This window comes from Lotus japonicus, chromosome 2, assembly GCF_012489685.1.
Source record: "Lotus japonicus ecotype B-129 chromosome 2, LjGifu_v1.2".
NCBI classification, from domain to species: Eukaryota; Viridiplantae; Streptophyta; class Magnoliopsida; order Fabales; family Fabaceae; genus Lotus; species Lotus japonicus.
In genome coordinates, this window is record NC_080042.1 from 66693924 (window position 1) to 66766012 (window position 72089).

Consider the following 72089-nt stretch of genomic DNA (forward strand, 5'->3'; position numbering starts at 1 on the left):
TCAATTCACTTTGTTTTCTGGACCTTTTCATATCGGTCATGCATTATCTTGCTTTTTTTCCTCTCACCATTGACCATTAGTCTCTGTTGCAAGTGACGAAAACACTTCCATACAATGTTATATCTTCCTCCCTTTGTTTTTCAAGATTTCTTAGTAGCTGCATCAACTTTCATATATACAAAGTAAGGAAATCTATGGTGAAGCTGAAATGCTCAAAGAAATGAAAGAATATAGTAAGGGAAAAGTAGTGGCGAGAAAGAATACCTGCATGTCAAGGATTTCCATAATCCTTCCCACGTTGTAGCAAAGACTTGAGCAGCAAAGCTACTTGTAATAAGGTAAACCAGTTATTATGATTAGCTTCTCCAAAATGAGCAAACTGATTTTTAAATTGTTAATTCTTAGGTAATGAATCACTACAGAAAAAGTGTTAGTTAGTGGGGGTTATTTAGCGGGGGTTTCAAAAAACCCCCGCAGATTACGTTAATTTCCCGCAATAATTTCCCCCCTTCCCAATTTTCACGACTCACTCTCATCTCGTGACTCATTCTCTTTGAACTCTCATCGCTCTCTCTCTCTCTCTCTCTCTCTCTGGAACCATGATGTTGATCACTTTCATCTCTTCTGTTTCTCGATTCCATTTTCGAATCCACTCGCGGTTTGAACCCTAGATCCACTCTCGATTTCGCTCTCGATTTCTCCTGATTTCTCTCTCGATTTCAACCCTAGATCTACTCTCAATTCCAACGTTATGGAAGCTCTTGTTTGTATCTCCTGTTTCCACTCTCGATTTCTCCTGATTCCCCTCTCGAACTCAGCTCCACTTGCAGGTAAGAACTCTGCTTCAAAATTAACTGGTATGGTTCAACTTACACGATCGTTGATTTCATTTGGAATGGTTCGATTAACCAGTTTTCATGTTCGACCTTATGGTCCCTTAGATCGTTGATTTCATGTTCTGATTTATGCTGAATTTATGATGTTTCAATTAACCAGTTTTCATGTTCGACCTTATGGTTCAACTTACACGATCGTTGATTTCATGTTCTGATTAACTGGTATGCAGAATTTATGATGTTTAGTATTAACTACTTATTTGTCAGTCTCCTTAGTCTCTAGGCTTAGCTCTTACAAATGTTGCTGAGATCAATGACATTTCAAGAAAGAAAATAAAATAGGAACAGAAACATCAGTCAGTGTTTTTCAAAAAAAAAGAAACAGTTCGTGGCGGTTTGAAACACCCGCTAAAAAACCGCCGCTAAATAATTCCATGTCTGAGGGGTTGTTTAAAACCGCCGCGGTATGCGCGTGGCGAGTCTATCAGGAGGGGTTTTCAAAACCAGGCTAAATGACTCGCGGGGGTCGAAAACGGCCGCTAAATGTGAAAAAAAACCCCCGCTAAACAGCGAATTTTTTGTAGTGAATTTTTAACTTTTGTTCTGTTGTTTGTCTTTTATTTTATTTTTTTGGATAGTATAGAAGTAGCTTGATTTTGTGGAATTAATAGGCTAGGGTTCCAAGCATTTATGGATTAGGTTCTGAATCTTAAAGCCTTCCTTTGGCATCACTCCTCAAATCACTCATAGTACATTTAAGGATATATTTAAATTAAGTATCTCAAAGACATTGGTCAAGAAGTTAACAAATTAAAAGTCTTTGCTGAGAAGTTTATCTATAAGTGACATAGATTATGCACTTTCAATTAATAAAAGCTTTTCATTTCTTGATTCCTTAAAATTAGTTGGTATTTGCCTTGAATTAAGACTGAAAACGCCTAATAATATGGTAGAGACTAGAGACATAGCTGTAATCGTTGAATTGTTACAGCTTGTAATTCATGTCTAGAACTCAAGTATAAGTTGCAGATACAGTATGTGTTTGACCAATTAAGAAACTGTTAACAATTAATTGATGTCGTGTGGAAGTATGGACGTATGGTTGGTTAGCAACACTAGGAGATTTCTTACCAGAAAGAAACTAAAAGAGTCTGCATCCTTGTCTATAGACTTTGTCTTAATTTCAAAACTAAGCATATTAATTTGTACTTAGCTAGACAGAGGAGAAATTAAAAAATAAAAATCCCCCTTTTCCTGGCTTGTTTCGTTGTTGTAAACTATGATCATGGTTCCAATATATTGACAAGGAATTAATAGTGCTGTTTTCTTTAGCTTTTTTATTTTGTTGCAGCAAGGAAATGATAATTAATTTCATCCTTTTATGAGGAATGAGATATAAGGATGACATTGAGGAATGAGATATAAGGATGAAATTAAGTTCATACTTTTAAGTTTCTATATGTGATGTGACTACTAGTTAAGTTGCTATATGCTATATATATATATATATAGAAATTAACAGCATGGCTTTGCCATTAGTTTGATCAGACCAATCTTGATCTGAGCCATAACTAAGCTTATCAGACCATCATATGCGGCAAACCAAAGATAATTAAAGCTTCATCAAAACAAAAGTTGCATCTAAACAAAAACCTATACCAAATCAAATCAAGATACCTAAACCAGGCACAAGCAGTTTAACAAAATCTAGACACCAGAACTAGATCTGTGAAAAAGCATCACACCAAACAAAAAACACAATATATCTCGTACAATCCAATGGTGATCATTTGATAATGTCTATATCACTGTATTGCATGAACTTGAGCTTTAAATAAGGCTTACATACATACATTGGAAGTAAGTTTCACTCTTGCTTTACTACCAAAGGACTAGGCATGAACCACAAACCGTATAAGAAGTCTTGTAAAGAGGGATGGAAAGTTAAAGGTTTAACGCTCTTATCCTTCAAAGAGAAGACCCCACGATCAGGTATGAGCGTGTTCGTGTTTAAAAGAGAGAAGAAAACACAATTGCCTCCGCTCAACTTTCCTCGAAGGTTAATTTTCTTAGCAGAGATAACTTGAATTCGAAAATCATCTATTAACAAAACACGATCACCCAAATCTTCAATTTCTATCCATCTAGGGCCACATATGTCAAGTTTAAAGATGCGAAATCCTTTTGTCAACTCGCATTGAATATTACCCAAAACATGTTCGATAAGATAAATAACTAAGAATAGCTCATCCCCATCTCTTGTGATACCTACCTCACTTTCATTAGTACAGCAGGAAACCCCATCCTTGAGCTCAACGTGAAATTCCTTTGGAATTGCATTTGGATTGAGCATAACCAACCTTTCAGATGTAATGATATTGGAATCTCTGAGATTAAAAACAGTCACACTCACAGAATCATCTAATTCACGCGATGTTACATATAATTTCCAATCAAGAATCACAAACTGATGAAAATAAGTTGGTCCATATTCATCTTTTGTAATTAGAGTCCATGACTTGTCAGCGACCTTGCAAAATGCTAACTGCTGCATCATGTAAGGAAGGATGGTAGCACACGCCACCACAAAAAAGTCTGAGGAATTTGGTGCATAAGAGACCACGAGTTTAATATAAACTGTAGTATCCACACTGCGGCGATACAGTGGCACATGCAAATGTGGAAGCTCAAACTCTTCACCAGAAACTGGATTGAAAAACATAACCAAACCATAACCTCTGTCATAATAGAATTTTTGGAACACCATCCATCCTTCAACCGAATATACCCCATCAACGTTACCTTTCCAAGTTCGGGGTGCTGCAATATTGGTATAAGAAGTGTCTTCTTGTGTGATGTCTGAAAGAGTGCCGGACTGAAGAGACTCAGGAAGCAACATGAGGAATGGGAGTTGAGGAGCAGGGGAACATATTGTTCCCTTGGTTGCGACAGCTTCATCAACTATGTGTCGCCAAGACCGACATACTCGTCGACACTTGAGGTAATCAAACAATGTTAACTTTCGTAGAATCTGTTCTAACAGTTCCTGTTGGATATTATTAGAAATAGAAGTTAATTCATGGATAGCTATGTGATATAATTGAGAGTCTTGAGTTTATAGTTAGGTCCCTCAGTATGTTAGTAATATGACTTGTGACCCTCCATGTAATCAGTATTAATAATCACTCTTTCAGAGTGTTGAATACAATGCAATAATCATTCTCTCTCATTTTAGCTTTTTGTTAATTTCTGTTTAGTGTCTTCTCTCTTTCTTCTGGATCGTGAGTGATTAATGCTAACCCTAGCATTAACTCTGAGTTTGACTGAGACACATTGAATGTGTGCTGGAATCTTTGATCGATTCTCCAACAGTGGTATCAGAGCTCGGTGACATCCGGTGACCTCAAACAACACGCGAAGGCGGCGAGTTGCGGCGGCGAGCTGCGACGGCGAGCTGCGGCGGCGTCCAAGAAGCAACGACGACGGAGATTCTGAATACGGTGAAGGTGGACGTGTCTTTCAAAGTCATGGCGGGTGCGAATGGAAACTTTCCGGCGTCACTGCCAGTTCTTGACGGAAAGGCCGACTGGGATCGTTGGCATACCCAGATGGAGGTGATCTTCGGTTTTCAAGAGGTTCTTGAATACGTAACTTCTGGGTACAATCCATTACCGGCGAATCCGACGGCTGAGCAAACCGAAGCTCACCGTGAGGCGAAGAAGAAGGATCTGAGAGCTTTGTTCATCATTCACCAGTGTGTGAATCCGGCCAATTTCGAGAAGATTGCGGCGGCCAAGACCTCAAAGGAAGCTTGGGATATCTTGAACAAGAGCTATGATGGTGTAGCCAAGTTGAAGAAGGTGAAGTTGCAGACTCTTAGGAGGCAGTATGAAGCATTGCGCATGGAGAAAGCAGAAACGATTTCGAAGTTTTTCACACGTCTTCAGACTCTCACGAATCAGATGAAGACGAATGGCGAAGCAATTACTGATCTGATTCTTGTTGAGAAGGTACTTCGATCGCTGACATCGAAGTTTGATCACATTGTGACCACAATTGAAGAATCTAAGGATCTTGAAGCCATGAAGATCGATGAACTGCAGGGGTCACTTGAGGCTCATGAAATGCGCTTGAACCTGATGGATAATGAGAGAGATACTGAGCAAGCTTTGTATGCTCGTGGAAATTCCAACAAGAAGAATTGGAATGACAAAGGCAAATCTTTCAAGGGAAAAACTTGGAAAGGAAAAGATTCAGGACACTCATCAAGCCATGAGGAAGATACTGATTCAAAAAGGAAGTGGGATTCTAAGGGTAAAGGACAGGACAAGGAGAAGGCCAAGAAGGGAAAAAACAAGAAGAAAGACGTTCAGTGTTATGCTTGTAAAAAGCTTGGTCACTATTCCTATGAGTGCAAGAGCAAAAAGAAAGGAAGCAAGCCAAGTGGAGATGATCAGGCTTATTCTGCTCAAGATGATGAGTCAGATTCTGAGCAGGTATTGTTCGTTCTCCCAGCTGATGTTGATGAAACTTGTCCTGCTAAAATTGCTAGTATTCCCAGTGTTGAAGTGATTAATTCAGTTGTTAGTACTCATAAAGATGATGTTAGTACCTGGTACCTAGATTCTGGTTGTTCCTCTCATATGACTGGTCACAAGGATTGGTTTGCTGACCTTGATGAGAGTAGAATTAGCAGTGTGAAGTTTGCTGATAATAGCATGATCACATCTGCTGGAAAGGGTAGAGTTTTGATCAGGAAGAAGAATGGCAAGCAGGCTGTGATTCCTGATGTATTGTTTGTTCCTAGTGTAAAGCATAATCTCATAAGTCTAGGACAGCTTATAGAAAAAGGTTATTCTATGAATACAAAAGGGAAAAAGCTATTGATTTTTGGTCCAAAGAAGAAGTTAATTCTTCAATCAGTACTCTCTTCCAACAAGACTTTTAGAGTTGATCTGGATACTAATGTTTCTCAGTGCTTGTCAGTCAAGGATATGAGTCCAGATTGGTTATGGCACGTAAGATTTGGACACTTACATTTCAAAGGGCTTTATCAGCTACATCATGATAGTATGGTTAGTGGTCTTCCACTGATTAAGGCTTTTGGTCAGCTATGTGAAGAATGTGTGTTGAGTAAACAACCAAGGAATTCTTTTGCTGAAAGTAAGCCAGTGATTTCCAAGGGTAGGTTGGATGTTATCTACTAAGATGTGTGTGGTCCTTATGAGGTTCCATCTTCAGGAGGAAACAAGTACTTTGTATCATTTATTGATGACCATACTAGGAAGATGTGGACTTACTTGTTGACCAGGAAATCAGAGGTTTATGATGTGTTTAGAAAGTTCAAGGCTCTAGTTGAAAAGCAAAGTGGTGAATTCATCAAGATATTAAGAACAGATGGTGGTGGAGAGTATGTGTCTGGAGCTATGAAGGTTTTTTGTGAAGAAGCTGGAATCTACCATGAAGTGATAGCCCCTTATACTCCTCAGCACAATGGTGTGGCTGAGAGGAGAAATAGGACAATTAATAACATGGTAAGGAGTATGTTGAAGAGCAAGAAACTTCCTACTCAGCTGTGGGGAGAAGCTGTTTCAGCTGCTACTTATATACTTAATAGATGTCCTACTAAGAAATTGAAGGCTTTAACTCCTGAGGAAGCTTGGACTGGTCTCAAGCCAGATGTGAAGCACTTGAGGATTTTTGGATCAGTGTGCTATAGACATGTTCCAGATCAGAAGAGAAAGAAGCTGGATGATAAAGGGGAGAAGTTGTTGTTAGTAGGTTTTCACTCTACTGGAGCTTATAGACTGTGGAATCCAATCACTAATGCTATAGTGATAAGTAGAGATGTGTTTGTAGATGAAAATTCTTTATGGAGTTGGGATAATGATAAAACAGAATCTTCACATTTAAGAACTAAGTTTGTGTTCTCTGAATTTGAAGGTGGTTTACCAGTTGTCTTGAATGACACTAGTGAGAGTGTTTTTCCTGTTTCTGAGCAAGTAAATGAGATTCTGCCTAGTGGGAATGTGACTAGAAGTCAGAGGACAAGACAGTTACCTTCCAGGTTGAATGATTACATTTTGTTTCCTGACAATACAGTGACACAAGAGGGTGATCTTGTGCACTTGGCATTTCATTCTGATGTTGAGCCAGTGAGCATAGAAGAAGCACTGAAACATGATAATTGGATTGGTGCTATGAAGGAAGAACTCAAGTCCATTGAGAAGAATGAGACTTGGAGTTTAGTTGAATTACCTCAGGGTAAGAAACCAATCTCAGTAAAATGGGTCTATAAGACTAAGATGAAGCCTGATGGTACAATTGCTAAGTATAAGGCCAGATTAGTTGCTAGAGGGTTTCAACAGAAAGAAGGGTTGGACTATACTGAAGTGTTTGCTCCAGTGGCTAGGATGGAGACTGTGAGGTTGATTGTGGGAGCAGCAAGCTTAAAGGACTGGAAACTTCACCAGTTAGATGTGAAGTCAGCTTTTCTTAATGGACCTCTTGATGAGGAGGTCTATGTCAATCAACCTTCTGGATTTGAGATTGGAGGAAGTGAGCATAAGGTGTATAGGCTTCATAAGGCTTTGTATGGCCTGAAGCAGGCCCCTCGGGCATGGAATAAGAGAATTGATTCATTCCTACATGAGCTTGGCTTTCACAAATGTACTTCTGAACATGGTGTGTATGTGAACAAGACTAGAAAGACAGGAATGATCATTGTGTGCTTATATGTTGATGATCTTTTAGTAACTGGTAGTGATGAAGCTGAGATTAAAAGATTTAAAGAGAGAATGCAGTTGGAGTTTGAAATGAGTGATATGGGGGATTTGTCATATTTTCTGGGAATAGAGTTTCTCAGGACTGAGAAGGGAGTGTTCATGAGCCAAAGAAAGTATGCTAGTGATATCTTGAAGAGGTTTCACTTGGCTGATTGTAATGCAGTAACAACTCCAGTTGAATGTGGAGTGATTTTGACTAAATCAGATCCTGGAAAATCAGTGGATGCCACATTGTTTAAGCAGATGGTGGGTTCCTTGAGATATCTTTGTTGTAGCAGGCCTGAGATAAGCTATGGAGTAGGTCTGGTCAGTAAATTCATGGAGGCTCCTAAAGAGTCACACTTTTTAGCAGCTAAAAGGATACTGAGGTATATAAAAGGAACCCTGGATCATGGTATTTTGTTTCCTAAGAAAGCTTACAATGTGAGAAATGCAGTAACTGGTTATGTTGATTCTGATTGGAGTGGTGATAAGGATGATAGGAAGAGTACTACTGGCTATGTATTCTTATGTGGAGATGCACCAATTAGTTGGTGTTCCAAGAAGCAGCCTATTGTAGCTCTGTCTTCCTGTGAAGCAGAATATGTAGCTGCTTCCTTCAGTGCTTGTCAGGCTGCATGGTTGAACATGTTAATGGAAGAGATTGGATTGAAAGGTTCAAGAGTTATGCAGCTGATGATTGACAACAAGTCAGCCATTGATTTGGCTAAGCATCCTGTGGCTCATGGTCGTAGTAAACATATAGAAACTCGGTTTCACTTCTTGAGAGATGAGGTGACTAAAGGGAAACTTGAGCTGGTTCATTGCCCTACTGAAGAACAGCTTGCAGATCTTTTCACTAAACCATTAAGAGCTGAAAGGTTTAGTGTGCTATGCAAGAAGCTGAGTATTGTGTCAATAGCTACCATTCTGAATTAGGAGGGAGTATTAGAAATAGAAGTTAATTCATGGATAGCTATGTGATATAATTGAGAGTCTTGAGTTTATAGTTAGGTCCCTCAGTATGTTAGTAATATGACTTGTGACCCTCCATGTAATCAGTATTAATAATCACTCTTTCAGAGTGTTGAATACAATGCAATAATCATTCTCTCTCATTTTAGCTTTTTGTTAATTTCTGTTTAGTGTCTTCTCTCTTTCTTCTGGATCGTGAGTGATTAATGCTAACCCTAGCATTAACTCTGAGTTTGACTGAGACACATTGAATGTGTGCTGGAATCTTTGATCGATTCTCCAACAGATATCTGACCAACCACAGTTTCTCTCTTCTCCTTGCACCATTGAATTCAATAGCAGCAGATCAGACCACGATTCAACTCTTGATGGAGATCAAACAAAACCAAAAACTTGCATAACCCTTATTGCTTTGCTGCGGACTGCGGCAATTTGAAACTTGCTCGACTGAGGAATAAAAACTTAACTTTTTTGGTTGATAGTAACAAATAAAAGTTCTTTAAAAAACAAGTAACAAATCTATCACGCTATCACTTTTTTGAATAGCACTCTATCACTTTATCCGTATTTGATTTTGATAGAAAAGGGATAAGTGGACTATATACCGTTTGTAATCACTTATTTTTAAAAGTTAATTACACATGCATATTTTTGGTATATCTAATAGAGTTTAATTTCTATAATTTTTCAATGTATCAAAAAAAGAGTTTAATTTCTATGCATGGACAGGGTAAAGTTTTTTTACACCGTCAACCAATTAGATTTCAAGAATGTGATAAAATCTTTCTTTTTATTTAATTTCATTAATTGACGTGACACATTCTTGAAATTTAATTGGTTGACGGTGTAAAAAAACTTTACATCGTCAGTGCATCATCCTTTTTCTCTATCTAATACACTTTCTTCTTCTATTTCAATATAAGTGTCTCTATTTTGATCATTTGTTTATTTATTTGTCACGGAGCATTAATTGTAGTTTAGTAATTGTACCCTTAATTTACGTTCAAAAAAAATGGTACCCTTAATTTATTGGTAGTAGGAAAATTGAAAAGTCATAATTAATAAAAGAGATAAGACAGTTCAAAAAATAAAAGATAAAAGGTATAATAGAAGTTAGGTAGTAATTTTAATAAAACAATAACATTAATTTTTTTCCATATTGTGCAACTAGCATTTTCGTCTACTAGAAAAAAGACTTTTCACATCAGGGTTTTTACATCGGTTAATCAATTACCTGATGTAAAAAATGACGCGGTGGCAATATTGAAATTATGGTGAACTTTTATGATAGTTTTCACATCAGTTAGGAATATGTCTGATGTGAAAAGTAATTAGGAAACACTTTTTACAACGGTTGTTAGAATAAGCGATGTGAAAGCTAAATGCGGTGGCATTTTTGAAATTTTAATGAAGTACTTTTTACATCGGTTATAATATAAGCGATGTAAAAAGCCCATCTTTTCTTTAGTTTTCACATCGGTTATATTATAACCGATGTGAAAAGTCTCAGTTTTTTGAGTTTTCACATCGGTTTTGTTATAACCGTTGTGAAAGATCACTCTTTTTTTAATTTTTACACAGGATACAAAGATCAGTATTCGTTCAAAGTGCTTTCTTCCTCTTTCACCGTTGAAAACCTAAGTCGCTGATGAGCAATATTTTACCCATTTTATATAGCCTTAATTTGTCATTATTAATGATTATTCGTAATTAATTGACCTTGCTTGACAGAGATTTCTATTATTTGGTCTAATTACGTTTATTCTTATTTTCAGGTTTTATTTGACATCAAGGGCATTTTGGAGATTTGCGGAATGAAGATTTGATTGTGCTGGAGTGAAGATTGTATTTTAGGAAATATTAGGATTTAATTTCGGAATAAATTAAGTTTGATATCTTTCAGATTCAAAATCTTTCAGATTCAAACTTATTTAGGTTGTTATTTTAAAACTCTATCTTTAGGATTTATTAGGATTTACTGTTATCTTTTAGGATTTGATTAGGATTTGTGATCTCAACTCCTATTTAAGGATTTGTGCTGAGAGAAACAATGACCTTTTGCCTTCTACATTATTATTATATGCAATTTCGAATTTCAGTAATTATTAGAGTTCTGCTAGGGTTTATGCTTTTAATCCCTATTCTCTTCTCCAATATAATTGTTGAATTCGCCCGATCCATGGAAGGATAATTCCTTTCGAACGAATTCCTTTGCAAAGTATATCGCGCTCTTGAGGTATAGTGCTTAATAGACTTCGCATGATTAGTTTTCTTCATCTCTACTTCTGGCTTAGGTTTGCTTAATTCCTTAGGTTCACGAATTAGAAGATGATGTATGTTCGCTTAGTTCATATTAGGGCGTAAAGGATTCTTAATCGCTTAGTTTAGGAATCTGTGAATTAGTTATCGCTTAGTTAATTAATTCTCACGAACTAGGAAACTAATAACAAGAATTGATCTTTAGATACCCGTGATTGAGCAGCGATATACTGAACAAAGGGATTCGTCCGTCTTTAATTGATCATATTAATCTCTGTTTACTTTCTGCTAATCTTTTGAACTGAATCACAAACCCCCCCCCCCCAGTGTGTGTGCGTTCTTAATACTGAGTCTTTGTTGAAACGATAATCCTTGGGAAACGACCTAGGAGTCACTTCCTAGTTACTGCAGTTTTCTAAATTAATTATTTGTATCGGGTACGGCCTCGATCAAATTTGGCGCCGTTGCCGGGGATTATCGTCCTTGCCAAAGGTTCAATAGAGTTAGTATTAATATTAGTAGTAGTAGTAGTATTAGTTAGTAGTAGTATTAACAAGTTCGATCTCTGACGCAGGTACTGGATTTGTTGCTGAAGGTAAGGAATAGTGATTTTTGAAGGATAATTAGGCTGTAACTTCAAACGGCCGTATCTTTTGCTCCAGAACTCGAAATTCAACATATTATATATGTTTTTGGGGTAGAAAAAAAATTCCAATCCATCTGTGACCGCTACGCCGTGAGATCGATTCTTAAAAACGCAAAAAAAGGCCTTCCGCCAAAAGTTTTTTTTAGGGTTTTGAAAAAAAAAATTTACTTTCATTCTTATTCTATTTGGGATACTTAGTGTTGCATGACTAGGGCAAATTCTGGGTTTGTGCATCCATTAATTTCTGAAATAGATAGAGAGTTTCATAGGTTAATTAGAGCACGTAGAGCTTTTGTAATTGATCCTCATTCAAGTGATTCTGATTCTGACCTTGATTTTGATTCTGAATTTGTTGCAGTTTTTGATAACATGGCTGAGGAAGGACCGCGAGAAAGAACATTAAGGGAGCTGGCTGCACCTGATTTCACCTACGAAAGCTTGTGTATCCAGAATCCTGAGGATGTACCATGTGTACTCAAAACTGGACTAATCCATTTATTGCCTAAGTTTGGTGGTCTTGCAGGTGAAGATCCTCATATGCATATCAAGAAGTTTCGTACTGTCATATCCACCATGAAGCCTCCTGAAGTTGACAAAGATCATATCTGTTTGAAGGCTTTTCCTCATTCCCTTCAGGGAACTGCAAAGACTTGGTTGTATAACCTGCCTCCTTCATCCATTGCAAGATGGGACGACCTGAAAAGAAAGTTTCTTGAGAAGTTCTTCCCTGCCTCTAGGACAACTTCAATCAGAAAAGACATCTCAGGAATCAGGCAGCTACATGGAGAGACTCTACATGAATACTGGGAAAGATTCAAGACACTATGTGTGAGCTGCCCCCATCACCAGATTTCCGAACAGCTCCTAGTTCAGTATTTCTATGAGGGTTTGCTCAACATGGAAAGACATCTCATTGATGCTGCTTGTGGAGGTGCATTGAATGACATGACTCCTACTGAAGCCAGGCAGTTGTTTGAGAAGATGGCTGCTAATTCTCAGCAGTTTCACACAAGGAGTAATGATGCTGTTAAAACTGTTAATGAGATTGGGACAGATCCAAGGATGGACAAGCTTGAGAAGAGGATGGAAACCATTGCCAGCTTGGTTACTCAATTGGCCATGAACCAGAATAAACCTACACAACAGGCAAAGGTTTGTGGCATTTGCACTAAAGACCATAATACTGATGTTTGTCCTTCTCTGCAGGAACCTACAGATGAGAATCCTGAAGCATATGCTGCCAACATTTTCAATAATCGACCTCAGCAAAATTATGATCTGTCATCTAACAGATATAACCCTGGCTGGAGAAATCATCCAAATCTTAGATGGTCTGATCAGTCACAACCTGCCCAAGCACCGTTTCAGAATAATGCTAGACCATATGTTCCCCCTCCAATGCAACAACAGGCTAACAACTCTGCTGCACCGCAATCTAAAGAATCTTCATTGGAGGATATGTTGAAGCAGATGACAACCCAAAACATGCAGTTCCAACAAGACACCAGATCCTCTATTCAGAATCTGACCACCCAGATAGGACAGTGGCTACATCAATAAACCAGCTCCAGCTCCAGTCCCAGAATTCTGATAAGCTGCCCTCTCAGACGGTTGTCAATCCAAGAAATGTGAGTGCCATCACCTTACGGTCGGGGAAGCAAATTGATGCAGATCATGGACCCGAGCCCGAGCCTGAACCTGAAAAGGAGACAGAGACCACTGCCACAAGAACCTTCCAAGTACAACCACCTTCCATTCCTCTTCCATTCCCTCCAAAAGCTATGCCAAGCAAGAAGAAGGAAGAGGTAGATAAGGGAATCTTGGAGATATTCAAGAAAGTGGAGGTGAACATACCTCTACTTGATGCACTCAAGCAAATTCCAAGATATGCAAAGTTTCTGAAAGAATTATGCACTCAGAAAAGGAAGTTGAAGGGAAATGAAAGAGTTCGCATGGGGAGAAACGTTTCTGCAATCATAGGTAAAGCTGGTAAACCTGCTCCTGTTTCTGATGTTCCTGAAAAATGTGAGTATCCAGGTACGTTTTCTGTTCCTTGTGTCATAGGTGATACTAAATTTGAAAATGCCATGCTAGATCTAGGAGCTTCAATTAATGTGATGCCTATGTCTATTTTTAAATCACTTTCACTTGGACCTTTGAAACCTACGGGTGTTGTCATCCAATTAGCAAATAGGAGCACGGCACACCCTGCTGGTTGGGTAGAGGATGTTTTGGTTAGGGTTGGTGAACTTGTTTTCCCTGCTGATTTTTATGTGCTTGAAATGGAAAAAGGATCTTCCCGTAATACAGTTCCTATCATTTTGGGGAGACCATTTTTAAAGACAGCCCGAACCAAGATAGATGTGTATGCTGGAACATTGACTATGGAATTCGGTGATATTGTGGTTAGGATAAACATTTTTTATGCTATGAAACATCCACCTGAAGATTATTCTGTGTTTCATATTGATTTGCTTGATGAACTGCTTGATGAACATGAATATGATTTCCTACATGAATCTGATTTCCTACATGATTCTGATTATCCTTCCCTAACTGAGTCATACACTTGTCATACATGTACTGCTACAGAAATGTGTGATTCTTGCATTGATCAATTTTTGGACACTGTTGTTGTTGACTCAGATGTTAAGAAATCTGATTGCACTAACCCAGTTGTTGAAGTGCAGGCTGCAGAAACTGTATCTGCTAGTTTGGTTCCATCTGTTTTGCAGGCACCCGTATTGGAGCTTAAGCCCTTACCAGATAACCTCAAGTATGCTTACTTGGAGGATGATAAGAAACTCCCTGTCATTGTTTCCTCAACCCTTCATGAAAATCAAGAGGAAAAGTTGCTGCAAGTACTAAAGAAGCACAAGAAAGCTATTGGTTGGACCTTAGCTGAAATTCCTGGTATTAGTCCATCCATGTGCATGCATAGAATACTCTTGGAAGAAGGAGCGAAGCCAGTAAGACAACCACAAAGGAGACTTAACCCAGTGATACTTGATGTTGTGAAGAAGGAGATCACCAAGCTGCTACAAGCTGGAATTATATATCCGATCTCTGACAGCCCTTGGGTGAGCCCAGTTCAAGTGGTCCCTAAGAAGACAGGACTTACTGTAGTGAAGAATGAGAGAAACAAGCTTATCCCTACTCGAGTGCAAAACAGTTGGAGGCTCAATCAAGCAACTAGAAAGGATCACTTTCATTTGCCCTTCAAGGATCCTTCTCTTGTGGATGTTACCATGGACGATGTTTCCTTGGTTGTTTCCACCCTCCGCCCGCCATGAATCAGGGAGTTTTCTTTCTTCTTCTTTACTTTTATTGCACTTGTTCAATTCCATATTTGTTATGCTTCATTGGGACAATGTGTAGTTTAAGTGTGGGGGGGAGATTACCGTAGGTAGAATATTTAGTTTTTGAATAAATTAGGTTGATCCATGCTTCCTTTGAATTCTTAGGTCTTGTTTAGATTATGGGCATTTTCTTTCTTTGAACTGAGTCATGATATCTTGTGATGTGAATCCATGCGTTCTTGTTGTCATCAAGTTACTTTTGAAAATTGAGGGGTTGAAACAATTATGATAGACTTAATTCCCCTATGAGAGTTTTTGAGCCTTAACTGTAGGTGGTCAACTGTATGCCATCTCTAATCTTTTTCTTGTGTGATTGCACTCTTGATTACTTGCACTCTAGAACTTGACTTGACGCTTGTTTCTACTTGATATTCACATGCACATATTGAGGTGATTTTAGGCATTTTCTTCTTTTAATTAATAAGCCACTAGCCATATAAGCTTACCTTGAATGAATTATCCTTTGATAGCCACTTTGAGCCTTTTTACCCTTCTTTTCTTTAGCTCATTACAAGCTTATAAGTGAAAAACTATGATTGACCTAATCTTAGGGAATTTTGGAGCTTTGGAATTGTTTTGGGAGTAAGTACTAAGTGGGTAAGGGTGCATTGTTCTTTAATTCTTCCAATTCTCGGTTATGCTTAGTTGGTTGTTGTAAATAGTATGGTGGTGCTGTTTTTCTTAGTAGTTTTGAACTTCAGTTAAAAAAAACGAAAAAAAAAAGAAAAAAAAAAGAAAAGGAAAAAAAGAGAAGGCCAAGAGCAAAAAAATGAATGAAAGGATGAAAGATGAAAAGTTGAAGTGTGGAATTGGAGGAAGAATTGCAAATCTTATGCTTTGAAATTGGGTTGATCTTGACTTACTTATTCCCCACTGCTCCTCTATTTCCTAAGGTTTTAGCTACTTATCCCATATTTTATCCTACCTTGTCCTTGGCCACATTACAACCTTTAAAATTCCTTTTTGATCTTTATGTGCATGTGTTTTTGATTGTTGATGTTAGCGTCTTGTTAAGCCTATGGTAGTGTTTGTTCTCATGAAGTGCCTTGAGCGTAAACACAAACCTTAAACACTTGAGTGTAAACACTTTGAGAGCATAACTTGTGAGGTTCTATCATCTTTGTTCTCACCTCTTGGTTTGATTGGTTACTTTACATGCTTGGATGTTTGGATGATATTCATGGATTTCTTGTCTCTTTGATTCTTCACTTGATTTTGCCCATTTCTCTACATTTCCTAGGATTCATTGTTAAGTATGTGATCTTTTAGGTTATTGCATGATTCACTTCCAGTTACAAATTGGTTTTCATGTTCTTAATTCTTCATTTTGCCCAGGAGTGCAAAAGGCTAAGTGTGGGGGTATTTGATGAGCAATATTTTACCCATTTTATATAGCCTTAATTTGTCATTATTAATGATTATTCGTAATTAATGGACCTTGCTTGACAGAGATTTCTATTATTTGGTCTAATTACGTTTATTCTTATTTTCAGGTTTTATTTGACATCAAGGGCATTTTGGAGATTTGCGGAATGAAGATTTGATTGTGCTGGAGTGAAGATTGTATTTTAGGAAATATTAGGATTTAATTTCGGAATAAATTAAGTTTGATATCTTTCAGATTCAAAATCTTTCAGATTCAAACTTATTTAGGTTGTTATTTTAAAACTCTATCTTTAGGATTTATTAGGATTTACTGTTATCTTTTAGGATTTGATTAGGATTTGTGATCTCAACTCCTATTTAAGGATTTGTGCTGAGAGAAACAATGACCTTTTGCCTTCTACATTATTATTATATGCAATTTCGAATTTCAGTAATTATTAGAGTTCTGCTAGGGTTTATGCTTTTAATCCCTATTCTCTTCTCCAATATAATTGTTGAATTCGCCCGATCCATGGAAGGATAATTCCTTTCGAACGAATTCCTTTGCAAAGTATATCGCGCTCTTGAGGTATAGTGCTTAATAGACTTCGCATGATTAGTTTTCTTCATCTCTACTTCTGGCTTAGGTTTGCTTAATTCCTTAGGTTCACGAATTAGAAGATGATGTATGTTCGCTTAGTTCATATTAGGGCGTAAAGGATTCTTAATCGCTTAGTTTAGGAATCTGTGAATTAGTTATCGCTTAGTTAATTAATTCTCACGAACTAGGAAACTAATAACAAGAATTGATCTTTAGATACCCGTGATTGAGCAGCGATATACTGAACAAAGGGATTCGTCCGTCTTTAATTGATCATATTAATCTCTGTTTACTTTCTGCTAATCTTTTGAACTGAATCACAAACCCCCCCCCCCAGTGTGTGTGCGTTCTTAATACTGAGTCTTTGTTGAAACGATAATCCTTGGGAAACGACCTAGGAGTCACTTCCTAGTTACTACAGTTTTCTAAATTAATTATTTGTATCGGGTACGGCCTCGATCAGTCACCTACGTTCTTGCTCCTCTTTCGCTGTTGCTCGCCGTCGCTCGCCGTCGCTCGTGCGTTGTGCAGGTCCTGTTTCGCCGTTGTTCGCCGTCGCTAGCTCACCGTTCACCTCACTCTCATTCTCTCTCAGTTTCGCCGTTGTTCCGCAGTCGCTCGTCGTCGCTCGTGCAGCTCTGTGGTCCACTTTGATTCCTTGCGTTAAGGTGCGTTGCTTTCTTGTTCTTTGTTTCATGGATTGGAGCATATTGTTTAATATGGGTTTTGAAGTTTGCAGTGTTCATAACATACTGTTGGTTTTTTCTTCAATCTATGAATGAATGAATCTAACTGGTTACAAATCCTTTGAAAGCTTGATTGGTTGAGTGCTTGTTGTTGAAACTTGATTTGATGTGGATTGGGATTATTAGCGTCGTTTAGGTTTTGGTTGATTGAGAGAGTTTAATGTTGGACCTTAGCTGAAAAGGAAAAATTTCAAGCAACCGGGTTAGCCATGAAATTGATGATTTCACTGATACTGGTCTGACTTGTTTACTGATTATGGTTGCTACAAATTTTGCTGCAGGAACAAGGGGATACTGTTTGTAGCTATTGACCATAATAGGCCTCTTTCAGACCAAGGTCCTTTTGATATAGTGTTGAATAAGGTAATAAGGTTATAGTTTTACCTGCCCTGAATTTTTTTCATTTTTCTTCTAGTATAAACATTAGTCTATAGCTTCTTGTTCACACTGAAAATAGTTCAATGTCTTGTGCTTAACATTTGAAGTTTAATATCTCATGTTTAAATGATTGATTGGTTCTGTTCAACTTTGATAGTCTCTCATTATAAAGACTAAAGGAACATAAAGAACAAAGGGTATTTATAGTCTTTTTCTGCTGAAAATTCTGTTGTCTCCAATTATTGTTGCTGTTTGTGAGAGCTCAAGAGTATTGATAGTCTTTTTCTTTTGGCTTTAAATTGAGAATAAGTTAAAGCCATCATAGTATTGATAGTCTTGTTTCTTTGCTTTTGTTTTTATCTTACCTTTCTTTTGCTGGCAGTGTTGTGTCATTTGTTTTCTAGTTTAGATAGTCTTTTTCTTTTGGCTTTGTGATGCCTTCTTATAGCGACTCCCTTTGCTTTTGTTTTTATCTTACCTTTCTTTTGATACTTTGCAGAAGCTTGGCACCTGTTGTGGAAAGGTACTTAGCTTGAGTTGAAAAAACAATAGCAGCTGAGTTGAAAGGTACTTTGCAGAAGCTTACCTATCTAATATTCACTTTAAAACTATTTTAGGTTGTCTTTGAGCATGTCTTGAACATTGAAGTGTGATATTTTTCTGGTTGGATGGAGTAAATATTTTCAATGTAAGAGAGGTGTGTGATCAGAGCTCAAGGGTAGTTGTTTTCTGGGAATTCTTTTCCATGATATATTGTATTCTGTTAGAGTATGCAATATACTTAGTCATTACAAGCTGATAATTTATGATGTGAATAGACTCTTAGTGGGTTAGTTTCTGTACTCAGGCTCTAACTAATTCTATTTCTGTTAAAGAGCTCAACTTGTACAGGGATTTATATACCCTCATTCAAACAACTTATAGATAGGTAGTTCCTTACTGTCCTATATGACAGAACCTTTAATTACAGTGAAGAAAATGATAGTGGTTAGATTCAGTGATTAATTTTCCATTATTGTGTCACTAGATTGTCTTAGCCTGTAACATTCCTGATATTGTGTCACTGTGTTAGTTTTCCAGATATTAGTTGGCTCTTGTGCTAACCTTTTCTTCTCATTTTCATGAACCTTGCCTCTTCATTCAAGCATCTTCTTAAAGTGATTCTTAGAAGTGATTATGATGCTTTCTATATAAGAATCAATTAGATTTCTGATTCAGGAGTGATTTAATTTCACTTATTGTGGGTGGCATGACAGGATTTCTGGTGAGAACAAGCATTATGGGATACCAACCAATCCTCTGTTGTCGTCTTGCATTCCTGGAGGTTCTTCAAGTGGTTCAGCTCTAGCGGTTGCTGCTGGCCTAGTTGACTTTGCTATTGGTGAGTTTACTTGGTTACCACTTTCATGTTCCATCATTCATTTCAAAAATGCTAATCTGTCCATTTATTTATTGCTTTTCCATTTATTTATTGCCTTTCCATGTTTTTGTTATTTATCAGACGTCTCAGATTTACACCTTCCTCTTCACGAATTCGGCGAACTCTTCCAGCCACTCTAGCTCCGGCAAACTATTCCGGCCATTGCAAAACTCTTCCATCTTGCTGAAAGTTTGTTTTCACTTTAAAACTATTTTCTAAAATTGGCTCTGAATTCGTGATTTGTTTTTAGCTTATTTAATTTGAGTGCTTGTTCATGTTCGATTTTTTACAATTAATTTTTAGGTTGTCTTTAGCTTATCATTTGAAAAATGTTGATGAGTTTGGTTCTAGGGTCACAATTCTTTAATTTAGTATGTGATAATTTGCAGAACGTAGTTATGGATCGTAGTTGGATGAGAGCTAATCGATTAAGTGATGAGTTTGATAATGGAGTGGTTGAATTTCTAGAATTTGCTGAAAAGAATCTTCCGAACAATAAGGGAGTTTTTCCATGTCCTTGTGTTTCTTGTGGGAACCGGGACCCAAAACTTACTAAGGATGAAATAAGGGACCATCTAGCTTGGAGAGGGATTTGTCAAAATTATACACAATGGATATGGCATGGTGAAGTAGTAATGCCAAGTGTATCACAAAGAGAGAAAGTATGTGTAGATATGGATGATCGGCTGGAAGACATGATACATGATATTGGAGAAGAATCATTTAAGAGAGCGCATGTGTATGATACTTTATGTAAAGACAAGGAAGAACCTTTGTACCCGGGATGCACAAACTTTACACGGTTGTCAGCTGTGTTAAGATTGTTTAATTTGAAGACGAAAAATGGATGGAGTGATAAAAGTTTCACTGATTTGCTTGGATTGTTGAAAGAAATGCTTCCAGAAGGTAACACAATGCCGAATCGTCATTATGAAGCCAAGAAAGTATTGTGTCCGATGGGGATGGAGTATGAAAAAATACATGCATGCCCTAATGATTGCATCTTATACAGAAAAGAGTTTGAAAACTATGATCATTGTCCGAAGTGCAAGGCGTCACGCTACAAAAAGAAAGATGGTGATTCCAGTGATGATGTGAGCACAAAGGGTCCTCCTGCAAAAGTGTTATGGTACCTACCAATAATTTCAAGGTTCAAGAGATTGTTCTCTAATGCAAATGACGCAAAGAACCTTAGATGGCATGCAGAAGAGAGAAATGAAGATGGAAAAATTCGCCATGTAGCTGATTCTTTGCAATGGAAGAAAATTGATCTGAAGTTTCAAAGTTTTGGCAAAGAGTCGAGAAACCTTAGACTTGGACTTGCTACCGATGGAATGAATCCGTATGGTAGTCTAAGTTGTAACCATAGTTCATGGCCTGTTCTCTTGATAATTTACAACCTATCTCCTTTGCTGTGCATGAAGCGTAAATATATGATGTTATCTATAATGATTCCGGGCCCAAAACAACCAGGAAACAACATAGATGTTTATCTAAGTCCATTGATTGATGATTTAAGATTGTTGTGGGAGCAAGGAGTTGATGTTCTTGATGCGTATTCTGGTGAACATTTCAATATGCGTGCCATGTTGTTTTGCACCATCAACGACTTTCCGGCATACGGTAATTTGTCTGGTTACAGCGTTAAAGGGCATAAAGTGTGTCCTATATGTGAGAAAGATACAAGTTACCATCAGCTTATCATGGAAGGAAGACCGTTTATCTTGGGCATCGGAAATTTTTAGACCGTCATCATCCATATCGTAAATTGAAGATAGCTTTCAACGGAAAATCAGAGTATGGTGTTGCGCCAAAACCCTTGACTGGAGAGGAAGTTTATCAACGACAACAACATGTGAAGGTTATCATTGGAAAGAAACAAAAGAAGCCTGCTGAAAAAAATGTATGGAAAAAGAGGTCGGTGTTCTTTGATCTTCCATATTGGACAAGTGTTGATGTAAGACATTGTATTGATTTGATGCATGTAGAGAAAAATGTTTGTGAAAGAGACAAGAACTAGACGCATCAGGAGAATTAGATCGTATTCCATCTCCACCGTCACGTCATGACAAATGGAAGAGAGCAAGACAAAGGCGAGGAGGGGAATACACATCAGAGGCTACCCGAGTTGTTGCTGAGAAAATTGTAAGTGAAATACTTTTTCCATGATTACTTTCTCATTATGGTTGTATGTGTTTCTTGTATGCGACATCCTTCTTTAGCACTAATGAAATATTAAATTTATGTGCAAATGTAGGATTCACTGGCTGAAGAGACTGAACAAGGAACCTTTGTTTCACAAGGACGTGACGATATCTTGACAAAGGCAATTGGAGCATCCGAGCATGGTGGCCGTGTTCGTGGTGTTGGAAGGTTTGCTAATCTAAGCAACTACTTCGGAAGGTCTTCACGTCCAACACAGTCCATAGATGTTAAGGAGATTGAAGCACAACTTGAGGCGAAACTTGAACAAAAACTTGCAGCAAAGATTAAAGCAGAATGTAAAGAAGAGTTTGAACAACAGTTGATCATGGCGAGTGAGAAGATGCAACAATCTTTTATGGAGACGCTTAAGACTATGGGTTTATCTGAAATCTCCCCAACAAACCAACAAGGAGAACAAAATGTTCTTCTGCATGGAAGCACAAAAGATTCTTGCACCGCTGCACAAGAAAATCACAAGGAGGACTCGACCACTGACAATGTTCAGAGAGTGTTATTCATGTTTTTGAAACAGCAACAACATATATGTTTACCATTACAACATGATCTTGCTGTAAAAAACTTTTGGATTTCACCAAAGTGTATCAGAGAGTTGTTGGTGGGTGATGCTTGGCTTGACATCTCTATTCTACAAGTTTGGTGCACGTAAGTAGACTTCCATTTTTACTATTATTTTTCATGATTGTCATATTCAATATTAATTTCAAATTTAATCAGGTATATCCATCGTCTATGTGAGGAAAGTAACAAATCAGGTGTGTTTGGAATTCTGGACCCAGTAATCTTCAGTTATCCAGATTCCACAAAGTCTAAAAAGAAAGTTCTAACATACATACAAGAAAAGTTGCGTGATTTGGACAAAGTGTGTTACTTAGCACCATATCTTGTAACGTAAGTATATGTAAATTTGTATTTTCTCTTATTTATTTTTATCCATAACTCCGTCTTACTAATTAACACACTAATTGTTATTCCACGTGTACAGAGGGCATTGGCAATTAATAATTATTTGTCCTAAAGACAATACTTTAGTTCTCCTTTGTTCATTACACAATGATCTTCATTCACAAATGAAGAATATTGTTACACAATAAGTGTATATTTTATGTCGCTTTTGTTATATATTATTATGTCCTTTTACACTAAAATGTATAACTTACTTCGATGATTTTTTTTATATAGAGCTATGACGGTTTATCAATTGGCTGAGGGTAATAAAAAAAGGACTCAATGGCTTCGTCCCAAAGTAAGTGTAGTGTAGATTATGGTTGCGTCTTGATGTTGTTGTTTATACTACTTAACACTGGCTGTAATATGTACTGTTTTGATATATATTCAGTGTATAAAAATCTATTCATTTGTAGGCAAGGTTGCAGCCTAATGGGAATGATTGCGGATATTATGTGATGAAGAATATGGTTGACATTGTCTCTGCTAGTATTACTAAGTCTTGGATGGAGGTATTACAAATGTTTGTCTCTCTATTTGTCTCATTGTTTGAGTTTTAATCAAAATGTCACAAAATAGGTATTTTAACCTATTCTACAAATTGTAGGTATTCAATGATCCAACGACATTAACAGAACAAGAGTTGTATGATTTGCGAAACAGTTGGGCAACTTGCTTTCTTGACTTGTATAAACCTTAGAATTTATTTGGTATGTATTTAAAGTTTGTGCCTAAACAGTCTGAATTAAAGTTTGGGCAACTTGTTTTTTACATTATAACATGGATTGTTGATCTTTGTATTTATTGCATCTGTTTATAGGGTTCAAAGTTGCTCACCTCCGCTGCTCTCCTAATTTATGCTTATGGTGCTGGTGGCTTTCCTGCTTGGGGCATTAATTTGCTGAACTGTTGCTGTTTTGCTGAATTGTTGTTGTTTAACTATTTTGTCCTAATTTCATGAGCAGTTGTTGTTTAACTACATTTAAGAACTAGAATTGCTGAATTGTTCTAGTTCTTTTAGGCTATTATGTTTTCTTTTTTGCTGGGACCTTGGATGTTTAACTCACTTGAGAGAGTGTGTTCTCAAGATCTCTTTTTATTTTAATAAATTTTCATTAAAAAAATATGTATATTCAGGTCAAATTCGTGTGAAAAAAAAAAGAAAAAAAAAATGGTTGAGCATTCACATCGGTTTTCAATCTAACCGATGTGAGAAGTATACTTTTCACATCGGTTTTTTGTCTAACCGATGTGAAAAGTATACACATTTCACATCGGTTTTTTGTCTAACTGATGTGAAAAGTATACATTTCACATCGGTTGGCTGACAGAATCGATGTGAAAAGTGTACATTTCACATTAGTTGGCTGACTTAACCGATGTGAAAAGTGTACATTTCACATCAGTTGGTTGACTTAACCGATGTGAAAGGTATACCACATCAACATTGTTTACATCGGATAAAAACCGATGTTAAAACTCAAAAATACCCGATGTGAAAACTAGTTTTTCTATTCCCCACAAGCCAAAGGAAGAATCGGACCTTCTCTAGGGAGTCGAGGGCCAAATAAACCTCCATAACTTGTCGGTAACATGATCATTCTTGTTCCAGAAAGTTAGCTCAAGTAGTAAGAGCTAGGGAACATATATAAGAGATTGGGAGGGTGAAGAGTCCAGGGTTCGAACCCTGAAGAGGGCTAATTTACTAACATTTCTAACAACTAACATTAGTCTATAAAAAAATATTATCCTCAATAAGAAGTGCATATAAGAAGAATATGTGCTATACTGCCCATCATTTGCACTCTTTCAATTGAAATAATCTTCCTCTGAAGGCGCAATATGTGCATAAGAATAATATGTGTTATATTTCCCATCATTTTGTATGCAGTTTTGTAAGGTAGAATTGTGTACAACATATCCAAATTTCATATATATATATTCAGAAAATTCAGAGAAAAGAGATGAACTGAATAGAAAAATCTATTGAATGAATAAAAATTTCATACAAAATAGCTTTAGAGTCTATTTATACTATCTAGAAGAAGGTGTATCATAACTATGCTATGACCTTGCTACACAATATAGTAATCCCTAGTTTGTTAGTAATAGCTGCCTCCAAAACTGTTTTATGCTGAGTTGGCACTGCTGAGTTGTCCAGTAGCTGTAATTGCATTGCTAGTAGATGCTTCTGATTGTTTATTCAATAGCCTCCCACAAGCTGGAGCATGATAGATGTCTAGCATGCTAAGCTTGCCCAATAAGAAATTAAAAGGATCTACTGATAGTGCCTTTGTAAAGAAATCTGCTACTTGAAATTTAGAAGGCACAGGTAATAATCTCATCAACCCAGCTTCAGATTTCTCTCTAACAATATGGCAATCAATTTCTAAGTGTTTGGTTCTTTCATGAAAAACTGGATTAGCTGCAATGTGAAGAGCACTTTGATTATCACAATATATGACTGAAGGCTTAACTAGTTCAATCTGTAAATCCTTGAGCAGATAAGTAAGCCATTGCAATTCACAGGTAGCTGAAGCTAGAGCCCTGTATTCTGCTTCTGAAGATGACTTTGACACTGTTTGTTGCTTTTTTGATCTTCAACAAATAAGTGACTCACCAACAAAAAAGCAATATCCAGTCACTGATCTCCTTGTATCTACACAACCTCCCCAATCTGCATCGCTAAAACCAATTAATTGTACTGCTGAGTTTCTTGGAAAGAACAACCCTTTGCCTGGACTCCCTTTTAGGTATTTCAAAACTCTGTGAGCTGCATTGTAATGTGCTAAGGTTGGTTTTGAAAGGAACTGACTCAGCTGTTGGACTGCATAGGTAATATCTGGTCTGGTTGTGGTGAGATAAAGCAACCTCCCAATAAGTCTTCTATATGAGGAAACATCCTCATAGGATTGTCCCCCATCTTGAGACAACCTGAGGGATGGATCAAGAGGTGTATTGACTGGTTTGCTGCCCAGAACTCCTGAATCTTGTAACAGGTCTAAGCAATACTTTCTCTGACATAAGGAGATTCCCTTAGCAGAATGAGCTACTTCTAAGCCAAGAAAACATTTCAAGATGCCTAAATCTTTGATCTTGAAGGCAGTATCAAGTGCTGTTTTGATTTCTGCAAATTCTTCCAAGGAATTCCCAGCCAAAATGATATCATCCACATATATGAGTAAGACAGTGAAGCACTCACCCTTGTTTTTGGTGAACAAAGAGTGATCAGAATGAGCTTGTGTATAGCCACAAGCAACTAATAAGCTAGTCAACTTAGCATACCACTGCCTACTAGCCTGTTTAAGCCCATATAAAGATTTGTGAAGCTTGCAAACCTATCTAGAATCAGTACAAAATACTCCCTCTGGTACCTTCATGTACACATCCTCATTTAAATCCCCATGAAGAAAAGCATTGTTTACATCTAATTGATGCAAATGCCAATTGTATACAGATGCAAGGGCTAAAACCATTCGTACTGTGGTAAGCTTAGCAACTGGTGAAAATGTATCAAAATAATCTAACCCTTCAATCTGATTATAACCTTTAGCTACTAAACGGGCTTTATACCTCTCTATTGTGCCATCTGCTTTCCTTTTGATCTTGTAAACCCATTTATTACCTATAGGAATTACATGAGGTGGCAAAGATACTAAGCTCCATGTGCCATTAGCCTCTAATGCAGAAATTTCTAAATTCATGGCATCTACCCAGCATTTATGTTTGGATGCTTCAGCATAAGTGTGTGGTTCAGGTTCAAGAGACATGGCCATAACATATTTATGATGAGGAATAGACAAATTGGAAAAAGACATATAGGTAGAGATAGGATATTTACTACCTGAAGATGTTGGCCCAGCTTCACAAGAGGAGGAGTGACAAATATAATTTTTGAGATGTGACGGTTGATGCTTAGCTCTTGTGGATCTCCTTATCTGATCAGAAGAGTCAGATGCAGACTGAACAACTGCAGAAGGTGTCTTCTCTGATGGAGGAATCTTTGTTGGAGTGGTGAATGCATCTAAGGAATCAGATGAAATCTCAACACTAGCACTCTCTGGTGTCATAACAGTCCAGGACAAGGCTTCTGATTGCTGATAAGGAAGGATATGATCATAGAACACCACATTTCTGGAGACACTCAAGGATCTACTTAATAAGTCAAGCACCACATAGCCCTTAGTGCCTGATCTATAACCCATGAAAACACATTTTCGAGCTCGTGGATCCAGTTTCTGCCTAGCATTGTGCAATGTTGACACATAACACAAAGAGCCAAAAACCTTTAGATCTGTTAAATCTGGTGGTTTGTGGTACAAAAGTTCATAAGGAGACTTATTTTGTAGAACCACAGTTGGCACCCTATTAATTAAGAAAACTGCATGTTGAACTGCATAATTCCAGTAATGTTTTGGCAATTTAGACTGAAATAACAATGCCCTTCCTACATTTAAAATGTCCTGGTGTTTTCTCTCAACTCTCCCATTTTGTTGGGGACACTCAACACATGAAGTTTCATGAATGATACCACTAGAATCCTAAAAACTTTGGAGAGTAAACTCAGGACCATTATCTGTCCTAATAGTTTTCACCATAGCACCAAATTGAGTCTTAGCATAAGTTACAAAATCCTGAACTTTGGAAGGCACTTCTGATTTTTGTTTTAGCATAATAATCCACAAAAATCTGGTGTGATCATCTACAACAGTTAAAAAATATTTATGGCTATGAACTGTTGTTGTTGAAAAAGGACCCCAGATATCGAAATAAAGCAGATCAAAAGGTTTCACAGCTTTATTCAAACTTAGAGAATATGACAACTTCTTTTGTCTTGCCATATGGCATACATCACATACTAAAGTCATATCTAGCAACCTATCCTTAGACAAGTGCCCTAATCTAAAATGCCAAATGACTGAACTAGGTATTACTGTAGAAGTAGCTGTGGTAATTGTATTTATCCTTGAGTCTGCTTGTACCTTTAGATCTTGTGACACCAAGTCTGCTTGTACCTTCAGATCTTGTGACTGCCTCTGTGACTGATCTTGATTCATTTACTACTTGTCCTGAATTTCCTGAACCTGATTGCCTCTCTTGTTGGATTACCACAGAGAAAACTTCATTCAATGTTGGTAAGGGTTTCATTAACAAGATCTGTGAACGAACAGTAGCAAACTCTTCATTCAGCCCAGTCAAAAACCTAATTATATAGTCTTGATCCTTATATGACCTAGCATGACCCTGGCATGGACATCTAGCATTGCAAATACACACTGGCAGTGGTCTAAAACCATCGATTTCTTCCCATAGAGTCTTCAATTCAGTGAAGAAATCAGTAACAGTTGAAGATCCTTGCCTCAAATTATAAATTTCACTTTGCAATTCCGAGATTCTAATCAAATCTACTTGTGAGAAACGTTCTTTCAATTCATTCCAAACATCAATCACATTCTCAATGTAAACTAAATTTTGTGCAATTGAAGATGTAACAGAATTCATAATCCAAGTATGAACTAGATTATTGCACCTGTCCCAAGCGTAAAAGAGGATGATCCGCATCTGGAACTGGAATACTTCCATCGACGAACCGAAACTTGTTTTTGGAGCTCAACGCCCTTCGCATCGAACGCATCCATGTCTGGTAATTTGAACTCGTCAGCTTTGGTGTGACAGAAACCGTAGAAGGTCCATCTCCTGGATGAACGTAATATGGACTCAGAGGATCAAGTGAAGGATCAAGGACTCCATTGTTGACACCTGAAGATTCAGCGTGTGCGTTGTTTGCCTTCTTCGCCATGTAAATAATCGAACCAGTAGATTGAACCAGAAATCAACTCAGAGAGAAGCCAATCACGAAACAGAAAGAACAATACCTCAACAGGATCAAGAAACAGAAAGCAAGAAATTGAGAAATTTCACCAATTGACCAACACGAACACAAATCAACACATCACCGATCAGAATCGTACAACCACGTTCTTCATGCTTTCGATTGAAACCCTAAACAAACCCTAAACAAGGAAGAATGATGTAGCGGAAGATATAAGAGCTCTTGATACCATCAGAAAATTCAGAGAAAAGAGATGAACTGAATAGAAAAATCTATTGAATGAAGAAAAAGTTCATACAAAATAGCTTTAGAGTCTATTTATACTATCTAGAAGAAGGTGTATCATAACTATGCTATGACCTTGCTACACAATATAGTAATCCCTAGTTTGTTAGTAATAGCTGCCTCCAAAACTGTTTTATGCTGAGTTGGCACTGCTGAGTTGTCCAGTAGCTGTAATTGCATTGCTAGTAGATGCTTCTGATTGTTTATTCAATATATATATATATATATATATATATCATTAGAACATAGATCATCAACTGGAAGAGAAACATTAGAAAATCTAACTAACAGTACCCAGTTTTACAATTTCTCAATCCCCAGTCAGTTATCATACCAAAAGGGAGAGGTATATATATCCCCAACTAAACGTATAGTCATGACTCATGAGCAAGACTCATTTATCTTTCATAATCCTTTTCCATTATAGTCACCTACTTTATAAGAACTTGCGAGAATCTAGAATCTGGTGTGTTGTTATGGAATTTGTCTTATAAAGAAGCGAGAATGATTATTGTATTTTTCAAACAAACTAACAAATGCTGCAATTTATTGGCTGTTTATGTTGATGATATTGTGATTACAGTCAATGATAATGAATGAATTGATAACTTGAAGACTTTCCTTCACATTAAATTTCAGACCAAAGATCCTGAATTTTTGAAATATTTTTTGAGCATTGAAGTTATGTACTTAAGAATGAGATTTTGATATCGCCAAGTAAATATGTTCTAGATTTGCGGACTGGTGGGACTGTTCTTATGAAATTTAAACCATGTGATACTATAAGAAATCAATAATAGAACTTACAGCAGAAGAAGTTATGTACTCTCTCCGTTCCTATTTATCTGTTCAAGAAGAGAAGGTTCACACAAATTAAGGAAAGCAATTAATTGTGTTGATTTTCATAAAAGTATTATTTGTTTTCCTATATAACCCTTTAGAATGTATTTTATCTTTCTTCATTTATTGTTTCTGTAAGGGCATTTCTTGGAAAAACATCAATTAATGCTCTCTTGAAACTCTAAGTTGACAGATATATAGGAACACAAATTTTTTTCCAAAGTGGACAGTTAATAAGGAACGGAGGGAGTAATATAGAAGAATGGTTGGTAAGTTGAATTACTTGACAGTAACCAAACCATATATTATTTTTCTACTGAGTGTTATACGTTAGTTTATGTCCTCCCCGATAGACATACATTGTTAAGTATACGAAAGAGAAAGCCTAGGTTATCAACTTGCCTAGATCAATCTAGATTTGTTTCGGGATCGAACACGATCACCAGATCGTCAACTACATTGTGTACCTCTCGGCATCCATGACTGAATACGCTAGGGGACCCCTTGACAATCACACTTTTATTGGTCAAGTCTTGCTTCTATTCAGACTCTACTTCTGATTGCCACGTCACATCACATCAAATAATAATGGACCAACAACCAAGATAAGGACACAAAGCTCGAGATTGTACTAAGCTCTTTTGATTGTATCGAACTACGTGATCTGAAGCTCTCTAAAAGCTAAGGCTTGAAGAATGGGATTTGATCCTCTCCTGTGGATTTCTCTCAATTTTTCTCTAGTGGGCATTTGTGGCGGTTTCAACAGCCACAAAATGTTGTCAAACCACCACAAATTCTATCAATTATTTTACAGCAACATTTTGTGACAGTTGGAAACATTTTGTTTCGGTTACAAACCGCCACAAATGTCCACTGTAGAAAAATTCAGAGAAATCCACGGGAGAGGATCCGGACCCTTGAAGAACATAAGATAAGATACACTTTCTATCTAATATCTCAAGTCCCTAAAATTCACAGTCTTGAGCGTCAGAGTGTCGTCACAAGAACCCTTCCCAAGCACGACTAACAACAAATGAAACTGTAAAAATCATCATAAGTCTCGTCATTCCTCTTCAATTAACATCCTTCAAGATGATTTAGTCAGTTTCGTTCCATCAGATTCTTTGCTTTCTCACCTACAAGAATGTTTGATAAGCCTAATGATCACAAAAAGACTTGATTAAATTCTTGATAAGATAAAGGATGTTTAAAATGTGATGGATTGTGTTCCGGGAACCCCAACAACCCCCTTTGGAAACATCACCCTCGAGCTCATGCTCCACTGAATCAGTGAACCAGCGCTGGGGAACTACTGTTCTAGAAAGCCCTAAGTATGGACGACCAGCGCAACAGTGGAGCGGTTGCCTAACCGGACGATCACCCCTGTTGGGGGACGGTTATCAAACAGGACGATCACCTGTTGGGGGACGGTTACCTAACATGACGATCATCCCCGTCCCCGTACCACCGCTGAGGCTAACGGCCGAACCTACCCTTCGGTACAAGACAATAGTCAGTCCCACTACTTAGGGGTTGACCTAGGCCAACCACCCTAGGGAGCTAGTGGTTGGGCGTGTATCCCAAGGTACCATGGGCCGTTAGATTACAGAGAATCTAACGGCCGTGGATGAACCAAGTACTAGCCATGCATGACGTTGCATGGCTCCAACCCTAGTTCCTCCACGAGTATATAAGGAGGACTTCTCCTCCTTGTCAAGCTAACTTATTCTCTTCAACTTTTCTTCATAAACCCTTCACCCTCTATTACTGACTTAGGCATCGGAGTCCCTTACAGGAGCCCGCCCGCCCGAGAACGTCCAGCTCGAAGGCTCACCACCTCCCCCTTCACTCTCCTATCTCTTGTCACCAGGTAGTTTGGTCGCTCCCCGGTCAGATTGAAAGTGCAAAAATGAATATAGTGAAAACTCATAATTTAATATTGCCAGGTATAAAACTGAGTTCGTGGGGCCACACTCTCATGACGATGTGAAGCCTTTGACAATGTACCTGCCCTGGCCGTCCATGACCGCTTCAGAGTTCATATCCGCGCGTGTAAACTCACTGGAAAGAAGCGCGTGAAAAAATATTCAAACTCTCAGGTGGGGTTAAGAAACGCAAATCCGCGGAACACTGTACAGCTTTTATTTTTTGAAAATTAACTGGACCCCGCGCACGCGCTCATCCACGTCAAAACTGCATTGTGAAAACACGCGCGCTTCTTCTCTGTGTCACTTTCCCGTAGAAAGGAGCGCTTTCCCTTTTGAAGTTTCAAACTCATTTTTCTTTCGCTTTCTCTTCTTCTCACACACATCACTGTTTGTTTCCCGAGAAAAATTTCCGAGAAAAAGAAATTGGAACCGCCACAAGCGTGTGTGTGCATATTCGTGCAAGAACTCAAAATCCACTGCGAATTTCGAAGTGGATGAGTGTGGTTTGAAGATCGATCGATGCCGCGATCCCGTTCGAATGTTCACCATCAGCGTCAGAGCTCCGATAACTTCATCCTCGACGCTAATTATCATGGAAGATGGTTTCAACCTTCCGCTTTCGCGCAGGTGAGGTTTTCGTTTTCGTTTTCTCGATCTTTCTGTGAAGATTTTCGGACAAAGCACGAGTTGAAATTTGAATCATTGGTTTGTGTGCTGTTCGAATTCGTTTTCTGCAGGAATTTGGTGCTCGATCTTCGAGCTTGAGGAAGTACGATGACGATCGTGTGTTTGCTAGTGGCTTGCTTGATTTGCATTCCTTCGACACTGAGCTTTTACCTGAGGTTTGGTGTGTGTTCGAATTTGATTATTCTGTTTTTGGAAGCATTTAGCTGAAAACTGTGAAAAAATTAATTAAGAGCAAAAAATCTTCATTTTGAATTAAGCTGAGTTGCTTGAATGAACATAACTTTAATTTGTTGCCTAACTTACTTGGTGAATCGCGCGGATAATGTCTTGTTTATTGGGGTTTTGGTTTTTAGCGCGATGATTTGTGTGAAATGTGAACTTGCAAGTGACTGTGAATTTTAATTTGATTCTCAAAAGATGTCTGATTCTCAGCATGGATATTTAATGAATCATTCTGTTCAGGGGGGAGGTTTTGATGAATTTGAGCCGAGCAACAAACTCGGACAAAGGTCTCGGGGCTTGCCTGAAAGCCATGTCCTTAGAAGTTTCTCGGCGGATAAAGAGAGAGCAAACAATGTTGCTAAGATCAAAGTTGTGGTATGCTTCTAGCCGTCTGTTTCTTCTTGTGCCTCAAGTCTTGTCCTTTTAAACAAGGGTTTTAATGTTTTAAGTTCCTTTGGCAATTGCTTCTTTTGGCTAAGTGTGCTGCTTACTGCTGCAGGTTCGGAAGAGACCATTAAATAAGAAGGAAATAGCAAAGAAAGAGGAAGATATTATTACAATAGATTCAAACGCGCTCACAGTTCATGAAAGAAAACTCAAGGTGACTAAGTGATACGTTGTCTTAACAATATCTGAAATCTGGATGAAATTTGTTCTCAAATATATTTTCACTAGCCACTCAGAGTCAACGAAACTTCTGAATATCATAATAAAAATACTCTCCGCTGCATTTGGTTCTGATGTTTCAAAGTCAATCCTCACATTTGTAAGGCCAGTTTGGTTTTAGAAAAACCTTTGTATTTTCATTTTCTTTTTTCACTATTAATACCAAAAGTATCATCTTGTTTTCAATTTGTTTTGTGTTTTAAAGAATTTCTATAGGTAGTGGTGTTTTTTCCATTTTCTGTTCAAATTCTTGAAGATGAAAAATCAAAGTAAAAATAGTGTGACATGTTTGTAATTATTAGTGAACTCTAAAATTGAAAATCAAAACTATTCTTTTAAGCCAAACTTGTCCATAATGGCGCATACTTTTGCATTTATTGAAGGATTTTTAACACATTAAATGCATTTAAATTTACTTCTGCATAATAGAATTTAATAAATATAAACCTCCTCAGAGTGCATTGCTAGTCATCTTGACAAATTTAAATAAAGATTTTACTTATTGATGAATATTGCATCCAAATCCAATATAAACAGCTAGTACTTTAAAGTGAATGCTTAGAGAAAATAAATTAATAAATTAAACAAAGAAAAAATAAATCAAATTAGACCTGGACAATCTTTCTTATTATTGCTTGAATGTAGTTCAACCCAGGATCAATTATTTCAAAATATCTCTTTCTCGTTTGTGGCCTGTGTCTAATCAATTCGTATTGCACTGTAAGATGTAATTTCTGTCAGAGACAAATGCTAGGTTAACATTTTTCTAACTAATGTTGATAACTTGATACATATATGTGACAATTTTATGATTAAAACATTCATACTGTGCATTAGATGTGTTGGAATTGTCCCTTTATCTGAATCATATTTGCACTTCACCTATGTCTCCAGGTTGACTTAACGGAGTATGTCGAGAAGCATGAGTTTATTTATGATGCTGTGCTGAATGAAGGTGTTTCAAATGACGAAGTGAGTATTTAACTAGCTGCCATTCTTTTTTTTGGTACATCAGAAAGATAACTAGCTGCCATTCTTGTTACCATATTGGCTAATAATTGATTAGTTTTATTTAACTGTTTATTTTTTTCCCCCTCTAGGTGTATGCTGAGACTGTGGAGCCTGTAGTTCCACTGATTTTCCAACGAACAAAAGCAACTTGCTTTGCATATGGCCAAACTGGTAAGTACTTTGTTGAATGCAAATTTGTAAATGTACCACCGGATTGTAAAATCATCAAATATTTCTTAAATATTTCAAAACATTTCTACTTTATGAGTGTATTGAAAGTTTGGAATATAAGTAAAGATAAACCGATGATGTAAAGTTTCTGTAGGTTCTTATGTTTTTAAATTCTGCACCCTTGATGCATGTACGATTGAAAATTGAACATATCCATTAGCAGCTACAAAACATAGATACTCGCTCAAAAAGCCACTAGGATTGGACTAGTGATGATAGGGTTGCATGATTGACATGAGGTTACTTGAACCTCATTGCGACATTGCCGTCTTTGTATACCACAAGACAAAAACTACAAAATTCACGTCACAGAAAATCTTTAAGGTGTATGTGTGTGTGTCAAAATAAAATGAAGTTGGGACTCGGGTGAACTGAAATTGGCACATAACAAAAGTACTCCTCCACTTTGCTTAGAAATGCTTAGAAGTGTAAGAGACCCCACTTATGCGTGTATTTTTGTACCTCAATTTTAAATTACTAAGTCGAAGCTATGTCTAAGCTATGTTGGAGATGCAGACTGAAAAAAAAGACACACCCTCGCATGCTGTATCTTACCACAATGGTGTGTCCATCCTTATGTCTGTGTTTTGTGCAATGGATTTTATGAAATCTTCTGTGATAAGCTTTTACACTATCTGGGAACCATGCAACTCCATAGTCCATACATCATCTCTATTTTAATGCTCTCATTTTAGATAATATCTGTATGTGGTATTTGGTTTTTCAAATTATACAAGTCAGGTTAAAATTTTGTCTTGACCATGGAATGGATTGAATTTCATATTACCTATGCACTTGCAATGAGGTTTTGTGCCTTATTTCTCTTTCTCACTTCGTTCTTTTCATTATAATTTTCTTCCTAAACTCTATAAACTACCTCTCCCTATAGCTTAGGTGTGCCACACTGCCACTCATATTTTATTTCACTTTTTTTAAATTCACTCTATATCCAAATTAAATTTGAATATACACCAGGTATTTTCATTTTATATTTATATTTAATGGTGACTTTAAAAGTATAGCTGGTGTTGGTGTTCTGATATATATATTGTCAACCCTTGGCATATTTTATTTACCTTGATTTTGATCTTCCTCTGATTTTATTTTTGTTGATACAAAAATACTATACTCTTTAGGCAGCGGGAAGACATTTACTATGCAACCATTGCCTCTCAAAGCATCACAAGATATTTTAAGATTAATGCACCACACATACCGGAATCAAGGTTTCCAATTGTTTGTTAGTTTCTTCGAAATATATGGGGGGAAACTGTTTGATCTCCTCAATGATCGAAAGTAAGTCACTTCAACATGTGGGCTAAAAAATGTATTATTGTTGGGAGTATTTTCCTGATTGGTTTATGACTTTGTAGAAAACTATGCATGAGAGAGGATGGGAAACAGCAGGTTTGTATAGTTGGCTTGCAAGAATACTTAGTATCTAAAGTTGAGACAATCAAGGATTTTATTGAAATAGGAAATGCTGCAAGAAGTACTGGTACAACTGGTGCAAATGAGGAATCCTCTCGATCACATGCAATACTTCAGCTGTGTATCAAGAGGTCAGCTGATGGGACTGAATCAAAGCCTGCTCGAGTTGTGGGTAAACTATCTTTTATAGATCTGGCTGGAAGTGAACGTGGTGCAGACACTACAGATAATGATAAGCAGACCAGGTGGGACTTTATTTTTCATCTTTACGAATCCTTAAATTATTATCATTCACTTGAATTTGATAAAATATTACTTGTATTTCATTGATTAATACTTGACTATAGACTACAATATATATAGACTAACAAAGAGACAAAAAGAAACTAAATCTATCTAAACCTATCTCTAATTAAATAGATATCATCCCTATTTAAATAGATACTAATCTAAAATAGATAAACAAATCTTAACAATATCTCTATGAGATAAGACTAATAATAAACTAAATCTTAATAGATATTCAACACTCCCCCTCAAGCTAAAGCTTACTTAGCTTTAAGCTTGTAACAAATCGAACCCAAGAAGAAAATTATCTTAATAGATATCCCTTAATAATGACAGACTTGGTGAAACTCTGAATTGAATAACTTTTCAAACTTCTAGTAAATCCATGGCAGCAAAAGACAACTTCTAATACTTCAAATTGAATAATCTTTTGAACTTCTGCTAAATTCATAGGCAGGCAAAAGACAACTTCTCATACTTGATCTGGCTGAAATTGATGCAAGACAAAAATCAATTCTTCTGGAGTGTCGTAGGGTAGCTGAGCCAGCAAACAAGGGCGAAAAAAAACCAGCAACAATACGCCCGAAAACAAAACAAGGCTGAAGCAACAACTCCCCAACAACAACCACACAGAAATAAAACATACTTGAGGTCGACTGATTGATGGCTTCTAAGACAAACAATGGTGTCAACTTTGACACAGACAACTCTCAAACATTAGAGAGTGGGCCAGCGCCACTCGCAGCTGAAGCCCTAAACCAGAACCAATAACTCTCAACTAGAGAGTGGGCCAGCGCAACTCGCAGCTGAAGCCCTAAACCAGAAAACCAAACAACTAGAAAACCAAACAATCGAGACGAAACAAACGAAGGTGATAATGACACCTTCAAAACCAAATTGCATAAAGTCAGCTAAGAGCAGTATAATAAGAGCATCTCGAACAATGAGACGCAAACAACAACTCAAGTCTCAAAATCCAATGCGGAACCTGAGCGTGAAAACAGAGTTAAAACTCTAAACCAAACCAAACCAAACTAAACCAAACCAAACCAAACCAAACCAAACCAAACTTGGCCAACAATGAGAGATGGCACGAGAAACGTTCAAACAGGGTCAAAACAGCAAACCCACAAACCAAACAGGGAGAGGACGACCGGATGATCACAACTGTGACGACACAACACACGTCAAAACAGAGGATCCTTAAAACCAAACCTAGCTGATACACAAAGAGGACCAGCTATAACAAAGCAGCGGAGAGAGCGGCGCGTGGACTTCACACGCAGAGAGATGGGAGGCACGTGAGTCGTGAGGGCGCGTGGCTTGAAATCCGACGGTGGTGGCTGACCGTAGTCTCTAATAACACTTCCCCTCAAGCTAGAGCATATATGTCATAACAAATATTATTAACTCAAGAAGCCATTGCTGTCGGAGAGAGAAATTCACACAACACTTCCCCTCAAGCTAGAGCATATATATCATATGCATAGCTTGTAACAAATATAATTAACTCGAGAAGAGAAGCTACTGCCACACAATGCAATGCGGTAATCAGAAATCGTAGAGACTTGAAATTTCCCTTCACTGCCTACTCCCAACGATTAGGTAAAGACTTTTCCCTTTCAAACAATAGCAGCTTCAATATTGGACTCTAAGAAAGAGTTGCAGTGCACATCAGATGCATACATCCATTCAACAGAAGAAATATTACCAGAGTAACCCAACTCACTAATTGAGAACTTGGCTGGACCAAAGAGCCACCTTGTATCTCTCTAGTTTCTTCATACATGGTAGTTGTAACAGCAACATCAACTACTTCAGGATGCAAAATTAACACAACTTCTAAATCAGCAGGAGCAATCTGAAAGCCCTTGTATTTGATAATACCTTGCAAGCGATCATATAGCGATCAGATGTATGTATATACTCATCCTGATTGAAATAAACATCTCCAATAACCATCTTTATCTATTGTTGAAATTGTGGCTTCCTCATTATTCACGTATCTTGTATGAAATCAAGATTAGGAAAGTTTGGACAAAGTAATAAATATCCGCTGCATTCAAAGGTGTTGCACCACTGGAGACCTTAATCAAACTCTGCAGCTTGCTTCCATTAAAATAATACCAGCCATTGACCATACAAAGACCACATTACTGAATCAGTACAATCTCGAATTATTGACCACGCCATACAAAGAATTCGTATTCCATTCCTTGCGCCGCAACAGATAAGTATGAACGGGGGTACCGTGGGAGAGACATAGATATTCCTACCACAGATTCTTAGTGTTCACTAATCAATGAGACTCGCCCACTCAAGGACCAACCTTGCTCAAGATACAGGCGGCGACGCTTCAGGGAAAAGATGGAGGTGTTTCTGATCCGTTTTGAGCAACTTCGGAAAACGGCGGTGGAAAGACGTTGACAGTGTTGAACGCCAATAGTGACTGCCAAGAACGTGACAAGGATCACTAGGGTTTCAAGAGAAAGGGAACCATGATCAGAAAGAAACGAGGCCGTAAGAAAAAGGCTAGAACTAACAAGCGCATAAGCAAAGTATGAAAAATAAATCCAAAGAGATTTGGAAAGTCACCATGAGGGGGCTCACGGGGGAGGAGCCCCCTCACAGCGGTAGGATCGAAACTTGCGCTCTGATACCAACTTGAATTTGATAAAATATTACTTGTATTTCATTGATTAATACTTGACTATAGACTACAATATATATAGACTAACAAAGAGACAAAAAGAAACTAAATCTATCTAAACCTATCTCTAATTAAATAGATATCATCTCTATTTAAATAGATACTAATCTAAAATAGATAAACAAATCTTAACAATATCTCTATGAGATAAGACTAATAATAAACTAAATCTTAATAGATATTTAACACATTCGTCAGATTTTGTTAGCTGATCACTCATTCGAGTGACTGGAAGAGTTATTGTGTTTGTGCATCTCTAAAAGGAATGTTCGTTGCCTATCATGTTTAATGAATTTGATTTTTATTTTATATATTCCAGGATTGAAGGTGCTGAAATTAATAAAAGCTTACTTGCGTTGAAAGAATGCATTAGAGCGCTAGACAATGACCAAGGGCACATCCCTTTCAGAGGAAGTAAATTAACAGAAGTTTTGCGAGACTCTTTTGTTGGTGATTCACGCACTGTAATGATATCATGCATTTCACCAAGCTCTGGTTCATGTGAGCATACTCTCAACACTTTAAGATATGCTGACAGGTATGCTCGCCGTTTGAATTCTTTCTGAAATTTCTCTTCAAATGAAAGTGATTGATCCAATGTAAAAAATTATTCTAATTGACTGTCGAATTTCAGAGTGAAGAGCCTTTCAAAAGGAAACAGCTCTAAAAGGGATCCCCTTTCTTCTTCAAATCTTAGGGAGTCAACCACATTGCCTGGATCTTCACTTTTATCTCGTGATGATACGTTTGATGATGAACTAACACATGTTTCCAGTGAGAGGAATCAATTTGGTTGGTCCAAACGGCTTGAAACCGAACCCTCTCCTCCAATTAATATGGATCGTATTCCAAGTGGTAGGATGGGGGGGAATTTGGCACCATCTGGATATTCTGACCCACAAAAGGGTCAAAGAGGTACTCAAAATGACACAGCTAATAATGAAAATAGAACAGGACCAGCATTTGAACAAGATAGACCTAAAAGATCAAGCAAAAGGGCGGAGAACAACCAAGCATCTACTGTAGAGAACAAGAGGAAGATAGAATCTTGTGTTAAGCATGTTGATCCATACCAAGTTGAGACTAATCATTCTGATCCTGATGATGATATAAATGCTCTGCTGAAGGTATATTATTCTTATAACATACTGAAAAATAAAATTTATTATTTAAATACTGAATGATACCTGCTTTGCTCATTATTTAGGAAGAGGAAGATCTTGTAACTGCTCACCGGAGACAAGTGGAGGAAACAATAAACACTGTTAGGGAGGTGGGAACAAATGCCTTGTACCTTTCATTTTTTATTTGCTAAGCTTTTTTTTTTCTTTGTAATATTCTGAATTTTAACGCAGGAGATGAATTTACTCGTTGAAGCTGACCAACCAGGAAATCAACTGGCCAATTACATTTCCAAATTGAATTCCATTTTGTCACAAAAGGCTGCAAGAATCTTTCAATTGCAGACGCAGTTGGCTCAATTTCAAAGACGTTTAAATGAGTATAATGTTTTCATATCTTCTGGTAACTGAGAACGCTAATGAGAAAAATGAGTGATGCGCTGCAGATGTGGAGTTCTGTGTTCCAGATATTGCTGCCAAAATTTCATTGTGTAAGTAGTTTCTCGTGTATTAATCAAGAATGTTGACTACATTATTGTGGTTTTTGGAGTGAAGAAATAGGAGTCAACCCATAGTTGTTACCGACTTAATTCATCTGACGAGTCACTACTGTGACTTGAATTGAATTAAACTTTATACAAATGTATGTCCAGATGATTATTTGGCATACACCTTTGGAGTGTAAATTATACAGTCGAACTACCCTGTTGGGGATTGCTTGTATTTTGCAATAGGGTATCTGAATATACAATTTTTTACTTGTGTACCATCGTCATCCTGGATTGACATTGACTTAAACGAGCTAGTCCAGCAAACTCTTTGATACACACATTTTAACTATATATTATAGGGTAAACAAACGTTAAATCTTATTTCACCCATTTTTTACTTTTTCTTCTTTTAAAATTTAGTTCAATTATGATATGATATGACAAGATGATTAAATATGACTTGAACTTATCTTACTTAAACAATTATTTGAGTAAATAAACCTTGAAATTATCACCTCATAAATATAAGTTATTTAGTTCCTCAACAATATCTTCCGTTCAAATGACTTATTAGCACAAGTTACTTGTTTATTTATCTCAATAAATTCCTCAAATATGGCAACAACTTCCTATCAAACTTTTTAAAGTTATTTCAGTAAATCTAGAAGAAATTTTCAAAAATATAAACCAAGTCAGCTGTGAGGAATCCATATACGAATTTGAGCTAACTCATAAGCCCCCTCATAACAATGTTTGTTGACTGCTGCTGAGGAAGCTGTTGATGCTATAATTACTGTTTCTGTGGATGCTGCAGCTGCGAGAGTTGTTGTTGAAGTTGAGAGACTTGTTGCTGTTGCAGCTGGGAATGCTGCAGTTCTCTGATGCTGTTGTAGTGGATCCCGTTGTATCCTCTCCCACGCTGCTCTAGTAGCGGTTGTCGCTCTTGTTGTATCCTTTCCTGATGCTGTGATTGCATCTGCTTCTGCTCTTGTAGTAGAGCAGCTGTTGCATTAGTTGTTGTATCCTCTCCTGCTGCTGTGATTGCATCTGCTGTATGGTAAAATTGATCAAGTATAATAGAGGTGCAAGTTCAAATTAAATAGTATATTCGTTGTACACACTCCAAAGCTACACACCTAAACAAGCATGAAATGACTGTCACCAAAACAGTAACTCTTTGGATAATTCAAGGAATCTAATTGGCCACTTCAAGGAATCTAATTGGCCACTTCATGTGCACACTCTTTTTAGAGTAGAGTTTCTATTTTATTTAGGTGTTTACATGTTTATTGTTATTTTGAACCTAAGCGTAGTCCAAAAGTTGACTTTTATATGTTGATTCCCCAATCCCACCCAAAAAAATTGTTAAACTAATATCTTCCTTGTAATTCATAAATTTCAAAGTCATAACGGAAAATACCCAATGTAGAATCCCTAGTTTAGGCACAGGAACTGAACCATATTTTCGATTTTTCAATTTGTTGAATTCCCAAATCCTTTACTTCAATTACTTTGATAATAAAGTTTTTTTTTTACCCCTTTTCAAGACAAGAACAAGGTCAAAACTCAAAACAGAGACTTAAAAAGTTAGACAATAGAATTTTCAATAAGGTTTCAAAACCCTCACTTGAAAAACCCACGCTGAACAAATCGTCTGCATAATCAAAATTCCCAAAATTTATTTAGAAAAGGAAGAACTTTCTATTGGGAGTGAAATAAGGATTTGAGTGATTACCTCTTTGGAAGTCATCTTTGATCTAGAAGACGTCTTGCTTTGAATGTCACACTCTTGTTTACAATTACAACTCTGAATGAGCAAGTTGTAGAGCATGTGATTATTATACATGACCTAGAGCCAAAATATATATTCTTATCTTTTTTTTTTTTTGAACTCAACGATAGTTCTTATCACGGCCCCATAGATTTTTTTTTTGTCACGGCCCCATAGATTAAAGCCTACATTGAAATCCACATTAATAGATACTTTAAAAATTCAAATTTAAATAAATGGATTACATAAATGTTATAAATTTGTTTTCCACCTAGGTCTTGGGCCAGTAATATAAGATTTAGTAAAATACCCTCATTCTTTAAATGTTAAATTCTACTTTAATATTTTTTCAAAAAAAAAATCTACTTTAATATATTTCCATAAAAAAAATCTACTTTAATATATGTTAAATCTATCTATTTATTACTTTCTTTTGTAACAAAAAAAAATCTATCTATTTTTTTGTACAAGAGGAAGACATCTATCTATTTATTTAAAATCTATAATATAAATTTTTGTTTAAAATAATTAATACATAATTTTCTAGTAAGCAAATAGATTGATAAATCTACCAATTTAACGAGGTTTTCTCTTTCTTTCCTCTCTATTTTCCACCTCACCTGAGGATAGAAAAATATCATATGGGCACGCCATTTCTTTTCTTTATTTCTTATTCAAATCTAATAAGAAAAAAAAATATAATCCCATATTTCTTTATTCTATCAACTTATATCCTACCATTTTTCTTCTCAAATTAAAAAATGTTAAGAATCTAGTTAGACTAGCAGCTCAAATTAAAAAGAATAAAAAATATTAACCAAATGTCTTCCAAGAGTGCGACTTTTACGAACTAAAATTTTGACCTAAGGATTCAAACAACATTTTTTTATATTGCCAACACGAGTGAAGAGTTATTGAAAAAATTTATGGATAATTAAGGGGTTATCACATCAGAACTTGTGGTTTTTTGAATTAAGTATCTCATTTCATTTATTTGGTTTCAAATGACCACTTTTTGTAATTGCGACTGATATTCATTTGGTAAAATATAAACTAAATTTTAAAAATATTTACGTTGTAAAACTCATGACCTTGGATGAATTTGTTTTAGGTTTTATTTTCTCAAAACAGGCTGCAAGCCCGAAAGGGAAAGCCACAATCTGACCAATAAACTGTGGGGTTTGTTTTACCTATACATGATGGCTCAGTTGATTTTGGTAGTTTTCAACTACTATCCAATAAAGAAAAGACAACTCACCATGTGTGATTTTTGGACTACTATGGGTGGATTTTCTCTTCTCAAAAAGATCACTTTTAAAATGTTTGTAAACTTCGAAAAAATAAAATGCTTGTTATTTTTAAGCAAAATGATATATAATATATAAAGACGGTTGAGAAATAACCCCTCTCAATATGGGTACAGTAACAGGATAAAGCTGATAAAACCTGCCATTAATATAGCGCCTACCCACTGAAAAGGTCCCCATTGAAATTGAGAAAACGATGACCAAGTCAACCAACACAGGAAGTTATCAAGCAGCTCAAAACCCTGAAACAGAGATCAAGCCAGTTGAGAAGACCAAAAGTCCCACCAATATAAACCCTAACAAAGTGCGCGCATAAACCCATAACCTAAAAAAGGAGCAGAATAAATACAAGAGAGGCCATCAAACAACAACAATCAATAGTGCCCACAAAACCTCCAGAACTACAAACACAACACACAAAGAACTCCAAGAACCTTAAAAAACCCCAAACACAACCATAACTCCCTCTATGGTTTGAAACATAGAGAGCAGGCCGATCCATAACATTATTTAGGTTCGGTTCTCTCACAATCACACTTACTCATTTTTACACACACTCTCATCTCATTGGTTGTGTTGGTTGCCCTTCCTAGCTTCCTGTGTGCCCTTCCCACTGTTGCCCTTCCCTTTCGCAACCTTCTCACGCTCGTTCCCTCCCTTGTCGTTGTGACCAACCCTGTGCAACCGCGCCCTCATCTGCACCCGTTAGATGCGTACGCCCTCCCTTATTGCCCCACTCTCCCCTTCGTATACCGTACCCTACTCTTATTAAAACAAAACACAACACTTTTAAATCCTAAACACTCATGTAGTTGAAAATCGCTTGTTTGAGCATTATATTAGAGTTTCTTTTATACGTACTCACTTCAAAATTTAGCAAGAGTTAGATGAATTTCTAATCAATAAAAGTAGTTTATTATAAAAAATGTCATGGCACGTCTCAATACTATACATAATTTTTATTAATTTTTTCTTAATAAGTATTCTAAAAGTTTTAGCTTCAAAATCAAATTAAAAAGAAGAGCACATGCAAGAACAAATTGATGAGGCAACACGACATATGTTAACATTTTTTTAACTTAATTACTCTATATTGAGATAGTTTTATGAGTGATAAAACTCTTTCCATCAAACAACTTGCATTCACACAGAGTCACATGTAAGCATATTAGATGGGGTTGTCTAAATGGTCCACCATATTAGATTCATCTATCATATAAATATATCATTATATACATATCTATTCGTTGATTTGGTAAAGTGGATTTGATCACAGGATTCATATTATATCTGTTGATATTGTGAAAAGCATGAACATGGAGAAATTAAAAAGCCAATAAATACAGGTGCTCATCATAAGAACATCTAAGTTTGGATTTTGTTCACTTTTAGTACAGCAAGAATGGGCACACACATGTATCTCACCTGACCAACCTGCCAAAATCATGAGGAAAGGAAGGTAAATCCAAGGATACTAGATTATGCAGTTATGGCCATAGGTTGTGTATATATATGTGTGTCTTGATTGATAGAATAGTAGTTGGGAATCCAAGTTTAAGTTTGGAGTCTCAACTATTATTGCAATTAAGCTAATAAAAATTTATTTTTGTAATGAAACTTGCCTATTGCTGAAGATATACACCCTTCTCTAAAAAACTTACTTCATGCCGTATGATTCAAATCATCTATTTCCATTTGTTGTGTTACATACACTACTTTACACTATGTAAAGTCATTACATTTTGTTTTCTTCTTTCGTTTATTCCTTCTTGTATTGGGTTAAAGTACCCCTTGTACTTCACTTCAATATAATTCATATGGCTTATAAAAAAAACTTACACTACTTTACCCTTCTAATAAGACCGTATTATATTGACATATGAAAAGTTATAATTGTCATATTCATATATTTTTTAATTAATTAATATGAAATTTTTTTATTTGTGGACTGTAGGGAAATCTTAATCTTTGAAATGATATATACATATTACAGCTCTGGACCCTTCTTTAAAACATGAATAGTATATTGTAATTTAAAAAGATCTTACATAAGTCAGCATATGATAGAACATATTGATAGGTCTGTAAACCGTTCATGGGGTTGGATTGGCTACTGCAATATTGAGAAAAAATAATTGTGCATCTAAATCAATGGAAACGAATTTATAAAATCAAATTTCATATCAATCATGCATAAATCATGATTATACTAGATTTTCTAAATCTGCAAATCTTGACTGTCATAACTCCTAATACATGTAATGCGCAATATTTTAATAAGTAAAACTGAATACAAAAAGTAACAAATTAAAAATGACTAGCACAACAATGTCGATTTGTAGTAAGATCAAGCACACTCAACTCAACCGAGAGAAATGACCAATTTCAAAAAAAAAAAGTGCAAACCCAAGAAAGCAAGTATATTAGCAATTTAGCATACATATTAGCATCATTGAGACATATCTAAAACTAACATGCCGCTGACGGGTAGAAATATCAACAATCTCCACCAACAAACTTCCAAGTGTAATGTCAAAGAGAGAGAATTCATCATTCGAATATCATCCGCCAAATCTCTCTCACAAATGACAAGGCGAAAACTCAACTCCCAAGCTAACGGTAAACCATGCTTGATGACCATCAAGTAAGCCGAGAGCCCACAAGACCCATTAGAAGAGCCCGACCAGAATATCACCCAGCCAAAAAACAAAAGTATTAAGAACAAGACCACAAAAAATAATCAGTTGTTTGCGCAAATTAAAATTGCTATCAATGTTAAGTTTAACAATACAACCACTAGAAAAATAATATAGTTTTTTAGAATTCTCATGGACTGTGGAGCATGTTATACAACAAATCACAACTTCATTTATGAAGTGTTATATAAGTAATGAGCAAATTAATATTTAAGAAACACAATATGATTAGTTTTCCTAATGATTTTTTCCATATACAAGTTAAAGCATAATTAATTAAAAATAAGAAACAATAATTATTTTTTATTTTTTTATTAGGTTAGGTCGGCTAAGGATATATAAGATTGTTCAAAAAAAGGATATATAAAGACAATTTTATAGTAGCAAGCAATTTCAAGAAATCTTATTGGTTGACTACTAAAACTCATAGTTGGAAATCTTTATCTGGAGTTGTTTGTCAAACTTAGACCCTAAGAAAATGTTCCCCCTGGATTTCCTATGAACTTAACCAATAACCAACCAATCAGCTACTTAATCTACTTCAGTACCCTTAATTATCATTTATATCTGATTACTTAACCAACTAATCAAGGTCTGGAATCTGCTTCACTTGTTCGATTGTTACTATCTTTTGAGAGATAGGAGGATGAAGTGATCTTCAGTATAGTTCCAATTTTATGTAATCTTACCTAAACTTGATTACCGGCCAAAATTAATTTAGTCACCAAATTGATTAGACGTGACAAAAATAATTAAATTGGTCACATTTTCAGTTTGACTTTGATTGCAAAAGAATAATACTAATTAATATCATTTAAAGCTTTAGATTTCGCATATGAGTATCTGATTCGGTATCAATCGATGATGACATGAGACAACATGGAATGCATATGTTATCCACTCATTAACATACAGCTGTTACATAAATAAGTCATAAGGAAGTAGGTCCGGGAGAGTAAATACCAAGTTGGAAAGTACCTTGAAGCAAAGGGCAGCCAAGAGATTGATCAAAAGATTACATATATACATGCATATATGTCAACTCATAAAAAAGGTCTTCAACTTTCTGACCCAATTAAAATGTTACCTTAGTTGATGGTAAGACACTAGTAAATTTTTCTCCTTATAGAAGATAATAAAGTAACTCATCACAATTATTATAAATACTTACCTACATTAAAAGTATAGATAATTAAATATTTAAAATTTGTCTGAACATTATACCTACATAAAACAATATCACTCTTTTATAATTTGGATCTAAATAATCTGAGTAATTATTTTTTACTAATAAAATATCTGAATAATCTGAATTATATATCAATATGCTCCCCAATGCTGAAGCAGCACTTGAAAAGTGCCAAAGAAAGAGTAACATAAAGAATGGAGAGTCATACAAATTGGCCAATGAGGAGTAGACAAGCAGTCATAGTTTATGCCCCACCACGAGCAGTCTTGGCTCAAAGTAAACCCAAAAGCCAATCACAACGAGCGAATCTTAGCCACTGTTTCGGAGTGATCTCTCTCTCTCAGTCTCCTCTAATACTCTCTTCTGCTGCGCGTGTGTCCATCTTCATACATTTTTCCCCAAATTCACATGTACAGTCAAGTTGTATTATTTACCTGCTTATATGCTTATCAAAAAAATAAATTACCTGCTTATATATCAGTTAACAAGGTATATATAGTGTATATTTAAAAGTAATCAAAATTAAGTGTGTATATATTACTAGCAAGAGACTTCATAATATCAAACAAATATGAGAAGTACTCAACCCTCTAACAATAGAGGATGAGAAGAATAGAGGCTTCTCAATCTTAGATGAAAGCATACATGACACTCTAACAGTTTTTACTTCAATTCTTTAAGAAGTTTCAGGTCAAGTCTTCCATGTTACATTATCATCGTCTTATTTGTCCTGAGCGCAACAATGATTCACGTCACATACTCAATGATTCATGTTATGCATTCCGCATTTTAATTCCTTTTTGCCTCCCCTAGTGTATGGGAAGATGAGCGGTGGAGAGTGCACATACTCAATGTCAACTCATCCTCAAGCGTGGGGAACAATCTTGAGTAGAGTATCCTTTGACTTGCTCTACGCGATAATAGTTTTGAATAGGCCGGTTCTAGTTTTATTTTTTAGTCATGTGTTCTGGATTTGAGGTTTGATCAAGTGTTTCGATTTTTCAAATCTAATTATGTGCTAGTGTGGTGTTTTATCTTGCGTAGCTCTGTCTATTGTTAGATATACTAAGGTGATCATGTCTTCTTTGTTCTACTTGTATGGCTGGTTAGCTCTATGACTTTATTTGTTGGGTTAGTATGTGGTCGACCTTGGGTGTCTAGGTAGGTTGGCTTGGGACAAAAGTCTTGATCTCTTGAGTATGCAGGTTGATTTGATTTAAATGTCTCAGCCAGCTCAAGTGTTGAGTCAGTTGGTGGTAAATGTCTCAACTATGTTGTATTTTGAGTCATTCGTCTTGTGATATTTTAACATTGTGTCGTGGCTAAGTCATAAATGAGAGGAAAATTGTGGTTGTCCATCGATATGATTTCCACCGAGTTAGGTTGGAAACAGTAGTCCCTTAGTTGTAGCCAACATCAATAATGTTGGTCGGAGTTATATAAGGGCATTGAGGTAAAGGCGCACTAGAAACATAAATATGAGAAACTGATGATTTTTTTCGGTGTGACATCCACCGAGTTAGATGTGCGTCAGAGACCTCTGGAACACAATCGATCATGTAACCACGATCATTATAAATAAAATAGAACCTCCAACATTAAAGAACTTTTACATTGTTTTTGTCATATTAGTTCTCAAGTGTCTAATTAGTATCATACTCCTATTAACCAAAAACTAATGAGTTACGTTAGTTATAGTTATTAAAAAATAATATTGATTAAAGTTGATATCATATTTACAGCTGATTTTTTAGTGTTTACAGTTATTTTCGCATTGCTCAGGGATTAAATCCTGAACTAAATATTTAAGGAGCTCAACTATCTATTAGTTTTTACTATGTTAAATTTGGAGATATATTTTTAAGTATTATTTTAGGAACCAAAATGAATAATTCATTATTTTGTTGAGGGAAAAACATATTCAACACTTCTTTTATTTCCATGAGCTTGCGTCTGATTTTGGAGCTCTTCATAGTTTGATTCAGCGTGCTTGAGATATTCAAGTTATACATATCTCTATGACTGCGAATGATGCTGCTGATTGTTTCGCTGGGTTGGGAGCTGCCTGTCAATGTGCACTGCTTCGGTTGGAGGATCCTCCTCTTGAGATCGATCCCATCTTAGCTTTGTAGTTTTTTTTGTTTTCTTTTACTTTTGTAAAAAAAAAAACACTTGTTTTATTTGTAGCTATTTAGAAATTTTAATCATAAAAAAGCGCAATAAACTGAAAAGAAAATAAACAAAAGATAATCAAGTGACAGATCCAGCAGTATGAAGCTGCCTCACTCACAACTTTCGACCCATAACACCCTGTCGTTTACACCCCCGGGGGGCGGGGGCCACGGACCACAACAGTCACCAAATCAATCCCGCTCCAAATTCTCCACGCGCCACACCCACCGCGTAAGCCACGTAGGCCCCACCCCACGATCCTTATCAAATGCCACCACCTCACCCCGATGCTCGACACGTACCCCCTCTGTTACTGTACATGCTTCCCCTTTATATATTAAGGTGCTCCCTCATCCAAAAACGAAAAGAAAAGAAAATCTCACACTACTCACTGTAAACTCATCCATATTATCAATATCCACCCTCTCTTTCTGTGTAGTTTCATCTTCTCCTTCTTGTTTTCTTAATGGGATGCTGATGGACCAGAACAACAACACCAACCTTAACACTACCAACAACAACACCAACAACGATGTGATCATCGCACCGTTCATAATGAAGACTTACCACATGGTGAACGATCCCACCACCGATAACCTCATCAAGTGGGGCCCAGCTAACAACAGCTTCATCGTCCTCGACCCTCTTGATTTCTCTCACTCTCTCCTCCCTGCTTTCTTCAAGCACAATAATTTCTCAAGCTTCGTTCGCCAGCTCAACACCTATGTATGTTAGTCACTACTAGTTTTTTGAATTTTCTCAATTCAATAATCCATCACCACCCCACTTCCCTAAATCATTTTTTTCCATCTGGGTATTGCTTATTTTTCTGTATATCAATCTAATTAAATTGGATTCTGAAATTTTAATTTTTTTTCTTTAATTTGGAGTTTAGGGTTTCAGAAAGGTGGATCCTGATCGGTGGGAGTTTGCAAACGAGTGGTTCCTTCGTGGGCAGAAGCATTTGTTGAAGAATATCACACGGCGGAAGCACGGTGGTGGCGGTGGTGGCGGTGGCGGTGGAAGGAATGGTCATGGTCATGGCCATGGCTATGATCATTATGGTTCGCATTTGGACTTGGAAGATGATGTTATGGTGATGGAGATTGCGAAGCTGAAGGAGGAGCAGAAAGCTTTGGATGCAGAGCTTCAAGGGATGAACAAGAGGTTGGAGACGACGGAGAAACGACCGCAGCAGATGATGGCTTTTCTCAGCAATGTCGTCGAGGATCCTCAGATTCTCTCGAGGATACTTCTCGAGAGGGAGAGGAAGCAGCAGCAGCTCGCTGACAACAAGAAGCGCCGCCTCATACCGCCAACGACGGCGGCCTCTTCTTCCTCCTCCTCCGGCTTGGCGGTGACCAATTCCGTCAAGACGGAGTTCGAGGAAGACGAGGCGACGGTCGGTAACGTGATGTCCTCCTCGCCGGAGACAGGTTTTGAAATTGAAAACTCTCGCCGGGTGGCGGCGCCGCCGCCGGATTGGTGGGGGCAGAGGCGGGATGGCCAGCAGGGTTATTATGATTGTGTTGCCGCTCCGACGCCGTTGACGGTGGTGTCTCCGCCGGCGATGGGAGGAGCATTTTTAGGGTGGGAAGATAGGGAGAGCATGGGGCGTGTGAGCATAATTAGTGAAATGGCGGCGGAGAATAGTTCGCTGCCACCTTGTCCGTTTTCGCTATTGGAAGGTTATGGTGTTAGTACTTCTTCCCAATACTGATTTTTAGACATCACCTCTTCCTAGCTTCAATTCACTTTATTTTTCTCCTTGTGGTATCTACCCTTTACTTCCACTAGATTTTCTCTTGGATTTTATTCTATGTATTAAAAATATATTCTTCACTACTTTTTTTTCTCACTTTCTTTGTATATACTTTGTGAGATTTTTTCTCTCCTCTTCAAGAATTGAATGAAAAGAGGAAAACATGACAATAAATTTAATTGTTGGTGAATTCTGTGGTGCCTCTCGAAAAATGTGGGTGTGATGCCTTCATTTGGTCTATCAAATAGAAAAAAGACATGTGACAATTATTATACCAGATTTTTTATTTTCCATCAATTTCCATTCTTTTATAAATTCGAAATAATTTGTGATATTAATTTTGAGAAGGATTTTTTAGCAATTACTAGAAAGTTGCCTTTGGTTAATATGAGTTTTTAACATGAGTGAGATTTAGTTTGAAAATTGAAGAGATTGCTGGTTCATATTCTATTGTTCTTGGTTATCTTCAACACACCAATATTTTTTTTAAATGCCAAAATGAATTAAAGAATAGTAGCACTTAGCAGTGAGCAAAATACAAGGAATACAGTGGAAGGACACACCAATACATGCCCAGAAAAATCCTCCACCAAACTTATATATGCAACCTTTCAGAACCCTTCCATTCCTAAAACCCAGCTACAAAAAGCAAAGAACAGAACCAAGAAAAGAACCCAGCGGAGGGACAAAAATGTTGAATCTTTTCTGAACTTGAAGAAGAAAAAAAATCAATCTTTTCTCCCCTCAGAGAGCCACCAGGGAAACAAATAGTATAGACCCAAGGCCAGAGAAACGAAACAGAGAAAAAAGGGAGAAAAGGAAAAAAAGGGGGAAAAACAGAGAACATGATTCTCTCCCTCAGCAACAGCCCTATGGCATCGGTTTTGCAACCTTTCATGGCCGTGGCCGGCGTCTGTGGCGAAGACATCGGAAAAGCAACTCTGGGTTTCAGAGATTCGAACTCAAAGTTTGCATTTTTGGAGTGTTTTGGTGCGGCGGTGAGGACCCACCTGAGTGGGTTATTCAGTGACATGGTGAGGGACTGAGGGGAAAGAGGATTTAGGGTTGAAAGAGGAAGTGGGTGGCTTTGAGAAAGAGGATTTAGGGTTGCTGGTGAGGGAGAAATTCTTCTCTGCAACTTGTCTCTCCTCCTTCCCATGAGAAGAACAATTTTAATATCACTTGAATGGGAGAGAGGTTAAAAAATTACTTTTACAGTTGTAACTGATTTAGTTAAGGACCAGTTAGCAATTATATAATTTTTTTTCTAAAACAATATTATTTAAAAATCAATTCAGGATAAATGAAAAAGACACCTCACTTAATACATGTTTTGTTGCTATTGGTCCAACTAGGTAGATGCACCATACCTACATCTGGGAAGAGGCACCACAGCAGGCACCAAGATTGTTACATGATTTATATTTAGTTTTTTTTAATAACTTGATAAAGGTACGTGGCATCGAGGGTGTGAGGTTAATCAATCACTTGTTTATAAAAAAAAAATCACCTAATCACCTCATACGACACTATGTGGTTGGGCGCTTGTAAAAATTTTTTTTCATTCACAAGAGAGTTGGGAATCGAACCTTTAACCTTTTGCTTTAGAGACAAAGTGCGCAAACCACTTTGGTTGTACTTGGTTAAGAGTTTATGATTATGCACCTGTAAACAAATTTTATAAATACCTTCAATCAGAATTTACTATTTTATTATATCCACTAAATTTAAAGAGAGAAACTATCAAACACTACCTTAATCATATTTTGTTCAAAGACATACTTAGAGGATCACATCAAGGAGTCCGTTGTCATGTTTTGTTCAATCTTAAAAATATAACGAACATGAAACATAGGTAGATGTCTCGTTTCATTTCTTTTAAATGTGTCTATCAAACGCTACATTAATCTTCTTTTAGCATGTTTCTTTTTTTATTTTTTATTATTAATAATACATTATTTTGTTATATATATATATATATGATCCCCTTAAAATAGGGAGTTATTGATTTTAGTCCCCCTTAATTTTTTATTGATTTTTGTCCTCCATTTATGAAAATGACAAGGTTTTGGTCCCTTTATCCATTTTAGCATGCATTTTGTGGAAGATTTTTTGAATTTGTGGCGGTTTAATTTAAACTGTCACTAACATATTTGTGGGGGTTTTTGTACATTTGTGGTGATTAAAACTGCCACAAAATGCTCTATGGCAGCACTAGAATAATTAAGGAACCAAAACCTGATCATTGTCATAAACGTGGGACTAAAATCAATAATTCACTATTTTAGGTGACTGAAAACATATTTAACCTAATTATTTATGATATGTCCTAATAGTGAATCCTAATTGGATGAAAGTGTATCATTGTCATTAATAGGACATTTCTTTTTGCCTAGAGGAAATATATAAGTGTAAATTAGATAGTTGAGTAAATTGGACACATTTGTGAAAAGAAAAAATGGCCACTACAAAAAATATTGTACTAGTATTTAAATTTAGTGTCGGCCACGACATTGGTGCTAAATTTTGCTAAATTAACGGCAGCTTGACCGACGCGAAGAAATAGCGCTTGAACTTTGAGTTGGCCTACCTTGTGTGGGCTAAACGATATTTAGAGTTGCTTAAGGCAGACACTAAGTTCATTGGCCAACATAAAATCGACTTTTCAAGATGTAGCGACGACTCCCAAGCGAAGCTATACTTTCTGGTGAACTTTGCTTTGGCTATAGCGACACAAACTTATTAGTGTACAACCCATTGCACAAGGGCCTATATCTAGCATCAGCTTTGACCGAATTTATGGGGGCACGGTATGGCCCAAACATCGCGACTTTACATCTAGCATTGGCTTTGCTGACGCTACGTGTACGAAGTATTGAAGTTTGTTGGCTTAAAGAACTCATCTAAAATGCATTGCCCTCTTTTCTTCTTGACCATATTTTCCCGCGGGCTTTTCATGGTAAGATTTTTAATGAGGCGGTGTTCAATGACATCCTAGAAAATGTTGTACTCTTTTTTCTTAAATAGGTTTTTATCTCAAGAGTTTTTACTAATAAGATTTTAATGAGGTACATTAATTAATTATTTGAGAGATGTGTTAAAAATTGGATGTCCACCATCAGATTTATTAGGATAAATTAATGTATGACTTTATTGTGTTGCCTATTTGTTATTATTATTCTCATCTCCCTTTAACAATATACTAGTATTGATCTCGCGCCATACACAGATGAAATAATAATACTTTGTCGGCATGCATTAGATATTTTCATATTTTCTCTCTCGTTTTTCTATTTTAAATAAGTATATCACCTATTTAATTTTTTTTAATCCTGATTATATTCTAATTCTTTTTTTTAATTTGTTATGTTTTAAATCAATATACCAAAACTAACCTTCCGATGCAACAAAAAAAATACAAAAACCATTTTATCTTCTAGATGTATATACGAAAACATAAAATACAATTTTATTGTATTAATTTCCAAATCAATCATTTAAAACTATTTGATATCAATTTTTTGTGATGACATATTTGATATCATTTTGAACGTAAGATATTAGTATATTATATTCAAGTTTTTATTTTATTTTGTAATATAAAAAATAACCATAATCATTAAAAAAAAACTTTGTTAGCATACATCTTAATGATAGAAAAGTTACAATTGACTATTATTAATTATTCTAAGTGCTTAAAAACCATTGAATATCAAATTAATACAGTAGTTATTTTTGAAAAAATTCACAATTAATTTTTTTAATTATTCGAATGTCATTAATAACTATTAAATGTAATATTAATAAGTTAATTATTTTCAAAAATATGAAGTTATTTAATGTTTAAATTACTAAAAATCAGAAAATATAAATATGACATCATCTACCTACTAATTATATAATATGAGAGAGAAAGCTTATGAAGAAAGATATCGAGCGAAGGGATGACACTCATCGGAGTTGCCACTTTTTAATTTTGAAAATAATATATAATATAGGATCTCATATTGTAATTGAGACGGTTATCGGAATAAAATAAGGATTAGTGAAATACATATTGTCTCTGTCTTCTTTTATCTTTGAGTCTTACTTCTCTCTTGTACATGACCATTTACCTTGTATTCATAACAAGCACATTTGTTTACTTTTTTTTTTTTAGATAAGTCATGGTTAATATATTGAAAAGAAATACAATAGGTACTTCAACACAATACAAGAAAGAGTATAAGATAATGATGAAAATACAAGGATTTGGAAAAAAACCTCCTCAATGAAGGATAGACAATAGAAAAAATGTTTCCATTAAAACTTATTAGAAAAAACCCCCTTGAAATACCCTAATGAAAAAAAAAGTACAATTTTTTTAAACTCTATAACACCCTCCAAGAGAAACCAGAACTAAGCTATTAACCATAAATTACTTTAAAAAAAAACCATAAATTTGTTTACTTAAATTAAATGTATTCTTCATTTTATTTAGTTAATATGAATAGATTTACAAAAAAAGTAATACAATTTTTTATTTGGAATTCAAAAAAAATAAAGAATAAAATTAATTAAAGCTTTTGAAAGCGACAAATATTGAAACGACCACTACGAATTAAGAAATCTCCACCTTATCCTGCGGTGCCGAATCCATGAATTAGGGGCACGCGTCACGAGAATAAAGCATCTTGTGATGAAAGTGGAACCCACTTACTTTCCAATAATGCAAGAAAACAGAAGAAAAAAAGGAAAGTAGACCCCAAAGTTCGTGTGTCAAACAAAATTCGTAGCTAGAAATTATTATTATTATTAAAATCATTATTCAATATGTAATTCTAATAGTTTGGAGTCCTTAAGGCTCGTTTACTACGTTGTATAGTATAAGATCTTATTGCATTAGGAGGCCTGATATGATAAGACTTAATAAACTTTTAATACTATATAACGTTTAGTCATACACTGTATAATTTGATGACAACAATGATAGTGGTGGTATTGGAAGGTAATGTTGGTGGCGGTGGGGGTGGATGGTGGCGGCGGCGACAGTGGTAGTAGTGGCGGTAGCCGCGATGGTGGAGGGTGGCGGCGACAGTGGTGGTAGAGGGTGGTGGCGGCGGTGGTGGTGGAAGGTGTGGAGGTGGCGATGACAGTTGATGTAGTGGCGGTAATGATGACGATATCAGCGATGGTGGTAGTGGTGGAGCATGGTGATGGTGGCAGCGATAGTGGTGGTGGCGGAGGCAGTGATGGTGGTAGTGGTGGTGACAGTGGTAGGGTGGTGGTGGTGGCGGTTAATTAAATATATTCAAGTAGTATATACATCACACTCTTACATGCATTATTCATCATCTATAGGGTGGATGAAATAATCCATCATTTTAAAGTATAAGAGATGATTGATGTAAGCTTATACAATATAATGTGAGCACCAAACAATGGATAAGTCCATAATGTATTGTATAAGCTTATAGTATAATGCATAATACATCGTACCAAACAAGCCCTGAAAGTGATGGATTTCACCTCATTTCCCCTTCCCCTCTTCCTCACCACACACTCCTTCTATGTCCCCTGCGTCTTCCTCTCTTCCCAACCGCATACTCCTCCCCTAACAACCTTGAAACATCAACAATGTGGAACTCCATAGAATGAACTTCTGTCGTCAGTGCCTCCATGACCACCCTGATATTGAGCACCAAAGTCCAAAACTTCCAACAAATCTCATATAACCTCAACATCTGCTGCCCCACCTCATTCCCCACCTGCAACATCAATTCAAATTAGACCCACTTGCAGGCGTCGCGACAATCGTAGTACACAACAACTTTTAGAGAAGAAGAAGTGAACGAGGCCCAAGAAGTATGAGACCCCAGAGCAAACTCTCGCCTCAAGGAAAGCGCAACAACCGTTGTTGCTGGTGCATCTTCGTTTCAATCTCACACCCACAACAAGAAACCCCACTCCTTTGATGTATGGGTATTTTACGTTCTTCCTTTGGATGTGTCTTGACATGTGGAAGTGGTTCTGATACAAGACTCATTTTAACCATTAAATACTGGTTGATTCAAAATAATGAAGCAAAGCTTGTTGGTCCTCAATATCACTGCCGGAAAACCATGATGGTAACGTAAAACCCCGTGATACCCATCATCGTCACATGGTTCCTGAATGTCAGAACTCAAACCACAACCGCTCTTGCGTTTCCCAACACTTGTAATGTCAACAAGCTTGTGTCTTTGGTGACCTAGAAATTCGTGAGGTACACCAAATAAGCCAAGGTCACGTTCCAAACCAAGAAGAAAATGATAAATTGGTCTCTTCTGAACGTTAATGACGCCGCATTCCTTTTGATGTAGAGTGAAAGGAAGCAAGATAAGTGCTGCCATCAAATCCATATAAAGGAGCAAGTTCATGGTGTTAAACTTCTCCAAAATAGACATTAAGATTATCTCTTAAACCACAAATTTGAAGGTACACCCCATGGTCGAACCAACGTAAACCAAGAACCCAAACAAGCGGAACATTACTCACTATTGTTGAAAAGAACAATCCCGAAAACCACAGGCAAGAGGGCCAATATTCAAAATTTATTTTGGGTTCATTGTGTTTTTTGAGAAGATAATGAAAGAAGGGGAAAATGATGAAGATGATGGAAGAAGAAGAATATGGAGATAGATTACTGAAAAATAAATTAGAGAGCAAACAAATTAGGATTAAATTTAGAAACTTTCTCGAAACTTTTTTTCTTTTGATTTGTGACCAAAATTGGAGATTATATGTGGGTGGCTATGGTAGATTCTGACTAGGAGTGGAGGTAGGAGGATTTGAGTGGAGAAGAAAATCTAATTTTCTAGGCTAAATAAGTTTTTGGACTCACTAAAATCTCATCTTCCATGTGACATGACTGATGAGGGCTTAGGTGAGGGGCAAAATGAGTAAATTAATAAGTTTTGAGGACCCAAATGTAATTTTGCTCCACCGAGAACTAAATTTAGTTGATAATATAGTTTAAGAGACCAAAATCATAACTAACCCTTTAAAATTAAATTAAATGTGCGTGTAAATAAATTTCACACTGCCAATACACCCACATTAAATCTCTATTATATTACATAGTGAATATATTGATATTTTTTAATTAATAAAATTATTTTTAAATTAAATATAACTATATCAAATAGTTTATTCAACCTTCGAATGATAGCTCAAGTAGTAAAAGTTAAAAAACATAGAGCATCTCCAATGCTAGGTTCTTAATTCTTAGTTCTTAGCACTATTCATGTGGGTCCGTACTGCCACATGTGTTCAAGCAACTCTCAAGCAATTTTGCTTCAACCATAGTCCTTAGTTCTTAATACTATTAATTTGGTCTCACAAACCATATTATTTATACTTTTTATTTTCATAAAGCAATAAAATAAAACTCATAAAGTAATAAAGAATTTTGGAAGAGAGAGAAAAAATATTTTTTTATGCTAAGAACTCAAAAGTAAAACTCATTATATAAGAACTGGGTTCTTATTTTTAAGAACTAAGAACTCCACGTCAGCCTCTCTAATGGTTAAAAACCCAGTTCTTAGTTCTTATCTCAAAAATAAGAACTAAGAACCTTACATTGGAGATGCTCTAAGTTGAATGAGAGATATCCAAAAATTGATCATTGGATGACACAATTTATTTTTTTAATGTAAAAGAAAAATGTATTCAAATTTTTATTGGAAATGGTACTCTATATCTAAGAACAATTCTTGACTTCATGTGACTTTCTTCTTTTACCCACGAGCTCGCATGAATGAGCGGCAATATGGTGCTGCTCTGTCACACACTGTTGTGGTAAGCATTGAACCCATGCCTTCCATGATTCTTGGGCTCCACCACACGTGTAAATCTACAGCCACCAAGTCACCAACCTTAAATATATCTGTAAATTTTTAAAAGAATATTTTGGGTCTATTTTTATTGTAAAAACTGTACTTGATATGTTAGGCGACATGAGCAATTGAGCATCAATGGGCTAAAGAACGAGTCACCACATTTTTACTTACAATCCTAAACCTTTGATTTATAGGTCATATTTTTTTTGTTTCATCTTTACACTTAATATTGAGGCAATGCGTTTAAGCAGCACATTGCAACAAATTGAGCACAACTTTTTGTGCGCGTACTTGTTACCTGAGCTAATTCTGTGAAACTAACCTATTTCAATTTTCAATTGTAGGGGGAGTAGATCCAAGTGTTTCAGCTAATTAATCGTTGTTGTTCTTGTTATTTGTCAATTTTCTCCCAACAAATGGTATCAGATCTCCATGATTGAAGTTCTGCTTTGTGCTCTTAAACCACCAAATTAATCTGAAAGAAAGTGGACGAAGACAAACAAGAATGTTATTGGTATGGTCAAACAATTGATAGACTAGAACATTTATCAACATGTATCTAGTGGAACTAATGCCCACAATTTATTGGAAAAATTGAAGACATGTTTTATGTAAAAAATCACAGAATAAGGTAGTCTTATTTCATTTATAAGCTAAAGAAATATATTAGATGACAGCACTAGACGTGCTCCAACCCTTAATTAAAGGAGAGTGAAAGAAACAAAAGAGAGAACAAACAAAGAAAGAAACAACATGCTAGAATCTGACAATCAAGACAACCTCTAGCTTTAGACTCCAGCTCACAAGAAAAAAAAGAAAGCAATTCCCGACCCTATAAAAACTAAATTACATCTCCACATCCAAATGATACATACAACAAAAGGAGGGTAGAATGGTAAATCTAAGCATATGAATATTTTTCAGAATCTTGTAAACCAGTTGACTACTATAGAGGTTGCATGCATTACCTGATGCGTTACTTGCATTATTGTTGCTTAGCTCATTGTCAAATACTCCCTCCGTTCCTACATACGTGTCATTTTTTTTATCTCTTTTTTTGTTTTTATTTATTTGTCACTTTTATAATTTCAATAGAACATCAACTATGCTTTACCAATTGTACCCTTAACTTAATGGTGGTAGGAAATTGAAAAGTTAGAATTAATAAGAGAGATAAAATATATATATTAGGAAGTTACATTATAACTTTAATAAAACAAGAACATTAAATATCATTCCTTAATACGTGTGGAACATGAAGGTGTGAAAAATGACTAGAAGGGGGGGTTGAATAGAGTTTTGAATATAAAAACTTTCCCCATAAGATTTAAAGTAAATCTTTTCGGTTTATCTGAGATAGATGGTGCTGCGGATAAAGATTGAGAGAAAAGAGAAGCACACAAGTATTTTATCCTGGTTCACTTGATAAATCCCTCAAGCTAATACAGTCCACCCGTTAAGGTGATTTCTTCCTTCTTAGAATGAAGGCAATCCACTATTCAGAGTTTGTTACAACTGCACTAGCAACCTGCTCAGTGACTAACAATACAATGAACTAGTAAACACTAAGATTCACTCTCTTAGTCTTCTCAAGGATACTGACCTAACTGGTCCCTTAAGGAATCACCACTAAGATACACAGATCCTAGTCTTCTTAAGGATACTGACCTACCTGGTCCCTTAAGGAAAAACAAACAACTGTTTGAGGTTGGTGTTTACAAAGGTTTGCTTCTGAATAAGCTAAGTGTAAACTATATAAGAACAGATGAAGAAAATGGAGGCTTGAATCTTTTCTTGTATTGCAACTCTTGGTTTCTCTCCTTAGTCTTTCTTCTCTTCTTCAGCCTTAAATAGTCCAAGGTGCAAAGGATATTTCCGTTGAGAAAATATGACAGTTGGAGAGCATTTCTGGAACTTCCAGAACCTGCTGTGGCTGAACCTTGGTAGGTAGGCTTGTTAGAATAGTACACTGCTCTTGTACTTCTTGATAGTGACATTTTCCTTTAACCATTGACTTCTGATCTGACGACGCTTCATGTTGGAACTTGTGAAGCTTGGTGATCAGAGTCAGAGGGAAGCTTGGATCCTCTGACCTTCGTAACTTCTGCTTCTGGACCTCAGAGTAGAAAATACTTGGTCTTCAGAGCCAGCTTACTCTTGGACTTCAGAGTCTTCACTTCTTAGTGTAAGATCAAGTTTTGATCTAGTAGTACAACTCTATATTTTGATGATTACATGTTAACTATTATGTATGAACAATTATGGTACTCTAACGTTGTTTTCTGAGTGTTCTATTGACAGGTCATGACTCTGGTCTTATTTCACATAATTCCGAAGCACAATGCTCAAAGAGTAACCTCTGCAACGCTTTCGCACGTACTATGTTCAATCTGAACAGTAGATCAAGCTTTAGAAGATCTGAAGATCATAAAGCTCTGATATGGATTCAGCTCACTAAAAGCTCTGAAGGATCAGAAGCTTTGAAGGATCAGAAGCTCTGAAGGTCCAGAAGCTGAGTAGTGAAGACTCTGAAGTCCAAGAGTAAGCTGAATCTGAAGATCAAGTACTTCTCATCTGAGTCCATAAGCAGAAGGTACAAAGGTCAGAGGATCCAAGCTTCCTTCTGACTCTGATCACCAAGCTTCACAAGTTCCAATATGAAGCATCACTCTGATCATAAGTCAACTAGGATAAAGGTCATGTCACTATCCAAAGTACAAAAGCAATTGTACCACTCCTGACGACCTTACCTAACTTATTCAGCCACAACAGAACCTGGAAAACCCATATCTGCCCTCCAACGGTAGCATTCCATGCAAACTTCCAAACCTAATTCCTTGGAGTATATAAAGAGGCTGAAGATGAAAGATGATGTTTTGAAGAAACTTTGTAGAAGCTCACGCGAAAATCAAATATTCTCTCAAAGCAATCTTTCTTCACATTGTACAAATTGTGTTTACTACTAGCTTTCTAAGAAGCATTTCTGTGTAAACCTAAACTTTCAAACAGTTGTTTGATTTTTCCTTAAGGAGACCAAGGTTGGTCGGATCCTTGAGAAGACTAAGAGAGTGAATCTTAATGATAGCTAAGTCAGTGTATTGTTAGTCACTTTGCAGGTAGCAAGTGCAGTTGTAACAAACTCTGATTAGTGGATTGCCTTCATTCTAAGAAGGAAGAAATCACCTTAACGGGTGGACTGGATTAGCTTGAGGGATTTATCAAGTGAATCAGGATAAAATCATTGTGTGCTTTTCTTAACTCTTATCTTAGCACTTTTATCTTTGGTGGTTGAAGAGATTTGTTTAAATCTCAAGTGGATTGAGTTTTAGATTTAAAACGCTATTCAAACCCCCCATTTCTATCGTTTTTCATACCTTCAATTGGTATCAGAGCGCAAGTTCTGATTACCACACCTAACAGTGTTCAGTGATTCGGGCCGGTGTGAAAAACTAAAATGGCTGCCACCATTGAAGCGCAAAAAGATGTCTACAGTGCAAAGCCTCCTATGTTTGATGGGCAAAGATTTGAGTACTGGAAAGACAGGATTGAAAGCTTTTTTCTGGGCTTTGATGCAGATCTCTGGGATATTATAGTGGATGGCTATGAGCGTCCAGTTGATGGTGATGGCAAGAAGATCTCCAGAACAGAGATGACTGCAGAGCAGAAAAAGCTTTACTCACTGCATCATAAAGCTAGAACTATTCTTCTCAGTGCTATTTCTGATGAAGAATATCAAAAGATCACAGATCGTGAGTATGCAAAGGGTATCTTTGATTCCTTGAAGATGACCCATGAAGGAAACAAGAAGGTGATGGAGTCAAAGGCGTTGTCCTTGATAAGAAAGTATGAATCCTTCCAAATGGAATCCAGTGAGTCCATTGAGGACATGTTCTCCAGATTTCAGTTACTCATTGCTGGAATTAGACCTCTCAACAAGAGTTACACAACTGCTGATCATGTCATGAGGATTCTTAGAGGCCTTCCTGAAAGCTGGATGCCTCTGATAACTTCCTTGGAGCTCACAAGAGATGTTGATCAGATGAGTCTGGAAGAACTCATAAGCATACTGAAGTGTCATGAACTGAAGCGTGCTGAACATCAGGATCAGAAGAAGAAGTCTATAGCCTTAAAATCCAAATCTGAAAAGGCTAAAGCTCTCCAAGCAGAAGAAGAAGAATCTGAAGAAAACTCTGAAGATTCTGATGAAGATGAGCTAACCCTAATCTCCAGAAAGCTCAACCGCATCTAGAAGCACAGGCAGAGCAAGTACAGAGGCTATGGAAAGAATAGAGGAAAGAATGAATCTTCTTCTGGTTAGAAGAAGTCTTCATCAAAGGAAGTCACATGCTTTGAATGCAAAGAATCAGGGCACTACAAGAGTGATTGTCCTAAGCTGAAAAAGGACAAGAAGCCAAAGAAGCATTTCAAAGCTAAGAAAGGCCTCATGGTGACTTTTGATGAATCAGAGTCAGAGGATGTTGACTTTGATGGAGAATTTGTTGAAGGACTCATGACTATTGTCAAGAACAAGGAAGCAGAGTCAAAAGAAGCAACTAACTCTGAATCAGCATCAGAGGAAGATCCAGACTCTGACGATGAAAATGAGGTATTCGCTTCTTTCTCAACCTCTAAACTTAAATGTGCTTTGTCTGATATCATGGATAAATATAACTCTCTTCTGACTAAGCATAAAAAGTTGAAACAAGATTTTTCTGCTGTTTCTAAGACTTCTGCTGAACATGATAAAATTATTTTTGAGTTAAAGGAAAATAATCATGCTTTAGCAAACTCTAACTCTGTGCTTAAAAATTAGATCCTTAAGTTAGAAGAAGTTGTTGCTTGTGATGCCTCTGATATTAAAAATGAATCCAAATATGAAAAATCTTTTCAAAGATTCCTAGCTAAAGGCGTAGATAGAAGCTTGATGGCTTCAATGATCTATGGCGTAAGCAGAAATGGAATGTGTGGCATTGGCTATTCTGGACCCAGTAGAAATGAGCCTCCTATGCCTAAGGCCAAACCTCTGTATGAACATTTTGTACCCTCTGGTACTACTTTGCCTGAATCATTGCCTGCTAAAGTTGCTAAACCCTCTCCTAAAAAGGGAACTCTTTCTATGCTCAAATGTCATGCTCAAATCCCTTTACATTATCATGTTGAGAAACCAAAGGTCATCAAAACCTCTGGGGTAACTAACAAGAAAGGACCCAGAAAATGGGTACCTAAGGATAAGATTATCTATGTTGCAGATATCCTTGATCGCTCCACTGAAACACCAATCATGGTATCTGGACAGTGGATGCTCGCGTCACATGACGGGAGAAAGGCGTATGTTCCAAGAGCTAAAACTTAAGCCTGGAGGCGAAGTTGGCTTTGGTGGCAATGAGAAGGGTAAAATTGTTGGTTCTGGTACTATTGGTATTGATAATAGTCCATGCATTGATAATGTTCTGTTGATAGATGGCTTAAATCATAACTTATTGTCTATAAGTCAATTAGCTGACAAGGGTTATGATATAATCTTCAATCAAAAGTCTTGCAGGGCGGTAAGTCAGATCGATGGCTCAGTTCTGTTTAACAGCAAGAGGAGGAACAACACTTATAAGATCAGACTATCTGAGTTGGAGACTCAGAAAGTAAAGTGCCTTCTTTCTGTTAATGAAGAGCAATGTGTATGACATAGACGGTTAGGGCATGCCAGTATGAGAAAGATTTCTCAGCTGAGTAAGCTTGACCCTGTCAGGGGCTTACCCACTCTGAAGTTTTCTTCAGACGCTCTTTGTGAAGCATGTCAGAAAGACAAATTTACAAAAGTCCTTTTCAAGGCAAAGAATGTTGTTTACACCTAAAGGCCATTGGAACTTCTGCATATCGACCTTTTTGGACCAGTAAAAACTGAGTCTATAGGTGGTAAAAGATATGGGATGGTCATTGTTGATGACTATAGCCGCTGGACATGGGTAAAATTTCTATCCCGCAAGGATGAGTCTCATTCTGTGTTCTCTACCTTTATTACCCAAGTGCAAAACGAGAAGGCTTGCAGAATTATGCGTGTCAGAAGTGATCATGGTGGAGAGTTTGAGAATGACAAGTTTGAGAGTCTGTTTGATTCCTATGGAATTGCCCATGATTTCTCTTATCCTAGAACTCCTCAACAGAATGGGGTTGTTGAGAGGAAGAATAGAACTCTTCAAGAGATGGCTAGAACCATGCTTCAAGAAACTGACATGGCAAAGCACTTCTGGGCTGAGGCAGTAAACACAACATGTTACATTCAGAATAGGATCTCTATCAGACCAATTCTGAATAAGACTCCTTATGAATTGTGGAAGAAAGTAAAACCCAACATCTCTTACTTTCATCCTTTTGGTTGTGTTTGCTATGCTCTGAATACTAAGGATAGATTTCATAAGTTTGATTCTAAATCTTCTAAATGTCTATTACTTGGTTACTCTGAACGTTCTAAAGGCTTTAGAATTTATAACATTGATGCTAAAACTATTGAAGAATCTATTCATGTTAGATTTGATGATAAGCTTGACTCTGATCAGTCAAAGCTAGTTGAAAAGTTTGCAGATATGAGTATAAATGTTTCTGATAAAGGCAAAGCTCCAGAGGAAGCTGAGCCAGAGGAAGACTCTTTAGAGGAAGTTGGTCCCTCTGATTCACAGCCTCAGAGGAAGAGCAGAATTGTTGCCTCTCACCCTAAGGAGTTGATTCTGGGAAACAAAGATGAACCAGTCAGAACCAGACCAGCGTTCAAACCCTCTGAAGAGACTCTGCTTAGTCTGAAAGGATTAGTATCCTTAATTGAACCAAAGTCAATTTATGAAGCTCTTCAAGACAAAGACTGGATTCTGGCAATGGAAGAAGAATTGAATAAGAATGATGTTTGGAACCTTGTCAAGAAGCCTCAAGGTGCTCACATCATTGGAACCAAATGGGTTTTCAGAAACAAGCTGAATGAAAAAGGAGATGTAGTAAAAAACAAAGTAAGGCTAGTTGCTCAAGGCTACAGTCAGCAAGAAGGAATAGATTATACTGAAACATTTGCTCCAGTAGCAAGATTGGAAGCTATTAGACTGCTGATCTCATTCTCAGTGAATCACAACATAATTCTTCATCAGATGGATGTTAAGAGTGCCTTCCTGAATGGATACATCTCAGAGGAAGTGTATGTGCACCAACCTCCTGGTTTTGAAGATGAGAAGAACCCTGACCATGTTTTCAAATTGAAGAAATCTCTCTATGGTCTGAAGCAAGCTCCCAGAGCATGGTATGAGAGGCTTAGCTCATTCCTTCTAGAAAATGAGTTTGTAAGGGGTAAAGTAGATACAAATCTCTTTTGCAAAACTTACAAAGATGATATCTTAATTGTGCAAATTTATGTTGATGATATTATATTTGGATCTGCTAATCCATCTCTTTGCAAGGAATTTTCTGAGATGATGTAGGCTGAATTTGAAATGAGTATGATGGGAGAACTCAAGTACTTTATGGGAATACAAGTTGATCAAAAACCAGAAGCTACTTACATCCATCAGAGCAAGTACACAAAGAAACTTCTGAAGAAGTTCAATATGACAGAATCAACAATTGCTAAGACTCCTATGCATCCTACATGCATTCTGGAGAAAGAAGATGCCAGTGGAAAAGTATGTCAGAAGCTCTATCGTGGAATGATAGGTTCACTTCTATACTTAACTGCATCTAGGCCAGATATTCTGTTTAGTGTACATTTATGTGCTCGATTCCAATCATATCCAAGAGAAACTCACTTAACTGCTGTTAAGAGAATTCTCAGATATCTGAAAGGTACCACTAACCTTGGCTTGATGTATAAGAGAAAATCATAGTATAAGCTTTCAGGTTACTATGATGCTGATTATGCTGGAGATAGAACTGAAAGGAAGAGTACTTCTGGAAATTGTCTATTTCTGGGAAGTAACTTAGTCTCATGGGCAAGCAAGAGGCAGTCCACTATTGCACTATCCACTGTAGAGGCAGAATATATCTCAGCAGCTATTTGCAGCACTCAGATGCTCTGGATGAAACATCAGCTAGAGGATTATCAAATCCTTGAGAGCAACATTTCAATTTATTGTGATAATACTGCTGCAATCTCACTCAGTAAGAATCCAATCTTACACTCAAGGGCAAAACACATTGAGGTAAAGTATCATTTCATTAGAGATTATGTTCAGAAGGGCGTACTTCTTCTGAAGTTTATTGATACTGACCATCATTGGGCAGATATCTTTACAAAGCCATTAGCAGAGGATAGATTTAATTTTATACTGAAAAATCTGAATATGGACTTTTGTCCAGTATGAAGATGGATCAGAACCTCTGACTATGATGCTTCCTCATCAGAAGATGTCTAGTTCAGAAGGTAACTTAGTCAGAAGCTGAGTACCCATTGTGCTTACTCTGAGACAAGACAGTAAACGTGTGTCAGTTCATTCTGATGCCTCGTTCCTTGTGCCCTCCGGATAATCTGTTGAAATGAGTGTAGTTGTGCTTATTCTCCACCGTGTGTTTTGTGTATTAACTGTTCATAATAATGTCTTTAATTTTCAGCCGTTGATTTTACTTTTGTTTTACAATCAACAACGATTACTTTCTAAAAACCACTACGCACACACGTTCTCCATCACTTGTGTTATTTGCTTCTCTCTCCTGTTTGCAAAAACCCTTATCTTCTTCAATTCTCTCTATCTCTCGTTCATCCCTTTTCTACCCAAACCTCCAACCTTCAACTATGGTGAGATCTAAAAGAGCAGATTCTGGTGAAAGGTCTGATTCCGCCGATGGAAAAGTGTTTCCAAGGATGGTTGTGGGTCTTCCAACAGGGTAAGTAGGTCCTGTTCTTCGTCCCAGATCGACAGAGGGTGCTCAAACACAAATCCAAGATGCTGAGGATGTTATTCCTTTGTCCCAAAGGAGCTGTGCAGTTACATGCGTCTTCCCTCCAGAAGAACTTCAAGTTCTTGCTGAATGGCGTTTCGACCTAGACAACATTGCTGCTAATGAGTTCGATCTTCGTCCTGAAGTACAGGCTCAAGGCTGGGAAGGATACTTCAATAGATTACATGGTCCATTCTATGATAAACTGGTGAAGGTATTCTGGAAGCATGCTGATTGCAACGAGTATCAGGTGTTGTCTTTTGTTATGGGAAAAAGGATCATCATTTCAGAGAAGTCTTTTGCAAGACTTCTGGGTGTAAATACAAGTCGTGGCTACAGATTTCAGATGCAAGAGTCAAAATTCAAGACAAGTACCAAGGAGAAGGTCAATAAGGCCCTATACTCTACATGGAGACCGGGCAAAACTGATTGCAAGACTAAGGATCTTCATCCTGACCTGAGAATCTGGCACAAGATCCTCCTGAACTGCATAAATCAAAGACCAAAGGGAAGTTCTCCTGATTACATCAATTTCACTCAGAAGGTGATGCTTTTCTTCATCAAGGAGCACAACAAAGTCTGTCTGCCTTACTTTCTCTTCTCCTATCTGAAGGAGTGCATTAAGAAGTCAAGGACTACTGCTTCACCAAAGTCTGCCATCAAGTACATACCTTTTGGTAGATTACTGTCCGACTTCTTCATTGAGAGCAAACTGATATCTGCTCTGACCAAAGCCGGATGCACTGAAGACCTAACAACAATTGTTGGATATGTCTTCACTCCCACATCATTGAAGAGAATGGGCTTAGTGGAAACAAAAGTTGAGGTTAACCCTGCTACTTCAAAGTCAAGAGGAAGAAGACTCCCTCTGAAGGACTACCCACTCTGGTCAAAGGCTGATGATCCAGAGGCCATCAGGATCTATCTTGATGATCTGAAGCAACAAGGCTTTGTGATTGACGTGGATGAATTCTTCAGAAATCTTCAAGATCCTCCAGACTTTGAGTCTCCCAGGAAGAAGAAGACCAAGAGAAAGCAAGTGGAACCCTCTGAGACACAGGATCCCTCTGATGGTGATGATAATGATGATGATGAACCTCCACCTCAGAAGAAAGCAAAGAAGGTCAGAATTGCAACACAAGTCATTCATCTGGAACCTTGAATCTCTACCAGAGTCACAAGATCTACAGTCAGAGCTTCAAGTAAGTTCATTGCTCTTTCTGATGACGATGATTTAAATTTGCTTGATGCAATTCCAGCTGTTTCCAACCCTGAACCCATACAAATTGATCAACCCACTTCACACACTTCCCCACCTAGGGCCTCATTCTTTCAACCCTCCATTGAGGAAGAACCCCTCTGGAAAATGCTTCAAACCCCTAAGTCCACTACACCAACCTCACCCATTATTCTTCCATACACTCCACAAACCTCTGAACCAATGGCTTCTGAGACACAAGCTCAAGAGATACCAAACCCTGAAAAATCCAACTCTGAGCCTCAACCCTCTGATCACTCAAATCAGAAACCCTCTGATAGATAAATTCTCTCTCCTGCTCCCTTTGTCTCCTTTCCAACAAATGTTCCATTTTCCTCTCCTTCAAATAAATCTGAAGCTTCTCGCCAATTCTTTCAACTTGCCAGAGAAAGAGTTTCAGAACTTCCTGAACATTTCTTAATTGTTCCTAGTCCAAACTGCTACTCTGGACCAAGGCCAGAACCTCTGCAAGCTCCTGATTTTCCAATCTATGCAGTCCCTTTGTCTTCAGTACCACCACCTCGTCCTCTTTCTCCTCTACCTCAAAATGAAAACTCTGTCTCTGACCAATCTCCAAATCCTGAGACTGAAGTTTCTCATCAAAACCCTGAGACCAATCACTCTGAACCCCAAACTGTGCAAATTGGTTCTCCTCATGGTGTTTCTGAAGCTACAAGTAGCAATCATCCCTCTTCATCTGAAACCCATCTTTCCATTGTTCCCTATACCCAACTCAGACCAAACACCCTGCTTGATTGCATCAACTTCTTTAATCATGAAGCATCTTTTAGGGTTCGCAATGTGCAAGGTCGCACTGATCTTAGTGAGAAACCAGCTTTGGTTGCTGAAGACTGGGATCGTCTTTGCGCTTGGATGCTTGACCAAGCGGCAGTGACGCTGGGTTTCCTTACTGCTGAAAGGGATCAAAGAGTTGAAGCTGCCAATCAGCGTTTCAGAAGAAGAGAAGCTCTGAATGAACAACTGTTGAGAAATCAAATTCATGCTGCTATTGAAGAAGTTAGAAAGAAGAAAGAACAAGAAGAAGAAGCTGCAAGGATTGAGGCAGAACAACGTGAAGCTGCAAGGTTGCAAGCTCTAGAACAAGCAGCTAAATTACAAGCTAAAGTGTAAGGCCCAAGTTTTTTTTAAGCTTATGCTAAGTGAATAAACTTCTTATTCACGATTAGGGTTGATGTAATGTGAAGGGAAACCTGAACGAAAGTTTATTAAATGAAATATATTTATGAAGGAGAAAGTTCAGGAAAAGTTCAAGGATTGCATTATGATCGATAAAAGTTATAGCACGATCGTTACACGCTTAAACCTAGGTCAGAAACCCTAGTATATAGCTAATTTTCTCTTTTAGGCACGCTGGCAGTTAATTCCAAAAATCTTCAGAGAAATGTTAGAACTTCTCTTTTTCCATATATCACCATCATTTCGAGGCGAAACTCTAGGATCTACGAACGTCCGATTCCAATCATCGGAAGTTTGCCGAAACCGAATCCCTGGTATTTCAAAACCCTAGAATTTCTCGACAATGAAGACTTTATCTATTCAGAGCTTCAAATGAATATTCTACACGCGTACACCCATTTCTCTTGATGATTTCAATCTTTCTTCCGAAGGAAGTTTTCTATTCCGACATTCGATGCAAAAAGCAACTTATCGGGTAAAATAGTTTTATACCGACTATGCTTTAGTTGCCAAAAATACAAAGAGACCTCATTTTAGTTTTGGAATTCTTTCGCCAAAACATATCTATTAATTCACGGAGAATGACGCCGGAAAAATCAGATTCGCGAAACTTTCATTTTCCCGCGAATTTCCAACCTTTATATATAGCAAAGAAAGGAAGAAAAACTCAAATTTTCCTCCATTTTCTTCATCAAGGCCGCGAGTTCTACAAGGGAGGGAGAAGAGAAGATTTTCTTCATCGTTTGCTTGATCGTCGATCAATCAGTTGCTACTTCAAGGCTTCGAGGTATAGTCGCTAATCCTTACCTCTGATCGCTTTTTCCATAGCTTTTCTGTAGAGTTTTCTGAGCGGATAGTTTATGGGTTTTTGCAAAACTATCCTGAATCTTTCATTTCTGATTCTAAACCTCTTCCTTATGCGCCCAAGATCACTTCTGCCGGGTTAGATTTTCCGTTATGTCGCCGGAATTCCGCCGGAATCAATTTGAACCTAAAATACCCATTTTTGGAGTTTTTGGTGTAAAGCTTCAACCTTTAGGCTGAAAACTATCGCCTTAGCTTAGTGCTAGTAGGATTAGTTGTCATAAACGTCGTTGGTGACGTCCCTGCAAAATTTTATTTTTGGGATTTCAGTTTTGAAAATTCTAAGTTAAAAATCATGACCAAAATACCCCTGCGACAGTTTTTGATCCGATAATTTTTCCGAGTTCAGAATACCCTTAGTTACGGCTTATGAAAGCATAGGAACCAAGTTTGATCGAAGAAAAATCGAGCCCCATAATTGCACAAAGTGGCCGAGCCCTATTAGGGGGGAGGAGGAAAATTTCCTTTTCCGAAAACTTGTCTTTCGCGCTAGTTTATCGTACCTTAGGGTATAGATTACTTCGAGTAACCTTAGTAAGTATTGATAGTTTAGTTTTCGATAGATTCTGATAGTATTTCTGTGGTTTTGCTTTAAAGGAACTTTTGAGGAATTTCCTGAGGAGCAACGCTTTGCTTGTGAGGAAGAGTTTGAAGTTCACCCTGGTGAATCTACAGGTGAGGGCTACTCACTGAATCTCTAGTTAATGCTTAGGGTCGATGCTTTCGACATTGTTTACTGTTTATGCAATTGTTTGTGCTTGATTGGAAAAACGTTTTCTGAGGCTTCGGCTGACAATGTAGATGATGCATCTACTGAATGCTTTTGAGATTGAATCTTCATGC

At 37.0% G+C, this 72089-nt stretch overlaps 4 protein-coding genes and 2 pseudogenes across 5 annotated transcripts; 5 read left to right on the top strand and 1 right to left on the bottom strand.

Moving 5' to 3' along the window:
• Positions 1-2703: 2703 nt before the first annotated feature.
• LOC130736889 (uncharacterized) lies at positions 2704-4365 on the bottom strand. Its single transcript, XM_057588663.1, has 2 exons — positions 4246-4365; positions 2704-3882 (listed from the first exon to the last, which is right to left on the bottom strand). The coding sequence occupies exons 1-2, from the start codon at positions 4363-4365 to the stop codon at positions 2704-2706; spliced, it is 1299 nt and encodes a 432-aa protein (XP_057444646.1).
• On the top strand, positions 4364-6043 carry LOC130736890 (uncharacterized). Its single transcript, XM_057588664.1, has one exon. The coding sequence runs from the start codon at positions 4364-4366 to the stop codon at positions 6041-6043; it is 1680 nt and encodes a 559-aa protein (XP_057444647.1).
• A 5641-nt stretch (positions 6044-11684) lies between these two features.
• On the top strand, positions 11685-14773 carry LOC130736891 (uncharacterized; annotated as a pseudogene).
• A 4974-nt stretch (positions 14774-19747) lies between these two features.
• LOC130735569 (uncharacterized) lies at positions 19748-20197 on the top strand (annotated as a pseudogene).
• An 11521-nt stretch (positions 20198-31718) lies between these two features.
• LOC130738959 (kinesin-like protein KIN-13B) lies at positions 31719-41490 on the top strand. 2 transcript variants are annotated; one of them, XR_009019716.1, is made up of 13 exons: positions 31719-32033; positions 32144-32248; positions 32556-32690; positions 32815-32916; positions 33876-33953; positions 34082-34163; positions 35360-35519; positions 35597-35899; positions 38972-39190; positions 39287-39779; positions 39860-39925; positions 40008-40264; positions 41079-41490. XR_009019716.1 is itself a non-coding variant. In XM_057591142.1 (12 exons), exons 1-12 carry the CDS (start codon positions 31926-31928, stop codon positions 40182-40184), a joined length of 2028 nt encoding a protein of 675 aa, XP_057447125.1. In that variant the 5' UTR covers positions 31720-31925; the 3' UTR covers positions 40185-40542. The 2 variants fall into 2 exon arrangements, 1 of the variants encoding a protein (XP_057447125.1); XM_057591142.1 differs by lacking the exon at positions 41079-41490 and having other exon boundaries at positions 31720-32033; positions 40008-40542.
• An 8256-nt stretch (positions 41491-49746) lies between these two features.
• On the top strand, positions 49747-51351 carry LOC130738960 (heat stress transcription factor C-1). Its single transcript, XM_057591143.1, has 2 exons — positions 49747-50125; positions 50295-51351. Exons 1-2 carry the CDS (start codon positions 49871-49873, stop codon positions 51117-51119), a joined length of 1080 nt encoding a protein of 359 aa, XP_057447126.1. The 5' UTR covers positions 49747-49870; the 3' UTR covers positions 51120-51351.
• Positions 51352-72089: the final 20738 nt, after the last annotated feature.

Coding starts and splice junctions, on each gene's coding strand:
- LOC130736890 (XM_057588664.1), top strand. CDS start 4,364: ATGGCGGGTGCGAATGGAAACTTTCCGGCGTCACTGCCAGTTCTTGAC.
- LOC130736889 (XM_057588663.1), bottom strand. CDS start 4,365: ATGACTTTGAAAGACACGTCCACCTTCACCGTATTCAGAATCTCCGTC. Junction 3,883..4,245: donor ACTCGCCGCCTTCGCGTGTT/GTTTGAGGTCAC, acceptor AATATCCAACAG/GAACTGTTAGAACAGATTCT.
- LOC130738959 (XM_057591142.1), top strand. CDS start 31,926: ATGCCGCGATCCCGTTCGAATGTTCACCATCAGCGTCAGAGCTCCGAT. Junction 32,034..32,143: donor AACCTTCCGCTTTCGCGCAG/GTGAGGTTTTCG, acceptor CGTTTTCTGCAG/GAATTTGGTGCTCGATCTTC. Junction 39,191..39,286: donor ACTTTAAGATATGCTGACAG/GTATGCTCGCCG, acceptor GTCGAATTTCAG/AGTGAAGAGCCTTTCAAAAG.
- LOC130738960 (XM_057591143.1), top strand. CDS start 49,871: ATGCTGATGGACCAGAACAACAACACCAACCTTAACACTACCAACAAC. Junction 50,126..50,294: donor TTCGCCAGCTCAACACCTAT/GTATGTTAGTCA, acceptor TTTGGAGTTTAG/GGTTTCAGAAAGGTGGATCC.